Here is a 72089-nt window from a genome sequence, read left to right on the forward strand (position 1 = left end):
TAAATGCAAGATAAATGACATGCTGCAATATCTCCCTCTCTCTAGAGTGTATCATCAGTCTACCATGAAATCATACTTCGTTACAACCCTGCTCAAGCTATTATTCCATCTAATTTTTATCGCACATTAACGGAAATACATGTCAATTTAGAGGCAGATGATCCTCTTTGCCGCATGGTTGTGATCGGTAGAGAGTACAGAGAAGCCCATTGTAAATACTGTTTGTTAGGGTTTGAAACACTTAAAAAATTCTTGCACAGAGTCAAACACGCGATACACACTGTGGTTATGTATTGCAGTCCCCCATCTGGTAATACAACGCTCTTTAGCTAAGGACACTTTATAAAAATCTACAAGGTGGCTGCCGATAACTCTGGGGACACACCTGGGCTTGTGATCCGACATATATAAACTTATTGCTCTACATTTGGTTGTCATCCACATTAAACATTCTAGTCCAGCTGTCTTAACACTGTCAAGGCAAAATGACTATCTGTCTGCTTCCTGGTGCTTCCATGTAAAATTTTTCTCGTATTCCACTGCTGCCACACACTCGTTCCTATGTACAAGAATTATCCTGCACCAACCATATATATAAGTACTCCCTTATTCACTCTCAATTTCCACGCAGTTGTGTGTATTTTCCTCAGTTTATAAGTATTTTCAATCAATTTTCGTAATTTTATCGATTTTGTGTCACTTCTGCTGTTATGACCATGACACCACTTCTCACCACATATTCTAAAATTGCTAGTAAATGTAGTACAGTTATCAACACGTACCGTAAATGCAATATTTTTCTGTATGTGTGGAAATCACGGTAAATTGTTTCTGTTAACGAAACGCTGCCCACCTCCAATCAATTCGTTCATCCACTGCAGAGAATCTTTGTTTTCCCATCTTTGGAGTGGAATTTTGGCCTTCAAAAATATTTCCACAGTCCTTTGCGCCAAATACCCATAGTCTTCTTTTTCGCATCTTCAGAGTTCCCGCTAATTGAAGACTGCCGTTTGGTTGGCAAACAAGACTGCTTTATTTTGCTGACCTTATGCTTTTCACTCAGTACTTGTTTCGCTCCTATGAAATTCTTCTATTGCAGTATTTACAAAACAAAAAGATAAAGAAATCTGCTCATTTATTGGGGGAATAAAAGTCTACAGTTCCTTGCACTGAGAACAAAATAAAAGCAGTGTGGAATGTTATAAAGAGAGAGTGTGGCAAGAGTAACAAGAATGTTAATACCACAGCGATAAGCTATAAGGATGAGGTTATTCATAATCCTGTAACAGTTTCCAACATATTCAACAATCACTTCATAACTGCAGCAGAACAAGTAGGTTGTAACGGTTCCTTAAATGCTGCTACGCATTTATTACACAGAGCTAACCCTAACACGTATGACCCAATTTGTATTGCCCCAGTTACTATTACTGAAGTTAAAAATACCATCAAGGCCTTAAAAAATAAAAATTCCATTGGTATTGACAACATTTCACCAAAAATACTGAAGCATTGTAGTGACCACATATGTCAAGTCCTGTGTCACATTTTTAATGAGTCTATCCAGCAAGGTGTTGTCCCAGAGAGATTAAAGCTTGCCGTTGTGAAACCACTTTTCAAGAAGGGTGACAAAACTAATTTATCTAACTACCGTCCAATATCACTACTAAGTAGTTTCTCAAAAGTATTAGAGAAACTAATGTATACAAGAATTGTAGAACATCTTAACAGCCACAACATACTCAACAGAAACCAGTTTGGTTTCCAAAAAGGTAGATCAACTGAGCAGGCTATTTTTTCTCTCACAAATGAAATTTTAGAGTCAATAAATAATAAAATGTCACCTATTGGAATTTTTTGTGACTTGTCTAAGGCCTTTGACTGTGTGGACCACAACATTCTCTTACATAAGGCTAATTTTTATGGCTTGCGAGGTAGCATTGGTAGATGTATAGAATCATATCTGCAAAACAGAAAACAGAAGGTGATAATTAATGGTGCCAATGATAGTCCCATTTCTTCTGATTGGGGCACATTAAAGTGTGGTGTGCCTCAGGGGTCCATCCTAGGACCTTTGCTTTTCCTTATCTTCATCAATGATCTCCCACTTTGCACAGACACCGAGTGTAAATTTACTCTTTTTGCCGATGACACCACTATTCTGCTTGAAAGTCGAACTAACAGTGACCTAGAAAATAAATGTAATGCTGTACTCGTTGACATCCTACACTGGTTTAAGTGCAACGGACTAACTCTAAACATTCAGAAAACTCGGTATATGCAATTTCACACATCTCAACAAGAAAATGAAGTATGCCACTTAAACTGTGGTAACCAAAATATACTACACTGTGAATCATCTAAGTTCTTGGGCATTCTAATTGATGGCAAGCTGAACTGGTCTGAGCATATCTTAGACCTACATAGAAGGCTCAGTGTGGCAACTTATGCTCTGCGTGTAATCACCCCCATTGGTGATGAGGACGCTACTAAAGCTGCCTACTTTGGTTATTTTCATTCTATCATGTCGTATGGCATAATATTTTGGGGCAACAAGCCTTTAGCCAAAAAAATATCTACTGCACAGAAGAGAGCTGTTAGAATCATGAGTGGTGTTCATCCAAGATATTCTTGCAGAAGTCTGTTTCATAAGTTACAAATATTAACACTTACCTCTCAATTCATATTTTCTTTGATGATTTTTGTTTCTAACAACCTATCTCTTTTTAAAACTAATAGTGAATGTCATGATCATAATACTAGGTCTAAGAGTGATCTACACAGGGATCTGAGACATTTAAGTCTTGTTCAGAAAGGTGTTCATTATTCAGCCACAAAAATTTTCAACTCCCTTCCATCAGGTATTAAAGATCACATTAATGTCTTACCTACTTTTAAATGTAAATTGAGAGAATACCTAATGGTAAATTCCTTCTATTCTCTTGATGAGTATCTACAGATAAAGCAATGATTTTTTATACTGATAAAAATTTGTTTGCTATAGATCACATTAACTGTTTAATTTGGAAAATGTACTATATTTCCTTTTTAGGTATTGTTTTATATTACTTGAGCTATACCTTTGATTTGATTTTAACCTACAAACTTATTCATAATCTTATGGTACATTTTTGTCATTTTATATATGTGTATTATATCTGTTGTATGTAATCATGACTCATTCCACATCCTTGTGATTTATCACAATACGGATTAATGGAATACGAAATAAATAAATAAATAAATAAATAAATAAATAAAAAATAAAATCCAGGCAGTCCTCAGCAACTGCACAGCCATGAATTACTTTCACACACGTGTTCGTCACCTTGTTTAGGATATAACGAAACTTGTGTCTAGCCCCTGATGTGGAACTACGGCTCCAGGTTTATGAAGTTTACCGAGAAAAGGCGAAAAATCGAATTTCGGTGATTCTTGCATGACACACAACAGTAAGTCAGCCCATAATTATACAATATTGCCTTTGAAAACTGATATAAACACACTGAAATTAAATGCATTCGCATAAGGAAGCCATTTTATTATCCACATTTTTACATATCTACTCATTTTCTCCCGGTGACTGGAGCTGGTTCCAAAATTGTACTGCGCAAAGTTGTTTCTTCTCGAATACCGTTGGCTCTCAAGGAACCTGAAGTGATTTTTAACTGACTTAATTTTGTGAGTTGCAGAAAATAAAACTTTCAAAAACAGAAACTACACTGCACTCTGTGTAACCGCTCAATGTCATTCAACACGATCACGACGACACCCCTCGATCGAAGTTAACACTCCTATTGACGACGTAATTGACCAATTAGCCAGGAAGAATAGGCACACAGAATTCATCACTGAAGAAACAGAACCACAACTGTAACTTTTTTATATCATAAGATAGCATTGTCTTGTATATGTGTATAATCAGTTTAAATAAAAGTTTCTTAAGCTTTGCATGTGACTTGATTATTTTTTATTACGGTAAAAGTAAAGGTAGCTTAAGATATCCTTAGCGCCCCCTTCTTCAGGATTTTCTGTATGCATCATTGTACACAAGCAATCATAGATTACTGCTCCACACTGATTAACCTATTCCAACAAGCACACATAATCAAGATTTCTCTGGAGAGTTATTTGCCGATAAAGACGTTGTTTCCTGCCATCAACAACAACACGAGTTTCAGTCATCAATTCAGATGCTGTTAAACTGTGAAGCTTTCACCACTGGAAAAAAGCAAATCAGGTTCACAATAGAAATGTTAATGCCAGCGATGATCTAGGAGAACTTTGGAACACTAGTTGTCACAATCAGGTACAACTCTTCCCTAAAAGTACGTGCGTAGGGGCAGACGAACCACTCCAGGAAGGGCAGCGTAATACCAGCAACGAAGAACTGTTCTCTGCTACCACCACAGACAATGCAGGGAAGGAAGCTATTATCGAATTGTCAATATGATCTGGCCTTATGTATCTGTCGGCCATTCTGTTTCTGTTTTCTGATGCTTTCAACCCTGGTAGTTAGTCAGCACTCATAAAGAATGTTACAGGCTGAACGGCGGATAGTCGGGGGGGGGGGGGGGGGGGAGTGCAGAATGCAGAAGATACTACAAGATGACATCACTCAACCTTCAGGGGGTAGGGGGTGCTGTGGTCCTTGTGAAGAAGAAGGATGGCACAAGTCGTTTTTGAGTCGACTGCCAAAGACAGAACAAACTCATGACGAAATATGTCTTTTCATTGCTACACACTGATGACATGTTTGATTGCTTGAAAGGAGCAAAGTGTCAGTTGTGGACATGCAGAAAGGTTACCAGCAGATTGAAGTTGACACAGCTGACTGGTAAAACCCAGCCTTCATAGCCCTGGACAACATTTACGAGTTAAAAATCATGCCATTTGGAGTGTGTAATTCTCCTACACATCTTCGAAAAAGTGACAGACAACCTGGTTCGAAACCTTAAATGAATAATGTGTCTTTGCTATATGGATGACACTGTCATCTTTTTATGACATTTGAGCAACATCTAAGCCATCTGACTATCATGTTGAAGGGCTTTCACTCCGCAGGTCTCTGGCTGAATCTGATAAAGCGTCTCTTTGCAGCCCAGGAGATAAAAATCTTGGGACATCTAGTGAATACCGATGGAGCCAGTACCAATCCAAAGTAAATAAGAGCAGTAATAGATTTTCCAACTCCTCAGCGCATTTATGACGTGAGAAGTTTTTTGTGTTCATACTACCATCAATTCATGTAGGACTTCTGTACCAAGTCAAAGACTTTGCAAGAGCTACTGCAGAGAGCCGCCAAATTCCCGAACAAGAAGGAAGAAGACGCTTTCCTTGTCCTTCAGAAGGTGCTAACAACTTCTCCAGTCCTAGCATTGTACGATGAAAATGGTGAGACAGATCTTCGCACAGATTCTAGCTGTCATGTGATAGGAGCAACTCTAAGAAAAGTGATAGCTTATGCTTCCAGAATACTCTCCAAGACCGAAATAAACTACTCTACAATTGACAAAGAATACCTTGAAGCTGTTTGAGCCATCAACAAGTTCTGGCCTTATGTATCTGGCAAGCCATTTACTGTTCTGATTAATCACCATACTAGCTGACAAGCCTGAAGCACCTGTCACGTCAGCTGGCCAGATGGGCACTGAGTCTTCAGGAGTAGGATGTCACAGTGGTACACAAAAGTGGATGTAAACACAAATACACTATCTGCCTTATAAGGGATCTTCTGATGAATACAGCAGTGTGGATGAAATCTCATTCATTGCTGCATCAGATGATTTTGCTACTGTACAGGAAGAAGAGGCACCATTGCTGAAAACCACAGAAACCTTGTATAAGGAGGAACTGGCCAAAGAAGATTTCTAATTAATAAACAGGGATTTTATAAGAGGCTCTTCAATGCCCACCTATCCTGAAATATTCCCACGATGCTCGTCACCTGGGAGACAGAATCAGGTACAGGTATCACTGGCCAATCTCCACCAAACCATTAGACACTACATGAGCCACTGTACGGAAATACATGTTGCAATTACCTCTAGGGCACCTGATACCAGTCCCACCTGCTACTTTGGGCCATATAATATCCATTGTGGCATGTCGGACGTCTCACATGAAATTGAGGATTGTACTCTTCCATCAAGAACACAAAAAACACAGAGCTGTCGTCCATGTCCTCCATGTGAAGCCCCACTGTAGTTCACAGGTGCAGGTCAGTTTGGAGGTTCAAGGAAACTGAAGAACCACACATGATGCAAAGCTTTGATGGTAGAGGCTACCTTCTATGCTCGTCACAGGAAGAGTATGTACCAACATGACCAAAGTATGAGGACCCACCACTGTCACTGTACAGAAGGCCATTGACAAGATTAAATCCTGGGTATTATAGTCAGCACCAATGAGAGTTTCTGGAACAGCAGGACGCTATTTCTCCAGAGGAGGAGCAATGCCACAAGCATTGACGCATCAAGCATTGATGCATCTATATAAATGACCTGGGTGACAATCTGAGTAGTTCTCTTAGGTTGTTCGCAGATAATGCTGTAATTTACCGCCTAGTAAGGTCATCCGAAGACCAGTATCAGTTGCAAAGCAATTTAGAAAAGATTGCTGTATGGTGTGGCAGGTGGCAGTTGACGCTAAATAACGAAAAGTGTGAGGTGATCCACATGAGTTACAAAAGAAATCCGTTGGAATTTGATTACTCAATAAATAGTACAATTCTCAAGGCTGTCAATTCAAATAAGTACCTGGATGTTAAAATTACGAACAACTTCAGTTGGAAAGACCACATAGATAATATTGTGGGGAAGGCGAGCCAAAGGTTGCGTTTCATTGGCAGGACACTTAGAAGATGCAACAAGTCCACTACAGAGACAGCTTACACTACACTCGTTCGTCCTCTGTTAGAATATTGCTGCACGGTGTGGGATCCTTACAAGGTGGGATTTACGGAGGACATCGAAAGGGTGAAAAAAAGAGCAGCTCGTTTTGTATTATCACGTAATAGGGGAGAGTGTGTGGCAGATATGATACGCGAGTTGGGATGGAAGTCACTAAAGCAAAGACGTTTTTCGTCGCGGCGAGATCTATTTACGAAATTTCAGTCACCAACTTTCTCTTCCGAATGCGAAAATATTTTGTTGAGCCCAGCCTACATAGGTAGGAATGATCATCAAAATAAAATAAGAGAAATCAGAGCTTGAACAGAAAGGTTTAGGTGTTCGTTTTTCCCGCACGCTGTTCGGGAGTGGAATGGTAGAGATATGGTATGATTGTGGTTCGATGAACCCTCTGCCAAGCACTTAAATGTGAATTGCACAGTAATCATGTAGATGTAGATGTAGAAGTGTGGGGTAGGGATCAGCATCACAGCCTGGCATGCTTTGGGGAGGCAATTCATACCAGACACCATCAGTTAGTTATTTGTTATTTATTATTTAATGTTTCTGGAAAGTTCTTGAAATATGTTACATTCGTAATGTGTGTATATTCTGGAAATCTAATGTCTGTACAAAAACCACCATTATGTAATATTTGATGTTAATGTTCATAATAAACATGCTTTCAGTGATTAGTGTAGTATTTCATTGACAACTCTGCTTTCGGATTTAGACTTCACTGTACCACGACGTGGCAGTATTGAGGCATTCTAACAGCTACTCACAATTGTTGTAAAGTTTCATATTGAAAAGTCTCCTGCAAGATTTCACCTGTTATGATCGACAGTTCAGTTCTAGGTCTAGCTAGTTGTATTACGTTCTTCTCCTCTTGGAAACTACAGGCAACAAAGTTGAGAAGCCCCACAGTCACAGCTCTGCAAGGATGTCCAAGATTTTGCTGCTCAGTGGTATGATACACAATGGGCTGAGTTGTTTACCTTCCTGGCTACAGCAGCACTCCTATACGATGTACATTATAAACTGTTAAGGCCGTATATGACATTACAACATAAGAACATAGAAGAACATAGAAGACTATTATAAAATGTGAATGTTTTCCACAGACCCACATAGAAATTACAACTTTTATTCTTCTAAGCACATACCAAGGCCCACAGTTCCCTCACTGCGAGTCCTGGTGGCTGTGTAGCAAGTAGCCACACTGCCCATAGTTCTAGATGCAATTAGTACAGCCTGTTCAAAGATCATCATTTCTTGCCTGAATATTAATACATAGTGTGTGCAAACTTACAGATTTTCGTTACAGTCCTGAAAAATCGGCAGCACTAATCGAAAATAATTGTGTAATATTGCATTTGTCAACCATTGTTCCCAGTTACATTACATAACTGGTGCTACCTTGCCTCCACTGAATAGAAGCCACTGAGAAAAGACCACATGCAGAGATTAAGCCAATGAAAACTGTGTCTTTTTCAATGAGCAACTAAACTAGAGGTCCTACAATACAGCTGGTATTCAGTTGAAATCGATCAATAAAATATGGCAAAAATGTGAACATTGGGCTACGTTTCTGATCAATCTGTTGCCTCAGCCTTTATTTAACATTCACACAACTTACAATCAAATTAGCACCTTTCAACCTAACTGTCACTACAACCAAATCAACCAATTTTAGCCAACTGCCAGTTATTTGTACCATACTCATTTTAACAAATCAAGTCTATCATCTGCTGTCTCATACAGCTTCTACTCTTCCCATGAGGTATCAGGTCCTTGGAGCTGTTGTTGCAAGTCAGGATGCAGAAACTTTTCCAGCGACTTTTGAAAACAATATTCAAAGAATTAAGGTGATACTAAATATTTTTGTAAATTAATGCACATTTTAAGCAGAGTTTACACTGTGACAAAGGTATCGTTTAACCACAAAGATTGGCATCAAGCAGACATGAAATATGTCTAGTCCTATTTCTTATCACGGGAAATTAACTTATGGAACTATGACTACATACGGCCTCACCATATAAATAACATGTTATTTACTGCAGAACATAAAATGCTATTTCTTCAAACTCTATGATATACACTTGATCAGAGCATAATTAGTTTGCATGCTGTTTATGTGCAGTATGGGGAATGACTTTCTATAGACAGCAATAACCGATAATGCTCACTCCAGGTGACATCATGATACTGTCAATAAGACATTACATCAGCTTCCCCCCTTCCCCTTTTTTGAAGAGATGAAGCACAGAACATGCTAAAGCAATGACTGAAAAAGTCAGATACCTTATAGTTTCACTCCTCCCATAGGAATTTTGGGGATGGCAATTATCTGTGTTGTGGCTAGCCATATAAGCAGAATACAGCTGGGCCCTTTCTCAATGTTTTGTGGTTTACTAACAACAATGCACAGTGAATATGGCGGTGATGGCTGTCAGCTGCTTAGCCACCCACTGTCACTTGCACTTAGATGTTAGCCTGGAGCATGCACGACATCAGCTGTTGGCTGAAAGATGGCAGAGGAATGTTACAGTTAGCTGATTTGCATCAGCTGTTGGTGAATGTACACATCTATTGAACCCAGGAGCCCCTAGCACATGCATAAACTGGCAAAATACTTGCCTAGCAATGTGTGTGGAAATGGCTGTTGGGTCAGATCATAGGTGCTTGCAGTAGCACCTCTGTAGTTGACACCTTGGTGTCTTCTGCCAGTCTGGTATCTGAGCACAGGTGTCTACTATACGGGTTGTGCTCTTGAAGTTCTGATGTGGCATTGTGGAAGACATGAGGAGTAGGTCTTCATCGGTACATAAAGTTTTGTGTTGTTCAGTGTATAAAGTGTCTTGTTTACCATTTCTGTCTATAACAAATGTGTTGCTACCTCTGGCAGTAACTATAAAGAACCCGAAGAAGTGTGGCAAGAGTAGTGACAGAGTCATCTTTGAGCCAAAAGTGTTGAGACTTTTGTAGGTTTGTGTGGGTAAACACTTTTCTCTGTCTGTGTCTCATTGTATTGTATGGTTGGAGATGCTGGCTTTGTCAGCTTAACTATTGCAAAAAAATTATATATACCTCCGAGGACAGTGGTGGCAGTGAATAAGGCATTACGAGTTCACAGGACCATAGCTGCTCTCTGTAAACCAGTTGCCCAGATGAACAGTGGATATCCTCTCTGGCTAACAGCAGAGTGACAAATTGCAATGACGCACGGCACAACATGGCGGTTTTTAGGAAGCAATGCATTCGCTCTACCATTGTGTTACCAACAGCCTGTCATATGAATGTGACTGCAGCTGCAAAGTGGAGTAATTCATTAAATAGCAGCCAACTGAACTGACGTCTTCTGTCAGTGGTTATGGTTTGTGAAATGTATATCACAAAACCGTGGCTGAACTAGTGCTCTGTGACAATTTCAGCAGAGATACCTGGAGTGGGCACGGTTCCTGGTCACTTGGTGAAGTGAGCAACGATCGTGATTATGCCCTAATGAGTAGCCCATGGAAGTGGTTCCATAATGTGTATGGGAAAGAGTGCAAAGCTTGCTGTGAGAGTACAAAAGTTCTCAATTAGTGTAAGAACATGTGGATCTTTTTCTTGTTTGCAGACGACACCAACCAAGTTGGTAGAGCTCAACGTAGCACCATTTTGGGAGAGACAATCTGTAACAATATTATCCTGCACCACACGTCAGTCATGAATTGTGCTATAAATTCCATGTGTCTGCATTTGCGAAATGAGTTGAGGTTGGTTATTCAAAAGCTGGTTGTGAATGGTTCATGATCTGTGAAAATTGATCAACAGAGGAAGTAAAATGTTTGAAGACCATGTAGATTGCAAGCAATTTCCTGTCAATGGGGCTCCACTTCTGTTGTTGAGACAGATTCTTCGAAAAAATTGCAAGTGGTTGCTGTCTTATATCAACTTTATGTTGCACTGCAGTGCTGTCTGTTTGCGACTACCATAAGTGCTGAAGGTACACCTAATTTGGGGTGGGCCAGTAGCACAGCCTGAAACATAACCTGCTTGAGATCTTGAAAAGCAGATTCCATTTCTTATGTCCATGGAAGCTTCTAGTTATCCAATGTGTTTTTCCATGAATTAGCCTATTGAAAGGCTTCTGTCCAGCTGCTAAGTGTGGTAAGGGTTAGCCATAGTGGTTAAGCTTTCTGATGAATTTGCAAAGCCCTTTGTAGGTTGGCAGCAGTGGCACCTGTTATGTAGCTTCTACACACTCTGGAAGAGGAGTCAGGCCTGCATGAGAGAATTGAACTTCTGGTTTGGCAAACACACATTTGGTTGTGTTAATTAAGATACCATATGACAAAACAGTTGTCATGAATGCTGCTCCAGCAATGCCAAGAACACTAAGTTATTTTCTGTGTAGCAAAAAATTAAGGATAGTTCCTTAGCACATCATGCATGAATCGCTGCCTGGTTTGTGCCAGGTTTCGCAGACCATGTCATGAATTTAAACTGAAACAGGCTGAATGCTGTGATGACAGCTATCTTTTGCATTTAGCTAGTGCTATAAGAATCTGTGAAACTGTCGTAGCATAATCATTTAAATTGAACATGTGGACACTTGCAACGTTACTTCTGAAATCTGCTATATTAGGAATCAGGTATCAGTCTGGAATAGTGTGGGTGTTTAAAACCATGTAATCGCCCGACAGTCTCCATGGTTTGTCCCTTTCCGAACCATGTGGAGCAGAGAAGCCCAAGAGCAGTCAGATGCTGTTACAGTACCTTCTTTGATCATCCTTTTGAAATTGGGATAAGATTGACGAGAGGTAATCAGGCAGGATGTACAGTTGTCCAGAGGTTGTGCCAGTGCAAAAGAGTGTTGAACGAAGGTGCTTCTTGCTAGCAGCGACTGGGTCAGTAAGTCCTGAGAGCTTGTGAAGTAGCCTCTGAAAAAGTTTATCATCAGTCATTGACACTGTTTTGCCTATCACTGATATAGTTTCGCAAAAGACGTAGTGATTCTCATGTGACACACACTTGTGCATTCTGAAATGTATCAGACATGACAATGACTACGGCAGAACTGGCACTTGGATGTAATACCACTGGACATCTTCATACGGGCACATACGAGCACATCGCACATCATGCGACTGAGCACGGATGATCCGACAGGCAAATTTGTCTCTAAGTGACGAAGGTTTCTCGGGTCTCCAGCTGGTTGGTAGTACTGATATATCACGACATTTTGGGAAGTGTCATACTACCCTTCTTGTGGCGAAGTGTCAAGATTCGCCGAGAGTGGGGTATTTATATGTGTGGACACCCCCTCCACTAGACCTCAGGAGGCTGCGGTGGACCGGCAGCGTGCGCACGGTGGTGGGGGTAGCGGTAGCCCCCAGCGGCGCCTTCAGTTCTCGGTGTAAGCATTCTGTCTGCATCCGCAGTGGAGGACGTTGACGGGCACGCTCCCGACGGATTGCCGCTATCGCAGGTTTCTATGCTGCATTGAGTTGGTATCCCTCATCCCGGTTGACCAGTTTGTCGTGAATCCTTATTTCTAGGGATAATTTTATAATACTTTCCCAGAAGCCAGATGCTCGGCACAGCACCTCCTGCTACAAGACAAGGCCTACAAGAGGCTGAAGAAGGATCCAACCCTGACGATGAGCAGAAAAATGATAACTCTGCTGAAGAAATCTGACTTACCTGAGCCAATGAAGAAGTGGGTGCACCCCAGAGCGCCAGCGATACCACGCATCTGTGGACTCCCCAAGATCCATAAGGAAGGGGTACCTCTGACACCAACTGTGGACCCCATCAACTCTCACAGTTGTGGACTAGCTAAATACCTAGTGACACTGCTCAAACTCCTTGTGGAACATTGCAGCCACCATGTGAGAAACTAAGACGAATTTGTAAAAATACTCAGGGACATGCGACTACAAAGAGAGGACCTACTTGTGAGCTTCGACATGACGTCGTTTTTCACGAAAGTGCCCCTTCAAGATTCCTTAGCACTTTTGGCTCAGCACTTTGAACCACAAACAGTCAGCCTTTTCAAACACACACTAACAATCACCTACTTTCAGTGCAATGGGGAATTCTTCGAGAAGATCGACAATGTGGTCAGGGGCTCCCCACTGGCTCCTGCGATTGCAAACCTCTACATGGAACATTTCGCAGAGGTGGTCCTTCAAACTGCCAAACCAAAGCACTTCTTCTGCTATGTGGATGACACTTTTGTCATGTGGGGACATGGCAAATAGGTGCTAGATGAGTTTCTGGAGCACCTCAATATCATCTATCTGAATATCAAATTTACGATGGTAATGGAGGAAAATGGATGCCTCCCCTTCCTTGACATACTAATTAAGAGGAAGGCAGATGGTTTACTAGGCCACGCAGTACATAGGAAGAAGACACACACAGACCTATACCTTCATGCAACAACCTGCCACCATCCAGCACAAAGACGAACAGTACTGACCACCCGCGTACATAGGGTGCACCCCATCTGCGACAAAGACAGCCTACCATCCGAGCTGCTACACCTGAGGGAAGTGTTCCACCAAAATGTCTACTGTGAAACGCAGTCAACAGGGCGCTTAAAAGGAAGAAGGAAGCAGTGGCAACCCCAGAAGAAGAAGAAGAAAACGACTCACATTCCTTCCAAATGTGGGTCCACTCTCTGCCAAACTTGCATGACTTCTGGGCAAATACAATATCAAAACCATTCTCCACCCACCACCAAAGACGAGGGAGCTCCTAGGTTCTGCCAAAGATCTACTGAAGCTTAACACACCAGGAATATACAACATACCATACAAATGTGGTAAACAATACATTAGACAAACACAGTGATGTATATCTAAACACTGCAAAGAACATATCAGCCAATAAGCCATAGCAGAATACAGCATAAATGAAGAACACACCTTCAGCTTCAAAAACGCGAAGGTGCTGTCCTGAGCATCTGGCTTCTGGGAAGATGATATCAAAGAATCCCAAGAAATAAGGATTCACAACAACCTGGTCAACAGAGATGAGGGATACCAACTCTGCGCAGCATTGAACCCTGCGATAGCGGCAATCCATTGGGAGCACGCCCGGTAACATCATCCGCCATGGATGCAGACAGAATGCTTACACCAAGAACCAAACACAGTCGCCAGGGGCGACCACTAACCCCACCAACTCGCACATACTGCCGGTCCATCGCAGCCTCCCAAGGTCTAGTGGAAGGGGTGACTGCACATATAAATACCCCACTCTCTGCGAATCGCAACACTTTGCCGGAAGATGGGTATCATGACACTTCCCGAAACGTCGCGATATATCAATGCTACCACCCGGCTGGAGACCTGAGAAACCTTCATCAACAGTTTATGCCGCGAAAGCCTACAGTCAGAAATTTGTCTGTGATAAAACTTGCACTAACTAGTGATTGGGGAGAGGGAGGAGGTGGGAGGGGGAGGGGGACCTATTTCTCTTTGGTGTAGTCACTATGAAGAAATGTTCTCCCACAAACATTCCAATCTGGTAGATCTGTTTTTCTTTCTATGCTTTTAGTTAACATTTTGACTGTCTTTGGAGTGAAACTTACATCAGCCACATCTGCAATTTTCATTGATATACAATGTTCTTTCAGGATGGTCAACTTTACGACGACAAATATTTCAACTTGTAAACAGAAAAGAGACAGCCATTGCTACGGAAGAATGTCTCATGTGATGTATCACTTTATTCCAGTAAAAACTCAACGTTGCCAAAAATGTGATTAAAAAAACTTTCTTTGAGGGAGATCAACTTATTTTGAGGTCATCTAAGTAAGGAAGTAATACATAGCACATTAGGACAGGCTGTGTGGAGGAAAGTGAGCTGTAATTACAAGTCTCAAGAAGCCACCACCCAGCCCAATGCAGCTTTGAAAAACAGGGCTCATACCAGATACATTTCTCAGTGTAACTGGAAAATCTAAGTGGGATTTTCCACTTAATAGCTACAGCAAGAGCTAGATTAGTCATCTAATACAGAACCACATATTGCTAAGCTCGCGACAATTCTGCCCAACCGCAACATTAAAGTCATCAACAAAGCCACCACCGCTAATAATGAACTTGAATGACCTTGTTGTACCAAATGTCTGGTATATTTAGTATCAATCAAGTGACAGCTGGAACTGTGTGTCCTCTAGCATAGCTTGGAACACATTCAGTGAACATTTCTTAATAAGAGGGAAGAAATTTATGTTCACATATTATAGCCTCGATAAGGACATACATCCAATGTAAAATGAATCATGAAGTGAGACAAAGCAAAGTGCTTAGTGAAAGATTCCATGGGAATTGGAAAAAAGGGCTTAATTCACTAAGATGGGAAATATGATGCAAATTTCCATTTGAGACCCCATTCTGGTTGAAGTACAGGATGAATGTGTGATGCTATTTACATACATTCTAGTTTGTGCTTGTAAACTAGAAACAGAGTGATGGTTCAGAGACTCGAGTATGGTGGTAGGAAAGAAATGAGGCCATTATATTGTGGAAAAACACAGGGCTACCAGATATCTCAAAACTTTGAAAGAAGATTGGTGAGAATATCTATGAAATATGTTTTTTCTGCATCCTCACTTGGACTGGGACCCAACAATGATATATATTAGTGCACAAAACTACATTAGCATGGAAAACAAATGTAATGTTTGTGTACAGACACTGGACATTACGGATTTCTACGAGTAAGTAATTAACATTTCCTTTGTAACAGTGGAGGCACTGCCCATATTTACTCAATTATAAGAGGTTTTTGTAGTAACATTGTTCACGTTTACGTAGCACTTCACTTAGCATAGACCGGGACTGTGTCCTAGGCAGGCCCGATGTTAACTGACTGGGCACGGCCCGTGCTGCCTGAGTTGTTGTTGTTGTTACGTCGGCAGAGGTCGCGTCTGAATTCTCGCGTGCCCTCTGGTGGACAGGACTCTACTTGCAGCAACTACCGTCCGTGACGCACCGTGGCGATGTGCGCCTCCCGCGATCTGTCTGATGGCTACTGCAGTTTTGCTCACATTCATCATTCAAAAAATACAGGGTCATATTAACATTTTCAAATTAAACTACAGCTGCTGCCGTTGTAAATGTTTTTACATTGTGTAGTACTTACTTTTACTTTTTCGTGTCCGGAAACTACAATTTGTTTGCCCAATATTGGGCAATGTCCAATGCTTCTTCTTTAACCAGCCATAGAACGTCGAGGGTGCATCTGTGCAGGCAGGCAGGGCATTGTAGGAGATGTTCCATGTCCTGTCGAGTGCCCCAGTCGCATTTGTCGTCATTTTCGTCCAACAAACCCCATTTGATCAGATTATATTTCACAGGAGCCACCCCAGTTCTGATGCAGTTAAGCATTCTCCAGGTTTTCCAATCACCAGAAACGCCACTTGGTGGCTCCTCTCTTAGTGGATAGTAGATGCGGGGCTCATCTAAGGCACAACTTAGGAAACGGCGTCTGGATTTGAGTCTGCTGGGGCCACACTCTAGGCCAAATATTGAGTGACAAGCATCAAAGGTTCGTTTTAGCTTCTCGGTATGTTCGTGGGCTTTCCTACGTAAGTCAGGGTTTGTGAAACCTGCGGCCCTGTAAAGATTTTCGATGGGGGTAGGTTTCATGCAGCTTGTCACTATCCTGCATGTTTCATTCAAGCTAATATCTACCTTTTTTGCGTGGGCGGATCTGCACCATACCGGGCAGGCATATTCGGCAGTTGAGAAGCACAAAGCTTGGGCTGAAGTTCTGATCATGGTAGGTTTGGCACCCCATTTGCTGTTGGACAGCTTTCTTATTAGGGAATTTCGTGCTTCTACTTTTTTGCGTGTTTTTTTGTAATGATATTTGTATGTCAATGTTCTGTCCAGCATGACGCCAAGGTAGGTGGGAGTATGTGTGTGTTCTAGTAATGTCCCATCCCAGGTAACATTGAGCCTTTACTTTGCCTGCCTCGAGTTCGGATGGAATGCACTCACTTGAGTTTTGGAGGGATTGGGTTTTAGAGAATTCTTTTTGTAGTAGGTTGACATTATAGAAAGGGCGGTTTCTAGTTTCTCTTCGACGGCTTCAAACCTGTTGCCTTGAACTGTTATTGCCAGGTCGTCTGCATATAAAAGTTTTGGTTTTGTCTGAAGTTGGTTGGTCATTTGTATATATGTTGAATAGGATTGGCGCCAACACGCTCCCTTGGGCAAGCCCATTTTTCTGATTCCGCCATCGACTCTTCTTCCCCTCAAGCATTACGAAGAATTGTCTATTTTGGAGCAGGGATTCGATTATCTTGACTAGGTGGTAGTCCTTCAGGGTCTCGTAGATTTTATGCAGTAGTGTCCGGTGGCATACTGTATCACAGGTGGAACTTAGGTCGACTAGTGCCAGCCCGGTGATTAGTTTATTCTCAAACCATCCTCGATATGTTCCGTCAATGCTAGAATTTGACTGGTACAGGACTTTCCAGGTCTAAAACCTGCTTGGTGTGGAATTAGCTTTGAGTCAACGATCTTCTCTATTCTGTTGAGGATCAATCTTTCATAGAACTTAAACAGGTGGCTGAGAAGGGTTACGGGTCGATAGCTCTTCGGAGACTCTGGGTCCTTCCTGGGTTTAAGGAGTGCCACCACTTTTGACTTCCTCCACAGTTTCGGGATTTGAAAGGTTTCACGGCACACGTTAAAAAGTCCATGTATCCAGTCCCTGGCGCCAAGGCCGAAGTTTTTAATCTGTTCTACGCAAATATCATCAAACCCAGCGGCTTTCCCATTCTTCATGGTATTTATGCCATTGTTCAACTCTCTCATGCTAAATGGTTTCTGGAAGTTGGTGTTTTCCGTTGGCAGTAGGCGTGAGATTTTAGTTTTCTGACGTTTGGAGTTGAACTTGCCGTTTAGAAGGAGTTGGTTGGCCACCTGGTTTGGAGTTACGTTGGCCGGGGCCTTGCTTAGCCTTGGGTCACCATCCAATTTCTTAATCAGGTTCCAGGCTATTTTGCTACTGTGGGACATATCCATTCTTTCTAGGGTTGCTACCCACTTCTTCTCGTATGCCTCGCTGAGGGCTGACATTAAAGCTGTGCCACAGGTGATGGTTTCGTCGCTGAATGGGTCTTCCGCGAACAATACTTGATACTTCCCCAGGATGTCCTTTGAGGCATTTGAGAGCCCTGGGATATAGTGTTGTCTGCAGCCCCTAGGAATGTAGCGTCTAGATACCTTTAGCAAAGTCTCAACAAAGATAAGATCATTATTTGGTGTTGGGGTCAGACTGGCTAATTCCTCATCCAGCGCTTGGGAATATTCTGACCACCTAGCCTTTTTAAAGTTGAATCTCCTACGGAAAGGTATTTTGGTTGTTTTGATTGTTGAGTAGACTTGGATTCCAATATGTCGCTGTTATGTCTTTGGGATTGCATCATATACTCTTTTGCAGCAGGTATCGTAGATGTTCCGGCTGACGAAGCAAATATCGGGATTGTAACCTTGCTTCCAAATTTTGCTGTTGAAGGAGCAGGGGAGCTTGGGGTCGTGGAGAAGTTAGAGGTTATTTGCCTCAGCCCATTGTTCTAGCAGCTGACCATTGGCGTCCGTCTCGTCGTAGCCCCAGGTGGTGCTGTGGCTGTTAAAGTCGCCCACAACGAAGTGTGTCCTTTGGTTGTTGAAGCTTTCTGGCGTTGAAGTGTGTAAGTTCTGGCCGGGGGGTTTATATACGGAGCATATTGTAAATGATTCACTCTCTATCGCTAACACTTCAATGTTGTTGGCGGTTGTCCTAGTCGTGGAAGAGAGCAGCATCTCGGGTCTGGTAAATATTGTGCTCCCATACCTTCTGTGAGGTGCTTCTACTGCCAAGCGCATTCCTTTGATATTGGGTCTGTTTGCTGTTTCATCTCTATGCGTTTCCTGCAGGCACAGTACGTCCCACTTTTCCGATTGGCATAGTTGCGATATTACATCCTCCTTATTCTTGGTGATTCCCTCGACGTTCAGGCTGACGATCGTCATGGTTGGCCCTGAAGAGGACCTGTTTTCGTGTAGTATTTTAATATAGGGGTAGCCTCACATTTACAGATCAAGCTCTGGCAACAGTAGTCATGTACAGATTTAATCTGAAGAACAAAAAAGAGTTATAGGGAGAACATCAGCTTTGTTGTGCACTAGAATAAATTTTGGGAGGGAACCGGGCAGCAAATTTTCTTCTGCTGCCACCCAAAAGAATGTCTACTATGAACCTTGCAACATTTACCATGTTTAAAAACTGTGGTCTGCCAAAATCCGTTATTAGTCAAAACTGAATTGAGTTCAAAACCAGACAAATTATCACCAGTACACATTTCCACTGGATATGAATGCTAACAAAAATACACTCCTGGAAATTGAAATAAGAACACCGTGAATTCATTGTCCCAGGAAGGGGAAACTTTATTGACACATTCCTGGGGTCAGATACATCACATGATCACACTGACAGAACCACAGGCACATAGACACAGGCAACAGAGCATGCACAATGTCGGCACTAGTACAGTGTATATCCACCTTTCGCAGCAATGCAGGCTGCTATTCTCCCATGGAGACGATCGTAGAGATGCTGGATGTACTCCTGTGGAATGGCTTGCCATGCCATTTCCACCTGGCGCCTCAGTTGGACCAGCGTTCCTGCTGGACGTGCAGACCGCGTGAGACGACGCTTCATCCAGTCCCAAACATGCTCAATGGGGGACAGATCCGGAGATCTTGCTGGCCAGGTAGTTGACTTACACCTTCTAGAGCACGTTGGGTGGCACGGGATACATGCGGACGTACATTGTCCTGTTGGAACAGCAAGTTCCCTTGCCGGTCTAGGAATGGTAGAACGATGGGTTCGATGACGGTTTGGATGTACCGTGCACTATTCAGTGTCCCCTCGACGATCACCAGTGGTGTACGGCCAGTGTAGGAGATCGCTCCCCACACCATGATGCCGGGTGTTGGCCCTGTGTGCCTCGGTCGTATGCAGACCTGATTGTGGCGCTCACCTGCACGGCGCCAAACACGCATACGACCATCATTGGCACCAAGGCAGAAGCGACTCTCATCGCTAAAGACGACATGTCTCCATTCGTCCCTCCATTCACGCCTGTCGCGACACCACGGGAGGCGGGCTGCACGATGTTGGGGCGTGAGCGGAAGACGGCCTAACGGTGTGCGGGACCATAGCCCAGCTTCATGGAGACAGTTGCGAATGGTCCTCGCCGATACCCCAGGAGCAACAGTGTCCCTAATTTGCTGGGAAGTGGCGGTGCGGTCCCCTACGGCACTGCGTAGGATCCTACGGTCTTGGCGTGCATCCGTGCGTCGCTGCGGTCCAGTCCCAGGTCGACGGGCACGTGCACCTTCCGCCGACCACTGGCGGCAACATCGATGTACTGTGGAGACCTCACGCCCCACGTGTTGAGCAATTCGGCGGTACGTCCACCCGGCCTCCCGCATGCCCACTATATGCCCTCGCTCAAATTCCGTCAACTGCACATACGGTTCACGCCCACGCTGTCGCGGCATGCTACCAGTGTTAAAGACTGCGATGGAGCTCCGTATGCCACGGCAAACTGGCTGACACTGACGGCGGCGGTGCACAAATGCTGCGCAGCTAGCGCCCTTCGACGGCCAACACCACGGTTCCTGGTGTGTCCGCTGTGCCGTGCGTGTGATCATTGCTTGTACAGCCCTCTCGCAGTGTCCGGAGCAAGTATGGTGGGTCTGACACACCGGTGTCAATGTGTTCTTTTTTCCATTTCCAGGAGTGTATGTTCTTTCAGAACAAATAAAACATGAGGTCAACAATAAAGCTTGCTATTGTGCTATTGCACTACAGCATTTTCAGCTTTCAAGGTTGGCTACCATATTAATCAAAGTGGAAAAATTTCTGCAGACCCAGCTGTAGGGAGACAAGTCTGCTTATATTGTTACTGCAGTAAGAATTGTAAATAGTAGCAATTGATAACATATGCAAATTACAACCATGACACTACTGAAAAATGTGGATCTATGAGTTTGCAGCTCACAGTTTGTTCACGCAGATAATATTAAGCAAATTTTAAATTATTGGTGATTCAAGAAGCAGAGGTAACAAACAAGATGTACAGCAAGAAGAAAATTTGATGTCACAGAAGCAATGTTTATAGGTGATATCAGAGAAAATAAGAGCAGGATGGTGTTCAGTACACGCAAGAGAAATCACGTGACTACTCAAGACATAATCCGAATTAAGCTGCTGAAGGTAAAGAGGAACTTCTCAACTACAGTTGTTGCAGAATGATTCAAAGCAAGTACTGTAAACTGAAATGAAGTGGGTCAAAATTTGATGTTTTCTTAAGAAATGAGGTTTAAACATTAACAGGAATCTGGAAAAACTGTCTAGTGATTTACATTTTTGGTCTTTCCTGGTGCTACTAACATATTCTTACAGGAAACATTTATCAACATACAAATTTTAAATGTGTGATTCACTTTATTCCACTACTTGGGGTAAAACGGATCACCTATATATTTTCATATTTAAACCACTTGGTCCCATTCAAGATGGAAAGTGGAATACTGTAACACCTTTAAGAAGAAACAATGGTGTACATTTAAATAAAAAATATCTTTGATATTACAATTAAAACTGAAAATGCAGTTAAATGACCAATACTGAAACAAATGTCTTGTGAAGTGGTCCTCTTTTTATCTACCACACACTTTGAACTTTCCACAACTCTCTCTGTAAGAGATGCAAATATACCACACTTAGGGGCTGGCATATGAGTAGATTTTGATGGAAGGCAATACAGATGATGTTTGCTTCACAATCTGGGATAGATGTTAAGTGACTTGAGAGATTTTCACCAATGAGCACTTTTGGATCATCTATTTTTCGGCAATATGGCATAATTATTGTGGACAGCCATTCATGGTAAGAGTCTGTGTCAAACCATACGCCTGAGTTTCAGTTGTAAGCAGAACCACTAATTCTAACTTTAGTCCATCCTCAGTAAAAGTGCTTAGCCTTATACGTTACATAAGGGTGAAGGAGCATTTCCATCTGCAGCTGTAGCAACCGTAACACCAGTGTTAGTTTTGCTCCAGTCCACAATTCTACCATGAGGTTTCACACCCCTCTTCACAACTTGCACAGGTTCTAGATTGTACGTAAAATTTGTCTCCTCATAATTTATAACAAGGGACAATGAAAATCCTATACAGCTCTCCAAGTTTCTCAAATAGGATACAACAGATTACTGTGACATCCCAACACTTAATCTACTAATATTTTCTGAACATTTCATAGTCAGGTTATGACTCCAAAACATAAATGACAAACTAGCATACTGTCTGTAAATCATGGCTAGTCCTGCCTACCCGTACAGGTACTGCTGTATTACAGTTGCAATGTCTGTGCTTCCAACCTCCAGTGTGCACATACAAGAAAGCCTTGAACAAGACACCTCTCCTCCTTTTCACTTAACTCAGTCGGCATTCCATATTTCTTTATCACCTTCTTTAACCCATTTCTGAAGACTAGTAGTAGATATTAAAGTGCATCTCTTCTGAATATGAATGTCCTATCTGTGTTCTGTTTTTTTCTGAACATGAGAGTATATTTCCAGGGCATTGTCTCATGCATTGTGAAGTCCTATACTTCGAATATCATGAGGCGCACTAGTTCAAGTACCATGTATTACTAACATGTAACTAAACATGCTCTGTTGGTCAATTCCATTACAACATGTATGGCCATCAGTCACACGTGGACAAAACATACTCTCATCACTGAGGACGGCACAATGCCATTCCATTCTCCAGTCGACTCTTTCGCAACACCAGGGTAGCCGCACTTGGGGGTTTCATAGCGTAAGTGGCAGCCTGGCCAGAGGCAAGCATTATGTTAGTGATGCTGCAAGCACACAGATCTTTGGTGACACATAGGTGTAACATGGACCCAGATTTGTTCCATGGATAATGCACAGTTGGCCACAACTGTTCACAAGACACATCAATTTTGACGTGCACCTGTACTACATGGACATTCAATATTTGGTCCATGGGAGTGGGAATGTTCCACAGACCACTGCTGAAAGCAGTGACACACCACCGATACATTGTGCACAACATGTGCAGAAGTCTGTCAATACGTCCATCCAGCTTCCTGTAGATCCACGATGTAACCACATGCAAATGCCTGAAGTAACTCAATAGGAGTGTGTACTCATCAGCAGGCAACAGTTGTACTCTAGAATGAATGTTACAAATGCTGTTCACCTTTAAAGGCACCACAGTTACTGTCTGCAGAATCAAAATAGATGGTGTGTAGACAGGCATTCTGAGTACCATCTGATCGCTGGTTAGCATGACAATTAAATCAGTAACACTACAATCCCTCAGTATCTGGCACCACTGAACATGGTCCCTGAGGGTGTTACTTTTTTCTGGCAGTGTATTAATACAACACATTTTATTTTTATTAGTCAGAACACACTGGAGATAAAAATTTCTCCTCGTGCCTCATAAAAAAGGAGGGTTGTATTAAATTCATGGTTAACTTGCAGCCATGTAAATACAGTACATGCATAATCTAATTACACAATATAAACTATTCCTCCCTGATGAGCAACAGAAAGCACAAGGAACACATTACAAAAAGAAAAGTGTGATATACTTCAGTATTTAAGTATTTTTATCATCATCTGTATATGTGCCCTTTCCAATAATTAAATCTACATAGAGTTTCTAAGTGATATTTCTGTTATTGGATTCCAAAGGGCAATAATGGTTATTTCCACTTTTCACCTTTATGATAACTAATTAATCCTCTCGAACCAAATTTATAGGAAATGTTTACATACGAGCAGCACACAGCACTTCCATAATTTTTGTAAAAAGCAGTGCTTGCATTGGCGGTATGTGATTGTTCAATGTATCCTGGTTGTTTGCACATTTATTTTCAATGCACAGCAGCAATATGACTTCACACAGTCGCAGTTGCCACAATACACCTGTTACAAATTAAACGCTCTTAACAAGCCCACTTGCAGATTCAACACTCTAATTCCTGTATCACAAGAGCTACTGTTTCTCAATTTACACCTCAAACTACCCATACTGTTTCCCGATTTCTTGTTACGTCAGTTATAAATTTTCTACTGAAATTTGGTAACAGACTACCCACATTTCATGTATACACAGCTCAGCCACTTGTGTTTTTGCATCATACTGTAAGACACAAACAACGGCACGGCCACAATAATGAAAGTTTATTCTTCTTCCACATAGAAATGAACAACAGTTGAGAACAGACATAAACACAGAAACAATACAGGTACTGCTACAAGCAGTTGCTCATAATAAAGTATTAACACAATAAGAAGGTGAGTGCCTGCCGCACTGTGCTTAAAAAGATGGTGGCTCCAGCAGATAGCACTGCAAATACTGTGCCAGGCACACAAGTCATTTGGCCCACAAAAGGCAGCCTCCGGTGGCTGGCCTGTGCAAATGCCATTGGTGAAATACTCGTAGTGCAGTGTGCTGGCGGCCTAGTGCTCCTGCATGTATCAAAGTATTACACACTGGATTACAGTACTCCCACCCCCTTGGGGAAAGGTTGCTGTGCCAATGCAGGCATCAGAGCAACTGTTGAAACATACATGGCCTATGTGGCAGAAATTGCAGGCAATTACAGCAGCAGCAGAAGGAGATTCCAGCCCAGAACTGGTGAGTAGGGGCAGAAGTGGCACAGGATTCCAGGCCAGAACTGGTGAGTAGGGGCAGAAGTGGCACAGAACTGGACATGCATGGCCCCCACTTCCCCGTTTAGTACCATATTATAAGACTCGTGACAAGGGCATTGGTAGCAACTCAAATTTCTGGTTCCTTGACACGGTGGAGCTGTGCCAATAGCAAAAATGCTAGCTGCTCAGTCAGAGACACTGGTACTGAAGAGCCCTAAAGGCACTGGCTCAGCCTGTGAAGGAATCGCCGATGGCAGTTTAGTATCGCAGGAAGGCCTAGCAGCAGCAGGCACAGGGTGGTTGGACACCAGATGAGAGATAGGAGGTGACAACATTCACAAGGACAACAGGTCCACCCTGCAATGCTATCACAGGCACTGAGGGGAAAAACCAGAGGATCCACAGTCCTCGCCATGGCACAGGGATGCAGCTGAGAGTGTTGGTGCACCACCAGCTCATGACTTTTGTGCATCATACAGAAACTGTGGCCTCAGCAGCTGTGGACCATAGCCGTAACCCACTTTGATCAGCAGCCAAATCACCAAGCCCAGACCGTAGAGCCATTAGTAAACTGCAATGAGGACTGCACCAATGGGTGTTGGTGTGGTGGCATGAGAAAATGCAGGAAGGTGTGTGGCTGGCAACATGAAGCATCTTGGGCGGACTCCAATCCCCCACTGGGGTAAATCTGTAGAACTCAAAAAGGGTGTCAAGGTGTTGTCCACAGTGGAGTCTGCAACATACTTCTTCATTTGTACCTTGAACACACAGACGAGACGTTCCATCTTGCTGTTACACTGGGTGTGAAAAGGAGCAGCAGTCACCTCACAAATGTCTTGATGGGCACAAAAATTGTGGAGAGTTTCAGACAAAAAATGTGGACTGCTATCTGTCACAAGTGTATTAGGCTATCCTTCAATTAGAAAATTTTTGGAGAGGGCCTGAAACCTAGCCAAGGCTGACAAAGGACAGCAGATAATGTACAGAAATTTAGACAACACATTGTCAATCAACAACCAGAAAGAATTTAGGAAGAGTCTCGTGAAATCCACATGGATGTGTTCCCACAGACACCGTGTGGTGCGGGCCACAGAGAGAGTGTCGCCAGCACTGAGAGCAGGCTGCGATAAGATGTAAAATGTCACCATCACCACATCAAAACACATACCGATGGGCCAATAACTTTATACCCGAGATTCAGCAGTGTCCCTGATTTAGGATCTGAACCACATCCTGCCATAGAGCAGCGGGGATCACAACCCTAGGCCACAGCTCATCCATAGCCAAGAGAACACTATCACTAAATACAGCAAGGTGGTGATGGAGAGCAACATAGTTATCCTAAAGATCAGAAGACCCACCCAGAAGCCTGTTCAGCCAACTATGCTGAACAAGATGAACAACTTGGCGCAAAACCAGATCAGGAGTGACAACAGCTGCAACCTAGGAGCCTGTAATAGGAAACCCTTCCACTGTACATTGCACTTCAACATCTAAGTGAAAAAAAAAAGGAGTTCATCCTCTTCAAAAGTAGAATCCATTCCCATTGCAAGTCAGGACAGTGCATCGGCATTGGCATGTTTCGCGACAGGCCCAATATGAATTTCGTAGTTGTAATGAGACATAAACAAAGCCCAATTCCGGAGGCAAAGTGCTGGTTTGTCGGGCAGTGAAGTAGAAGGATTAAACAATGAAACCAAGAACTTGTGGTCAGTAATGAGGAGGAACTTAAACTCACACAAGATCACATGAAACTTTTTGAGACCATAGAAGATAGCAAGCATTTCCTTTTCAACTTGAGAATAGCGCTGCTGAGCAGAGCTGAGTGTTTTTCATGCTTATGCTATCAATATTTGGAACCATCCTCATAACAATGTGTAAGAAAAGCCTCAAGTCCATACTGAGAGATGTCCATAGCCAAAACCAGGTGGTGGCCAGGATGAAAATAACCAAACAAGGAGCAAAATATAATTTCAATTTCAAAAGTGTGAACGCGTGCTTGCAGGCCAGCAGTCACTGAAAAGGAATATTCTTGTGGAGCTGTCCAGTTGGTTTTTAACAATCACAAGTGGGATAGACCACTCACTTGAGGTAATTGTTGGGTGACCAAAAACTGTACAATTCTGATTTCACTTGATCGCGCAAAGCAATTGGAACACGGCACGCATGGAAAAAGCAGGGCCACATCCAGGTTTCTGGCTAATGTGGGTTGCAAAATTAGTGGCATAAATTAGCCCATTCAAGAAAAGAGACAAGAATTCAAACACGAGGTGCACTGTATCCAAAATGGAAAAACTAAAAGCACTGAAAGCATCCAGACCAAAAAATATTATGGTAACAGCATCATCCACTACTAAAAATGTCAAGGAATACATCACAGATTTATACATAATGGGAGCCATAAACTGACCCAAAACTGGAACATGCTGGTGGTTGCAATTCACCAAACATCAAGTAACCAGATGCAACACCAGAGATCCCAGATCAACTTAAGTTTGGAGATCCGTAAAGTCACTTGTTGTCCAAGCATTTGGCCACCACTCACACTTTGACAAACACTTTGTTATGATTTGTAAGTAGTGGGGACACACAATTAACATCCATGTGTATGTCCGCATGAGAGGGGTGGGAATGACACACAGACACTACATGTCCTGTTTCCTACAGTTGTTGCAAATCGCCCAGCACTTAGGGCACACCGCCCTGTCATGTTCCATGGAACAGTATGGACAAGATGCAACCGTGGATTGGAGCAATTTCTGTAGCGGCTGTTAGCCACGTCATTGTCCACTGTCGCACTGACCACTACCATGTCATTGTCGCACTGACCACTACCATGTCATTGTCGCATTTGACCACTACCATGTCATTGTCGTCCTGAGAACTAACCAATACCTAGTGACCAGGAACAGGTCTTGTCTCAATTCGATAGCTACCAGCATGAGATACCTTGAAAGAGTGAGCAATATTTAACACTCCAGCCAAAGATGATTCCTTGCACTGTAGTGCACTTTGGTGCATCAATGTGTCAGGAGCCAACCAAATGATGGTATCATGGACCACAGAATCAGCAAAGGGATTATCATGAGCATTGGCAACAAACTGACATTTGCAACTGAAGTTGTGGAATTCAGCCAACATGCCTGGTAGGTGGGACTCTTAATGACAACGGTAGAACTTTACACATGCAAGAAAGACATGTGCATTTACAGTGATAACTGTACAACAAACATATTTCGTTGAACAAAAGCAGTGCAGGCTAATTGCACAACAACTTGTAGATTTGAGGAGAAATTCAAGAAAGGAACAAACACATGTTTATCAGTGATACCAAAAATGAGGAAGTGTGACCTAAGCTGCTTCTCATAAGCCTCCCTGCCTTCAGTCACATTGCCGTAAGGGGGAGAGAGGGCAGTGGGTACACCAATAGCATGGAAGCCTGCATAGTCAATGTGGCCAACAAGTTTGTGATAGCAATTTTGAAGGCATGCTGCTGCTCAAGGAGTGATTGGAGCAAATCTCCATGGGCATAAGAAGCAAAGGAACAACCAAATAGACTGAACACGCAGAAAACTGCACTTGTCACCAGTTGTACCATACTGTAAGAGACAAACAACAACACAGCCACAATGAACCAAAGTTTATTCTTCTTCCACATGCAAGTGAACAACAATTAACAACACTGAGATAAACACAGAAACTATCCATGTACCGATACAAGCAGTTGCTGACAATAAGTACAAACACAATAGTAGGGTGAGTGCCTGCTGCACTGCGCTTACAAGGCTCCGATAGAAGGCACAGTAGATGCCGTGTTGTGTGCGTAAGTCATGAGATCCATCACAGGCGGCCTTTGGTAGCCAGCCCACGCAAATGCTGTTGCCTGGTGCCATGGCACATGTGCAAGTATTATGTACAGAGTTACAGCAGATTTACTTATAGAACTTAACAGATTTGCTTTTTAAGTGTCTCATCTTCTCTTTTATATGTAAGGTATGATAAATGAAATAAACAAAGCAAAGAAAAATAATTTTTAGTGCCTGCTGGATAACAATTAAATGTTTACCATTGTATGTCCGTCCCATTTATACTCTGGTAGATCAGATTTTATTTTCCAGAAAGGAGGGTTCTCACAACATTTTCAAGACACTGAAAAACAGCAGTAATAACTGTAGAATAACTTACATTCCACATTCTTGCCCTTGTCAGCATCTCAACCGTAATACTCAATGCCATTCACAGAAACTCAAAAATTAACACAGAAACAAAAAGTAAGTAACGTACTAAGATTTGTGTACAATAAGTTATTTATTAAAATACATATTTTACAGTATCTAACACTGTCGCAATTTTGGTAAGAAATTTTACAAATTTAAAGTGACTGCATGAGAATCATTACTTTTTTGGTATTTCATCAGTTGAAGCATATATACAAATGATGATCCTGAAATAGCTCTAAAATTTAATTTTGTAAATGCAGAGGTATAAATTTATGTAAAATATAAAATACCATTTAGCTTTGTCTGGGTTTAATTTTTGGGTGGTGGTGGGGCACGGAATGAGTCAGGTGGCCTAGGTCTCACAGATCCTACGCCTCTTTCAGAGAAATGGCTTAAGGGGGCTGCTTCAATGGACATTAATGAACCGAATAAAACATGTTGTACAACAGGAAACTTCTCCAGCACCTGTCAAAGAAAAAGAGAGCCACATTAGGAATGGTATGTCTACCAGTGTACATTACTTAAGAAATGGTTATGGCCACAAAGGGGTATAACAAATAAAATAATGTAAAATAAAATAAATACATCCAAAACCTGTAATATGCCAACAAGTAGAGAATACTTGAATAATAAGTAAGCAGAAAATATGAAAAATTGATTCTGTATCAACACAATAATTCTTTTTTTCATTACATAAGAGCATTTTATTAGTTATTACACTTACTTCAGCAATGTACATCCTGATCAGACCAGAATTTATTTTGGACCATGAGGGAACATCACTGATATTCCATAACTGGTTTGAATGCTCCGCAAACAACCCAGTTTTTACCTATTTGACAATAATATCTGCATATACAAAACTGGATACACACATACATAAAACTGATATGTCAGAATTTGGTACATTAATTTCCGTTGTTTTTCAAGTAAGAGTTTAAATTTCATATGTAAGTATAATTTCATACAAATCAGCAGAGTATTTATGGTGTAAAATACTCAGCATGTTGTGAGTATACAGTTTCTATCAAAACAATTTTCTCTTGAAAACTTCCACAAAATAAATTATTTATTTCACACAGTATATTATTTACAAACCTGTAAGCAGACTGGTGCAACAAATGATTGAGGCATTAGATTGGTCATACAGCAAAATCATTAGCAACAATATAATGTTCAAGTCATGAGACGGCAAGCACACACGGTAAAAGAAAAGACCACATCACACAGTAAAAGAAAAGACCACACAACACATACATTGACAGGCTCATGGGATACTATTTCGTAAGGGAGTGGGAAGAACTTTGAGAAGTACATTCTGTGGTGTCACCGCCAGACACCACACATTCTGCATTTCAAGATATGATGCATGGTAACTGATGTCCTGGAAAAGAATATCATTTGCATGTTTGAGACTTTCATGGCACTGTATGTTAAGGGGAGCATTTCTTTGTAGCTGGTTAGTGTCTCAGCAAAAAGTGTCAAGGGAATGAGAGGATATATTACTGGATATTTGTTTGTGAATCAGGTAATAAAAAATAAAGCACTTTTGTAAGTTAAGGCCTTGGAAGATTTTCGTATTTCAACTTCCCACTTTTCTTCCTTATTTTGTTCTTGCTATGTGGCTTGGCTGCCCATCACCTTTTCTTCTCCAATCCAAACTTACACCTACTTAGCAATGAGAGAGGCTATGTGCTAGTTAAGGCATTGGACTCTCACTTGGGAGGAATGGAATTCAAAATTTACTTGATCAATTTCATTAACTATTCTTGTTATATCCAACCCTGTACTCAATGATAATCACACTGACAAGAATTAACTATTCTTGTTCTATCCAACCCTGTACTCAATGATAATCACACTGACAAGAATGATTACACCCTAATTTGCCTTCTCAGCACTTTCTTACACCTGCTTAGCACACTGCAATTGATATGTTACAACTACTCTTCCTTATATGATTGACTGCACTTGTAGTTCATAATGTAACTTGTTTTGTGAGAGATGTGCTGGGACCAGAATAGTGACACTGCCACCTCTTCTACAGCTAGTATCTGATACATGAGCAGCAACATATCTGCCAGATAAGATTGCCATTCTTTTCAACTTCTTATAAAAAGAGATTTCTTTTTATACATTAGTATTTTCTTACACTCAGTGGTATATGTGTTTACTCCCAGATATTTTAGTTAGAGTGAAACATTTTCCCATTACAAAACAAATCACAGATTTATCATAATATAAGTCGCCTTTGAAATGTTACTCTATCATCAATCAAATACATACCTGATTAATAAATTTAATACACCCTAAAAATAAGTAATCGTCACAATAGGCCTCAACAACTTCGTTTACTAAGAAAGATTTAGGCTCAATCTGTGGATGATCTGCAAAAAAGTAAAGAACATGAACTTAGATCAGTAAAGGACAAGAACTGCATGTTTACATTTATCAAACTTCACTTATTGCTGTGCTAACACATGCAAGTTTCCTTTTCAAAACTCCTATCATAAAGAATAAACCTGGTAACATGCGCAAAGAAATTTGTAAATTCATTGGGTAATGAAGATCACTTTGAAACAGAAATGTGAAATACATTATCGAAAGTTTATTTTCAAATCTATTGAATAATTAAATTCCTCTTATTGCTCTATGGAAGATAAGTAATATTCAGTAAACAGTCTTGTAAAATGGCTATAAGTTTTCCTTTGAATATTACAGGATTAAAAATCTTTGAAAAGGTTAATTCTTGGCACTTACACAATAACTTGTCTAGATCACACATATTTCTTAATGCTTATCATGACATGTTTCAGTAACAGCAAAAACAATACGTAAATAGCGATCTTGACATCAATCACCTTGAGCCTGACACAGCTTTCTTACAAGGTAACTATCATAAATGAAGAGATGTTGTGAAACTTCTCAAGATATATTAAGCTAAAAAGACAGTTGAATATATTAATACTAAATGACTAAAAACCAAATGAGTATATAGACTGAAGCATGGCACCCAATGCTGGAACTTCAATTTAGACAGCACAATGCTGAATGTAAACTTCAAAAGTACAATAGCTGCTCCATGCATCTACAGCAAATGTCAAGACTCAGGTATTTTAATAACTGTCATTTGTGTGGATGACATGTCAATTTTCAGTAGCTTACTCACACACTAACATGCACACACACACACACACATTATTTGTGACTAGAGCAGACACACTACAAACAGTAAATTCTCAACGTATTCAACATGAAAAACTGTAACCTAAAATTCCTACAATGCTTCCCCCACCCTCTCGAAGCAGTATTCCACTGCCCATCCAATCTACACAATATCCCAGTCCAACCTTACACCATATCCACTCCCTACAATGCTTCCTCCACCTCTCGAAGCAGCATTCCACTGCCCATCCAATCTACACAATATCCCAGTCCAACCTTACACCATATCCACTCCCAACCCCTTGCCCCAAGGGTCATATCTCTCTGGATAACCCAGGTGCAAGAACTGTCCAATACAGCCACCCAGCACATCTTACTCCAGTCACGTCACAGGCTTATCCTACCCAACCAGAGGCAGGGCCATCTGTGAAAGCAGCCATGTCATATACAAGCTCCACTGTAATTTCTGCAAAGCATTTTATATGAACATGATTACCAACCAGCTGTCAATCCAAACGAATGGCCACCAGCAAACTGTGGCCAAGAGCAGAGTTGATCACCCAGTGGTGGAACACATTGCTGAGTGCACATTGCTCTATTTTAATCGTTGCTTCCTCTAATTTCAGCTTCTCTCAGTTATATAGATGGTAATTGTGCTTGCAACACACCCTTTGATTCCATAATACTCTTTGTCCCAACCGACACTAGCCCCTTGTCCCAAAACCCATACCCTTCCCTGGACAGCAACTTCATTCATCCTGCACCAGCACCTACACCTTCCCAGCAGTCCCCTATCCCCAATCCACCTTCCCAGCAGTCAATCACCCTTTCGGAAACCACACTTTCATTCCCAATCTCCTTTCTGTCCTTACCCACTCCTTCTGACACAACCCGTCAAATCCAGACAAACAGCAAGTATGCAGAGGTAGAAAAATGTAGTCAGGTGGCACAATGTAGCTCTAAATGTTTATGTACATGCGTACTCTACAGCTGTTGAAAGGGATTCGTCTGAAGGCTAGCAAAGTTCACAATCTTGTTTATGTCCTGATAAATCAACGACTCAAATATTTTGTTTTATTGTTATTTTATTCCTTAAATTATTTATAAAAATATATATTTCTGGTAGCAATTAGAAAATGCTGTTTCCCTGTGAGGTACAGCATCCAAATATGGCAAAACCTATATCAATTTACATAATTTTGTCTGTTGCAAATAACTAATTTACAGATTCAGAATCAAAATCCAGTATGCAATATATGTTTATCCAAACCCTTAAATATTCAGGGATAGTCACTGACCTCGGCTATATAATGTTCATGTTATTTCTGGTGCCCTTAAAGAGGTTGTGTGAGAATAGGCATGTTGCATCTATGTAGATACAGAATACTACACAAACAAAACTGATGAGATGGTGGCCAATTATTCTTTTGATATTCTCGTCTGGTGAAACATACAACTATCTTGTCACACTAACTAGGAAAATAGACCAGAAAAATCATGCTCTTACCATGTCTGACATCGCAAAAAGGATCATCAGCAGCAAAAAGCCAGTGTAAATAGTGCCACCAAAGCATCTGTTCAGAGAGTGTGGACCTGATGTCAGAGCTGTCCAGATCTACCTGCTGCGCAGACAGTTTACACCAGATACCACAGACATCAGGACACTAACAGAGCATTCACACGACACCACTAACCCTTCTCGCACCTGATAAGTTTTCACAGAGGACACTCATGGGTTACCTCTACCACGCTGCTTTGCTGTCAATGTTTATCCATTACAATTATACAAAGAATTAGGGAGTCCACAGACAACTTGCAAGGTTACTGCCATACAGTCTGCTCAGGGGCTTCAAAATGTTTACAGTTTCACTTAACATCCAGTGCTCTGTCAGATGCATTTTAATAAAGTGGGGGTCTGGCATCTTCTCGCACAGCAACTACACATGACAGATAAACTGGAACATGCATTATACAAACTAGTAAAAGATTGGTAAATCAATAATGTGAGGGATGATTACTCATCTGACAAAAAATTACACTTTTTGCACAGCACCAGAGAGACAACATATTTCATTTCTTAACGATTGTGACACTGCATATAAAATGACTATCATTCCACTTGGGACCTGTGAAAGGTACATCAGCTTATTTATTTTAGTTGTAAATATTTGTCATGTATTATTGTTTTTCTGACATGTTCTACATCCTGGAGGACCTCCCCACTACGGATCAATTGGAATGAAAGTAAATCTAATCTAATCTAATCCAAACATGAAAAACGCAATGAACATTTAATCCTACTTGACGATCCAGTACGATGATGTTTGTTAACTAGAAGAAAAGATATGGCCTGTGTATTAATGAAGAATTGTATTCTTCACGTTGTAACAAAACACTCAGCAGACAGCTCTGATAACTGATTAAATACTCAAGCATAAATTTTCTATCATAAACTAGAAATTTATTTAAAGTGTTGCACAACAATTTAAACTTCAAAATGCCTGTTATTCATTCTGTAAGTTTCTACAAGAGGACATCACAGCATAAAGAAACTGGAGGTGGATTGGGAGCTGTGGCCAAAAGCACAATCTAAAAGATAGAAAAATCAAGTAATACACTGCAATTCTCTTCAGATGCTTACCTATAAGCTGAGAACTTCCCCAAATAAAAGGGACAAACTGATAATCATCTAAACTCCATACACCATGGCTTCCTGCAGGTTCCATTCTGTACGTCAGCTGAAGTTTGCGGACCAAATTTAAGTACCTGCAAGTCATTAATTTTTATAATATATAGTCATAAAGAGGGATGTGGAAACTGAAAGAAACAGATCATTGGTAAAAAATCTACCTATTAAAAACACAAGTAACAACTGCCACAGTGTCAGTTTCAACAAAGGCTCCAATCTTGAACAAGCAACATAGCAACATAAGAAATGCCATTTCATGACCTGTACCGTAATCAATTCGAGTTGAATTTCCAAAGCCTTCAACTAAATACACCACAATTTCAGGAATAGCCCGGTGGAACTTGGGTTGTAAGGCTGCCTGCAGCAGGTGTTCTGCTTTCTAAAAGCAACAGAAAAGTAATTCACTTATTATTCACTAAAATCTTAAAAGAGTATATATCGTCACACACACACACACACACACTTAAATTATAAAGGGCAAAATCACAGAAAAATGTCAAATTTTAACATCTGTTCATTAGAAGCTTTAAGTGAAGCATAATCAAGAAATGGGAGCATATTTCTTCAAAAAGCTTTATGGGTTTATGGACTGAGGTAAATCATAAGGTATTTTGCATAAAAGACTCCAAAATAATTACAAAAATTTTTGAAATCAAGGGCACACTTATCTTTAAAAATGCTGGTGGCAGGGAAGAAAATCAGAAAATAAGCGTTCGACTGTATTCTGAGCAGAAAACGTACACCACATTATTATAAATGAAATTAAATGAAATGTCGTGTGGCGAGAGCCTCACGGTGGGTAGACCGGCCTTTTTAGTTGACGCCACTTTGGCGACGATGGGGATGATATGATGATAAAGACAACACAACACCAAATCCTGAGCAGAGAAAATATCAGACCCAGCTAGGAATCGAACCCGGGCGCCTTTGCACAGCATTCCACTGTGTTGGTCACTGAGCTATTGAGGTGGACACCATGTTATTATGAGGTGGTTGGTGAAACTATTCATGAAACTGTTTCATTTGTTGTAATTAATCATGCCTTCTGTGCCATAAACAAATGAAACAAATTATTAACAGACTACAGGTTTTTTCCAGAGTGAAGAAGAAAACCGTGATCTGACAATAGATGTTGCCAGGTCTCTAGAATGTACTCCAGTGGCTCTACAGGCATGTCAAAGCTGTTGTAAGGAAGCAGCACCACTGTATTATTCTTGTCTCACTGTAAGTGCACCACCTTCATTCACGACTGACTGTTACACTGCCATTGTAATTGTTAGTAGCATCTCATGCTCTTTACGAGGTAGTTCAAGAACTTCACTAGCAACAAATCCTAATACTGAGAAAGCCTGTACAGAAGTCTCTATAAGTCCTTGGTGGTAGTTGATGTCTATGCAACATATCACAGATATACATTATGTGATAAAAAGTATGCGGACACCTGACTGAAAAATGACTTACAAATTCATGGCACCCTCCAATGGTAATGCTGGAATTCAATATGGTGCTGGCCAACCCTTAGCCTTGATGACAGCTTCCACTCTGACAGGCATATGTTCAATCAGATGCTGGAAAGTTTTTTGAGGAATGGTAGTCCATTCTTCGTGGAGTGCTGCACTAAGGAGCGATACTGATGTCGGTCGGTGAGGCCTGGCATGAAGTCCATTACAGGGATGTTATTGTAGTGTAACCACTCTACGCACACCGTGCTTTATGAACAGGTCCTCGATCCTGTTGAAATATGCAATCGCCACCCCAAATTGCTCTTCAACAGTGGGAAGCAAGAACGTGTTTAAAACATCAATGTTGGCCTGTGCTGTGATAGTGCCACGCAAATCAACAAGGGCTGCAAGTTCCCTCCATGAAGAACACGACCACACCATAACACCACCGCCTCCGAATTTTACTGTTGGCGCTACACATGCAGATGACATTCACCGTGAATTTGCCACACCCATACCCTCTATCGGATCGCATCTTGGCCTGTATCGCCTTTATTATTAACTTTAGCCAAAATGGAGTTCTAAAAAACAAACGAATTGATATTGTCCTTTGCTATACAAGCACCAATTAGGAACTAGTGCCTGGTGGATACATAGACAGCAAAAATTGCACAAATAAATTACTGACAGACATCCAAAAACACCATTAGACCATACGTATTCAAAAGCAGTTAGCCATTCCTTCTCAGTAAAAACAATCCTTCACATACATGGAACAGGAATTACTGCCCCAGTTCCAAGATCCTGGTGAAACACTGAACAACACTGTCCTGTCTGCAAGCATTACTGTCAGCGAGTTTCCTTCATTTCTTTAAACTCAATTTCTTTGTAAGAAGTATTGTGTGGCACAACTGTACAGTAATGAAAACAAGTATCAACAAAACCAAGATATGCATAAAGGAAATATTTTCATGCTAAAGCAGGGATTCTGACAAAGACTCAAACCCTGCCAAAAAAGGTCACTTGCTTTATATAAAAAAAAATTAACCATTGTGCTGAAATTGTTTAATGCCTTAAAACTCTTTGAATATCCTGCAAACCTTATGATAAGCTAAGAAAACAACCAAATAAATATTTGAAAAAGAAATAGATGTGATGCAGTCGAGGGTTTATAAAAATAAATATAGATAGGAACCTGCAATTTCTCCTAGTGATGGGAGGAAAGAAAAAGACTAGAAGAAATCTAACATTATAGCAATTCTGCGTATGAAAGAATTTCACATGTGAAATTATATTAGCCAGACCGATTGTAACAAAATCACTCATTTATTAGCTATGACTTTTAAAGTTAGACAGTAGCCTTTGTACATGTAACAGTTTCAACTGATTTCTTTCTCCATTCTGATTAGCAGTTTTCTATTTTAAGTGAGAAGCAATAGATCCTTACTTCTTGAAGTCTTGCAAACCAAGTTCTGAATGCTTTGTTGCCAAATCTCTGAGCTTGCACCTGTGGTGGAATTTCATCTATCCATTTATCCAACGTATCCAGTAAATCTAATATACCACATATTGTATCAGACTTTGAACTCTCACAGGAGAGAGCTTTACCCCTGGCAGCATCATTTAGTGTTTTTATAAAGCCAAGGTACTCCTGAAACAAAAAAGAAAGAAAAGAACACGATCAGAACACTGTGATTAGATATACTGCGTAATTTTTATTTCAAGAATGTGAAACTAACATACAAGGAGAATTGAACAATTGTGGGTTTTGGATTTTGATGAAATTTTGCATTGAGGCTCTTCATTGAGGGAAGTGCTATTTTGGCTTTTAGCTCACCACCTCATAGTTTTTATGAAAACTTCTACAGAAGTTTTCTATGCCAGTGAAGCATTAATGACTATACTCAGTAGGTAATGTGGTACAATGGGTGATTGGTAACTCCACCATACTCCAGATATACAGGGTTATTATAAATGATTTAAGTTATTTCACAGATTTACTGTAGTTATATTATTTGACATATTGCCAAAGTGCTTTGCCCACACATAGAAAAACTGAAAAATATTTTGATGTATTACAAGTGTTCTATATGTTGCCCCCCACCAATCCAGCTAATGTGAAGTCGATATGAAGTTCTTTCCACTTTCAGTGCAGCATGTCCTTATCAATACTTTAAAAAGCACTGCTGACATTACCTCATAGTTTGTTAAGTTTATTAGTAAAGGAGGCATGAACAATGAATCTTTCTCATAACCCCACAGAACACAATCACATGCAGTTAGATTGGGGGAGTGGAGACCATTACATGAATTGCTGACCATCAACCTGACTGTTCTATAGGTTTCTCAATTTCCTGTTTAAGAATTCGTAAACATTATGATGAAAGAGGGATGAAGCGCCATCCGGGTGGCATGAGCTGATTTTCCAGCATGGCCAAATACAGATGTCCTGTAATAGTCTTTTTGCTGAAGAAAAAGGGACGATAAACTTTAAACCACAAGGCTGCACAGAAGACATTAACTTTTGGTGAATATCAAATGTGCTGCATGATAGCAAGGAGAGTCTATGTCCAGCAAATTTCCTCTTAGTGCCTGTTCATTGTAGCACTCAAAAAAAAAGCGTTGTTCCATCACTGAAGTTGAGTTTCCCACATGAACAATCCTCTTACATAAGCTGTTCCAACTGTGCTGAAAATTCAAAGGATCTTATTTTGTCGTTGGGAGTCAGGGCTTGTAGCAATTGCAAATGGTAGGGCTTCAGCTAATGTCATTTCCTTAAAATCTTCTGAACGATCTGTTGTGGTATGTTCAGCTCTCTACTTGCTCTGTTCATTGATTTCTGTGGGCTTCGTGCAAAACTGTCCCATGTGCAGTCAACGGTTTCTTCATTCACTGCCAGCCAACCTGTTGATTTCCCCTTGTGGAGGCATCATGAAGCTTTAAACTGTTCATACCATTGCCAATCTGAGTTGGCAGTTGGTGGATCTTGGTGAACTTTGTTCGGAAATGTCACTGCACTGTTAGGGCAGACTGGCATTTAAAGCACAACATATGCTTTCTCGCCATCTGTCACCATTTTGCCTAACTGCTCACTGCTGCACTCTCATGGCAGAAATCAGAAGTGTGGCAGCAACAATACAAAAATTTTTGAGTTGTCCCATATGAGCGATGAGTTTTGTGACAATATGTTAATTAATGTACCTACAGTGAATTTATGAAATTGCTTCAAACATTTATAACAACAGTGTACAGTTACAAATTACAGTCCCCATCCTAATTTTGATGACACTTATTTCCTAATTAAAAATATATCTGATCATATATAAGGAAAAAGAAAAACAAGTACAAATCTGGTGTATGTAATCTTCAACAGTGACCAGTCAAGCCAGATTGAGAATTGCTAATAGTCATTAAGACATGAACAAACAAATAAAACTTTTATGTTGGTTACCTAAAACACTATGAAGTGTCTAGCTAAAAGCCACAATACAAGGCATCTTTCTAGTCCTCTACGAACTCTTGTATAAAATTTGTGTAAAATTTAATATTAACAGAGATTTTAGTTTGATAAATCCTCATATTATCAGTCATTCATGTAAGCCACTCATTGAATTGCAAAAGGTGTTCTCGGCTGGAAAAAAAAAAAAAAAAAGAAACCAATGTACAAAATATTTATACAACTTCTTCTTACAGTTTTCACACTGGATATAGACCAATCATGGAAGTCAGCAGAGAACTGCTGACCCTTTCAATTCTGAGACCTTCTGATGTTTTTACTGCAGACCAAACATTCCAATATACAGGGTGATTCAAAAGTCATATCCCATAACGACAAAGTCTGCATTGGTGATTCAATAATCTTGGCCCATAGGACAAAGTCACAATTAGTGGAGATAGCAAAAATACAAAGAAATGAATTCATGCTACAGATGTGCATTAATCATACAAACAAAATGTTACAGCATCAGTTCACTGACGAACTGAAACTTGACAGCACAATACATCCACCTTCCCCGGACACTTGTTCACACATACCTCTAATGCAGAAGGTGACTGCATCATGCAGACAACACATCCAAACACTGGTGATTTAATCATTCTGTGAATAGCCTTATACTGATTTGGATGTCAACTGTGGTATTCTGCTGCTGCTTCCCACTGACTCACGCATAACACATAGATGAGAATCATTTCCACTTTCTTCCGAGGTGTGTACATTGCTGTACAAGCGAGTATGTGACTACACTGCAGAACAGCAGCATGTTATACAACTTCTTCCAAATGCAAATTCACTTATGTGTTTACTGTTATTGCACTTTTTGTGTGTACAAATGGTGTATACATGTACATTTTCTCTCTTGCACCACTTGTTACAATGGTAGCCTCGACAATTGCAAAGGCGGATATGATATTCTGCTATGATTTACGAAATGGACATTAGCCTGCAAGCCCGTTTCCTCTACCCTGAAAAATATCCACAGCACAGAGTGCCCTCTGAAAAGCTGTTTGGCAGACTTTTCCAGCATCTGACAGCCACAAGTACTCTCGCACCCCAAAAGACTGACAGTAGAAGTCCCCCGCCCCAGTATGCTCGCCTGACATAGAGGAGTAAGTGCTGCGTTCAGTGGAAGAAACCCCTGGGACCAGTGTGCGACAATCAGCAGAAGCCATGTCTCGCTTTCTTAACGGGGGGGGAGGAGGGGTACCTAATGAACAACTGCTGTACACATACCACCTATTGCGCATTTAGGCCCTAAGGATGCAAGATCATCATGGTGGATGGCGAGTCTGTCAATGGCTATTGCAGAAACGTGCCGCAGATCCACTACTATTCACACCCAAGTTTTATTTACGGTGAGGCAGGGTTCACAAGAGATGTGAATTTCCATAACCAGCATGTATCAGCAGATGTAAATCCCCAAGCAATTCACGAAAGAGTGCATCAACACAGATTCTCAATTAACGTATGGACAGGTGTACTTGGCAGTATATTAATAGGGCCATATGTGCTACCATGAAGGTCAACTGGGGTGCATTATCTGGAGTTTCTCATTAACGTATTGCCGACCTTGCAGGAGGCTGTGCCATGGCAGCAATGAATACAAATGTGGTTCATGCATGACGGTTCATCAACACACTTTCGTCACAATGTGTGTTAACACCTAATGCAGATATTTCAGGACACCGGATTGGTCGTGAGAGAGAGGGGGGGAGGGGGGGGGCATGCACACCTCTACCTGCTCATTTGTCAGACCTTACTCCCCTAGACTTCTGGTTATGGGTACACTTGAAGGAATCGGTCTACACCACAACAATCAAAAATGTGTGGACACTGCAGGATCAACCCGGTGAACTTCAAAGGCTGTATCACTCCTTGCACCAGATGGCAGAGGGACCCATGTTTATTGGACATGAGTAATAAAAGCTCCCTAGGTATTCAACACTTTCTTTTTAACACCCTGTATACGCTTCCACAAAAGCCGTTATTTCTCTTATCTTGTCTTCACTGTCTTTACACTATAACTGTGTTGTTGTCAGTAGGACTGTTATGCTGTCTGTCATAAATGCCAGTTCTCCAAGCTCTCTCAATAATGTCTTGTGAACAGAATATCTTCTTTCCTCCATGGCTGCCCATCTGAGTTCACAGAGCAGTTCCATACCAGACCTACTCACATGCTCACCAAACCTAATGGTAAATAATCTGGCAGCACCCTTCTGAATTGCACCAATATCTTCTTTTAATCCAACCAACTGGGGAGCAAAAACACACTAACAGTATTCGAGAATAGGTCAGATAAGCATTTTGTATGTGTTTACTTTATCGATGAGCTGTGTATTTCCTACAGTTCTCCCAACAAGCTTGTGTCAACCATTTACCTTACCTAGAACTGAGCTTACATGCTCATTCCATTTCATGTCATTTTGCAACATTATGCCTAGATTTCCTGGAATGAGTTACTAGAAAATTATCAACAGGCCAGTGGCAGCCCACTGTCCAATGAGGTATTTGTTTCACTGGCAAACAAAATGATTAAACTCCTTTAGAAGCTTCCAACCTGCTGACAGAATCACTATTGCAATGTTGGCCTGTGTTAAATAATGTGTATAAATAAGTTCAAAGGAAAAGAAGCAAGGAAGAGAGATTACGAATTTACGTCCCTTAAATGCGTTCACTAGAGACTGAGCACAAACTCTGCGGAAAGAAACTGAGTTTGTTCTTTTTCAAAAGGGCATTACAGAAGTGTCGGATCCCACTCATCTGCTTTGACCTATTAATTCGTCAATATGGTGGAAATGCTTACTTCTAGCATACACAAATTGGTGACGGTGACATCACTACATACACATGCCAACAAATGCAAACAAAAATAAAAATGATGCAAGAGTGTCTGACCCCAAAATAAAATTAAACTAACAGGACAACTATGGGAAATAGAGAGTTTTGGTGGGGACAAGCTAACCATAAACCATACAGCTAACAATAAAAAGACACTGCATCATCCAAAAACAAATACGATAAAAATTTCAACTTACGACATACCACTACAGCCACAAACCCACAGGAATCTTACACTTCACTCGACCTATACAGCAAAATGAAGCCCACAATACCAAAAAACTAACACCTAGAACCCCAAAAAGTGGAAATGGATACTTCCCTTGACATATATATAGCTCAACCGCAGCTACCAATACCAAAAACCCAATGCCTAGAACTCCAAAAACATGGAATCTGACATTTACCTCAACCTACATAGCTCAAACGCAGCTCTCAATACCAAAAATAACAACATCTACAATTCTGAAAAGTGGAATTGGACATTTCTCATTATGTATATATCTCAAATGCAGCTGTTGATACCCACTAGCGAACCACAAACCAAAGAACCAAAAACTTCAAACACCCATCTAACTCACAAAACAGCACAAATCCAAAACCCCAACAATTCAAAAACCCAAATACCCTCACATTCAATAGATCATTTAAAACACAACCGAAATACTGTAAATATACAACAGACAAACATTACAATTACTACAGAATAAAACCAAAACAAAAATTACTTATCAACAACGGCCTCCAACATTACCACCTATGCTGGCCACCTCACGCATGCCCGTGCCCATAAGGAAGGTAAGCAAACTGGTCTTCTCCAATATAATCTCTAAATACCCCCCCCCCCCCCAAACCATAACATGCCCCATTAACACCACAAACAGCACTCACAAGCTTACCCCCCAACAAACAAACAAAATCGCAGACGCACGTGTGCAACACCCCCCCCCCCCCATCCCCCACACACACACACACACACACACACACACACACACCTTCCCCATGGCCCTCAAAAAAAGTATGAAAAATGCAAAAATTCTCAGGGATGCTCTTCCACCAGTGACACTTACCTAAATGAGATAGCAGGTTACCCCTCCCTACAACTGATTTAATTGCCCCCCAAAACCACTCTATGGTATTAGTACAAGCCCCAGCACTATAATCCTTAAACTGAATACTATGGTTAACTACTAAATGTCAATAACCCATACGTCGAAAATGCATCAGACATTACAGTACAACCCTCCTTTATACATTTCCCAATCAATCCCACTAGTTTCCTCTTACTACGACCCTGCAGAACCCTACAAACACAATCAGCACACTATCCCCCAAAATAACAGCCCCCTCCCCATACCCACAAACTAAACTAAGGACTGCCCCCTCCTCACACCAAACTGTGACCCATCAATTTCAACAACAATCCCTGGCCCACCTAACTTCCCCTTGCACTTCACATACTCCAAATACACTTCATAACAAAAAGAAAACCAATCTAAAACAGTTCTCACACTCACATCAGTCTCACACACACAAAAACTTATACATAAGCAAGACAATCTCCATTATGGCCAACCTAGATTTCTCGAAACAGGTACCATGCCTTATCGAATGCCAGATACTTTTGCGCCCACAATGCCACACATACAGATCCCTGGTCCAAGACGCCAGAACTCTTGTCAGCCTCATGTTGGGCCCAAAAGTGTGACACCTAATGTATTTTGCTATTAGCCTGAAAACCTGCAGATACATTATTACAGACAACATATTGTCACTCATAGCAGCAGTAACAAATCACTCTGTCATATCCACATCTAACACAAAAAACGTATTAGATATCATTCCATAAAACAAACACCAAACTAATCAGACGTAACAAAAACACCAAACACACACACACACACACACACACACACACACACACACACGAAAACAAGAAAAATCAAAACACACACTTCCACAACCAATGCTACCACACTGACTATCCAGATTCAAAACCATGTTCCCACAGTAATAACCAAGACTCAAATCAACAAAGTACTGTGTGTTAAACTCACATGTCAACATTCACTACCAGACGACACCGTCAAATACAACAGCACAACATCTACAAATACAACCAACTCAAAAACATCACGCCATAGTGACATCACACACCACAACACCATTATGTCACGGGTCCAAGCAGAAAGGTGGAACTGGAGTTTACATTGACCCCAACATTAATTGGCTAAGGAAAACAAGAGAAAATTGGACCAGAATTGGAAGCACTCCGCCTAAATTTGAGAAACCTATCAGTGTGTCGTCTTATTTGGCAAATAAAATTGAGAAAACAATGAAAATTTACAATGTCAACGCTGAAGTGAGATCGTCATGAAATTATGTTAAGCAGTAGTAATGTCATTTTTAAATGTTGCTCAACAATTCCAGTAACAGACATTTTGGTGTACAATTTTCGGACAGCTGCTGAATTTTCTATTCATCTACAAAAATTTTTGACAATAATGCTATCAACCCACTGAGGTAGCTATTTGGGTAGTGGAAGCATACCAAAAAATAATTTTAGCAAGTTCTTAAAGAATTAACAATATACATCAACAGATCAAAAATAAAAACAAATTTGTAGGCTATACAATAATTTTTTATCAATTCCATTTCAACCACACCAACGTAGGTCTCATAAATCCAAAGCACCCACAGCCTCATTGAAAACTACAAAATTAGATAATCACCTTGCCACACACACACACACACACACACACACACACACACACACAGACTAAATGATATTACTAACAAAACATCTGAACATCATCATCATAGTTGTAACACTGAACAAAAATACTGCAGAGTGCCATTTACATAATGTATAATGTCACACTCATACTGAATTGATCACATTATTTACATCAAACATTCTACATCCAATTTACTCGTAATTTGCATCTCATCACCAAAATTTTCCTAGAAATTGTGCAGTTCAGCAATCCATCCATTTTGTTAAAATGAATGGTACAAAATACGCCATAATACACCAAGTATTCCAATTATGTTCATTGGCGCGGAGTGGAAAGTCACAATGTAATGAAACCATTCATTTTTGTAACGTCTTTCCTGTGAGCATGTAGCAAATACTTGGCTGCTTCTGAAAAATATGGGAAAAGTACCACAAATCTTGAACAATCCACTCGACAGAATTAGCATTCACACTTCAAAAGAACTGATAATGAAATTATGAATGATGACAAGGATTACATAACTCTCTCAAACTCGTTTCGTACGTTGCATTTAAAACAACACTCCTGTATTTTAAAGCTTTCCGACATTGTCACCACTTGCTTCTGTGTAGTAGTTTCAATTAAAATCATAACAATGAACAACTGTTCTGGTCTGTCAAACATGTGCATAATTGACGAAACCCACTCCATTAGAAAATAATCATGGTAGAAGCCTAAGTTTTCCTACACTTCTGTAAGTAAAACTGATAACAACACGGATCGTTCGAAATCATGTGCTTAACGGGACATAGTTCCCTAGCTTACCCTCGAATACACTGACGTCCTACAGGTTAATGTGGGATCCGAAAATATAAAGGTTGATGTGGAATCCGAAAATGTACACAGTATCCCTTAATGTGGGAAATAACAGAAGGATCCCTGGACAGTTATCCAGGCAGCTACCAATGGATAAAAGTAAACTGGTATTTCAATACATATATGATTTCTTAAAATAGTTCTTACATGGTATGCTTTTGATTTTTTCCATTTTTCCATGTCGGCCATGGAAGTGACAGCTCTTGTTGGCGTAACGTAAACATGGTCTTCTGGCACTAAAAAATATAAACCAAATTATCAGAGAAGAAAACATGTTGATTAAGAAATACATCAAATTAATAGCGTCAATTGTAAAGTTACCGATTGAGCCCATCTTGGATTTGGGAAGTACCGAATTACTCTTTTTACGACAATCGTTCTTTGTTACATTTCAATTTACGGCCGGAAAAAATAACAACAACCTACAGCGGCATCTGTCAAAACAACACACTCTCTTTTTTCTCAGTTTCTCTTTCGGTCTGAGCAGTTAGAAAGATATTCTCCTATGCCCACAACTATCAGCGTTCTTATCATTCTATGGTCGGCAAGGACACTACCACAACTTCTACAACTACAAAAACAGCAACCTATGTTTGATTTTCTGCAGCAGTTTGCGTGTGTGTGTGTGTACCAGTGACGTACCTTACAGTCGTAAAAGATTTTTGAGCGAATAAAGAAACTTAATACATTTAACCATACATGCAAATTGTACACATTTCGTAATTTGTAAGATCAAGCATCGTATAAATTGTGGGTTATATGCAGGAAACAGTTTCAGAGTGTGATGTGCCAGCTGTTAAACTAAAAATCAGTTATTCTAAATACTTGTATTAACAAATATAATAAGATTCTAAAATCTTGGAAGAATGGCGTGACTCCCGATGTTATTTACATGCTAGCTGTTGGTTGGCTGCTTTAGGGGAAGGGACCAAACAGTGAGGCCATTGGTCCGTCAGCTGTTGGTTAGTTTGCCTTAGCAGACAGCATTTTCGTCTCTTTGTGTTATTTCTTTTATAGATGTGTTTGTTTCCCTTGATTTATCCTGGTGGAAAATCTATTGTTGGATCCAACATACGGGTTTCGTCTTTCTTGATTAACTCTTGTCACAGCTCTGCACTATAACATTCATACACGTCCATATGATTTCACAGGCGTCTAAAGCTAGCAAAATGAGGGATGCTCAACTACCGGACCTACCGATAGATGGCTCTACCAGCTGGTTACAGTCGTCTGTATTGCCCGCCATATTCGAATTTGGCAAGAAGTTACTCTCGGTCTGTACGGTGTATAAGGAATTACGGACTATCGAAATGGTGATTTCTTGTTCCGATTTCAATTGTACGAAGCGATGGAGTAAGGAGAGTGACTTACCATTTCACAGGTAATACGACTACCGATACAATACGATAAAAATACAGACTTAGTGCGTTTGCTAATTCGATGTTTTTGAACAGGTTTCCTCTAAAGCACCCAGAGCTACTAAAGACATGGATTACTTCAGTGAAGCGGAAAGATTTTAATCCTACGTCTTGCAGTTTTCTTTGCGGAAACCGTTTCCGACAAGATGATTACGTAGTGAGCCCTGGAACGTGGGAGAAACGTTTCAAACCAGAAGCAGTGCCATAGTTTTTGACTTTCCGACACATTTGATGCACCAAATAAACAGTCACGACGACATGTTGTTAGGATTTTGAGTGAAAACGATTATTCTCCATTTGAGGTAGCTAATTACTTTCCTTGCTGTGTGTGCGCTTTTTACTTTTGTAAATTTATTTCGTACGCTACATAGGTCTAAGCAATGTTGTAATACAGGTCCATATTTTTGTTTTTAGCGTTCTGTCATGGAATCCGTGCTCGATTTGCCCATTGCAGACGCTGCTGATTGCGTGGAGAATGTTGTCAATGAGAATTCTTCCGTGGAAAGCATGTCCCACTTATCCAATGCAGAAGCTGCGAATTGTGTCGAAAACGTTAGTATAAGGATGTTTTCACACCCCCAACGTTTTCTTATAATATTTTTTCATCAAACCTTGAGTTATTTCAATCGTATATAACGAAATTATTTCCTTATTTAGAGTGCAGTTGGTTCTTCAGTAATTGATTGTGGTATACAGTCGAAAGTATAAATGGAAGACAAGGCGACCGAAACCTGCATTTCTTTTCCTCAGACATTGTGCACGAATTAAAACGTAAACTGAAGTGTGTTCGTGAAAAAATTCGAAGAAAAAAGTGTTTTCCGTGGATGACATGATAAGTTCATTGAAGGAGAAGGGGCATCTTCCTGAGAAGTTACATAACTTCCTCAATCATCAGAAAGGAACACAAGTGGAATTAGTGTGCAATTTAGTGAACAACTCTCTCTCATCAAAGGGTAATAGATACACAACAAATGTGAAAATGTTTGCGATGACTGTGTACTTTTATTCACCAGCAGCATATGAATACCTGAAAAAATTAATGCCTCTGCCCCATTGATTTCAAAATGGGTGGCAAGTGTAGACTGTGAACCTGGCGTCTTAAAAGATGTTTTCAAGTACATTGTAAGGGACCAGTTCAGCGATTCATGTCTAATTGTAGACAGTGTGGCAATTAGGAAGCAAGTAGTTTGGGACCAAGGAACTAAGCACAGGTTTTTTAGACTTTGATGGGGAAGTGCCTCAGTAAAAGAAGTAGTAGAGCCATCTGAGGCTCTGGTTTTCATGCTTGTCTCTATTAAAGGCAAATTTAAATGCCTGATTGCATATTTCTTTATCAACGGTGTACAGGCAAATAATCAGGCCACACTGATAAAATCTGCTTTAGAGAGGCTGCATAGTTCTAGCATTAGGGTTTGGTGTGTTACATGTGATGGCTGTAAGGTAAATATAAGCACTTTACGTTCACTTGGCTGTACTTTAAATTTTTACAAGGGTGATTTTAAAAGCTACTTTCCTCATCCTGTGGAAAAATACAATGTTTAATGTATCTTGGACATGTGCCATATGATTAAGTTTGCCAGAAATGCTCTAGCAGAAGTATCTGCTATTGAGTCACCAACTGGCATTATTAGATGGCATTTCATTGAGCAATTGAACAAGGTACAACAAGAAGAAGGTATGACATTCGCCAACAAACTATCAGGACAACATATAAGTAGTGTAAATAGAAAAATGAATGTTTCATTAGCTGCACAGACTTTGAGTTCTAGCGTGGCAGATAGTATAGAGTTTTTGAGGAGGGTTTGTGATCCAAATTTTAAAGGAAGTGAAGCAACAGTAGAATTTTTGTATTTTATTGATAGGATTTTTGATATTCTGAACTCTAGAAATCCATTAGGTAAAGGGTATAAGAGCCCCCTGAGACTTGACAACAAATCTTATTGGCTTGGTATTTGGGTCTAGTGTAGCAGGGGATACAACCCGTCGGCTTTGGACAATGACGTCACAAGTCGCCAGATAGCAGTTTACCATTTTCGCTTTTGCTGTTATGTTTCAGTTTCATTTTTTTACTGATTGCTTAATAAAGCGGATCTGTTTATTCTATCTCGTGAGATTTTTTTAAAAAAAAGCCAAAAAACACTTATCAGTCACTGAAGGGAGCTACAACACTAAGAAGAATCGCTTCTCGATTGGCGACTTGTGACGTCAATGTCCAAAGCCGACGGGTTGTATCCCCTGCTACACTAGTCCTTGGTATTTTCAGACACTGAAAATTATATCAAAAGCTTAAAAATCATTGGTGTTCCATTGCTGTTCCATGCAAGAAATGTTAAATCTGCATTAGAATGTATTTATCTCTATGCCAATAAAAATGCATTTGTAAATTTTGTTAACTGGGGAAAACTGTTTAAAACAAGTGACTGCGTGTACTCTGTTGTAGAATACTCAGAAACTGTTTCAGATCTTTGTGATTGCTGGGGATATGCGACAGAAATATATACAGGCCAAGATTTTGCATTGTGTTAAAATTAAATTCGTAGATTACCCATTTCCTGCTCCTGCTCTTGGTCATGATTACCATTATGAAATTGGGATTGAGGATTTACATCAGACTCAACTTGTTTGTAAGATTGCATCCCTGTACTCCTGCACATGCTTAAAAACATATGGAAAAAAAAGCCCGCTGAGAAAATTTTAAACAACAAATCACGTATAAGGCAGAAGTTAAATAAACTCATATTGTTTAATCATGTATAGTGCTCAAATTGGAAAAGATTATGTATTGGGACATTTCATGCAGATGGGTGTGACATTTTGACAGATTTTTTAAAACTATTTTGTCCATAGATTTGTTGTTGTATAATGATGAACTTCAAACGATGAATCACATTGAAGTAAAATTAACTCTTTACATCCTGTGTAGATATTGTAACAAAATTATAATTGTTGTGTCTAGACAAGACAGCCTAGACACAATGAGAGGAAGCCGAAAGGCACGTGCTAAGCTAAAGCAGGATGGCGTGAGGTCTGAAACAGGATACGTAATGAATGCTATAAAGAAAAGTACGTAGCTTCTGGAATACTTAACTTTAATCCATCCTTGGTACATCGCTATTGACGATATAAGTGAGACTCCATAGATACGTGCAATGTTACTAATGGCGCCTTGCTAGGTCGTAGCCATTGACTTAGCTGAAGGCTATTCTAACTATCTGCTCTGCAAATGAGCGAGGCTTCGTCAGTGTGCGTCGCTAACTACGTCGTCCGTAGAACTGGGGCGAGTGCTAGCCCGTATCTCGAGACCTGCCTTGTGGTGGCGCTCGGTCTGCGATCCCTGACAGTGGCGACATGCGGGTCCGACATGTACTAGTGGACCGCGGCCGATTTAAAGCTACCACCTAGCAATTGTGGTGTCTGGCGGTGACACCACAATAATTATTTATTATATAAGCTTATTTTAAGATGTTAGGTGTTACAAAATATGCACTTGCATTAAAAACAGGTGATTTGTGTGAAATTAATGAAAAAAAAGTTCTGAGACTTATTTGAGAGATAGCTTTCAGTGTGAGAAAATATTTCCCTCAATAACTATGTTAACTTGAATTTTTCACTTTAAGAAAGCAGTTTAATCACAGAATGGGTGTGATCTAATGGAGTATGCAGTGGCCCTATGTTTCAAACAGTAATGTTTGTGGATACTCTGCAACATAAGAGCAATAAAATTGTTACTCTCTTAATTCTTGTTTTAATACTTCTTAGAATGAACACAATGTTCCAATTGATCGTAAGCATTCTTATTACTTTAGAACCATTCTAGAATAAGGGGGCCTGATTCAGGCAAAACCCAATTTTCTTATATATTTTCCTGTGTTGGGGGGGGAGAGAATGCAAATAATCAACATTTACCTTCATTATACGGTTACACTTTTTGCTGATTGGTAATAAAAGCATTTCATTTTTTTAGTTCATATGTCCCATATGGAACTGAAATTATCAAGTTATGATGACAAAGGAAGGAATAAGGAATCTTACTTCACAGAAATTATGTAACAATGGTTACACTTTTTGCTAGTTAGCTTTAACATAAACCGTTTAGTTTTCCATTAAGAGTGAAAGCAGTTGCACGAGTCACGTGAAGAACAAAGTTTCCCATAGGGAACAAAAGTATTTTACGTTTGAGTTATTGCTGACCCAAAGTATTGTGATCTTCATATTTCAATTTAAAAAAGTTCGTAACTCAAATTCACAGACATTTTGGAATCTGTACATACATGTGTGAAGCAAGGTACTTTTCATGTGCCATGTGGAACCTTTAATTTTCTGGTTTAAATATAATTTATTTCATGAATTATCTTTAATACCAACAATGTTGAATGCAATATTTACAATTTAGAAGAGGAAATCTTAGTGTACAGAATAACAAACCTCATGAAAAATGTGAGAGATTGTTCTGTACAGAACTTGGAATGGCTGTCTATCAATAGCAGGTAAAAAGAAGGCTTCTATTAAATGTTCAAAGAAACCAGTCAGTACCTCTTAATTCACCATAGAGGTGATACAGTAATAAAAGAATTTCTGCTAAGTATTAAATGTGTAAGACCTATTCAATAAGTATTTGCTTTACCAATAACCTGTAGTACAAGCACATGTATAAGCAGGTAATTATGGGAGTCAAGAGTTATGTTAAAATTAAAGATACTGACTGGTTTTACTTGCTCACAAAACATTGTAGTTGCTGTACAGTTTATGCTGTAAGTGGTGTACCCAATGTGATTCCTGGAGGACATAATATTCTGTTATCCTATGGGAGTGCACTGCTACCACACCTATTGAAAGTAAGTTTTGCTGTGGAATAGTTGTATCAGACGTCTGTACCAGAAAACAAATCTCCACTGTGACACCCTCGTGTTCTTGGTATGCTATTAGCTGTTATTACAGGAATACTCTTCACATGGAGGAGAGAGAGAGAGAGAGAGAGAGAGAGAGAGAGAGAGAGAGAGAGAGAGAGAGAGAGATTGGAGAACATCATGTTCTTAGGAGGAGCAACCTTTACAGCAGCATATGCTGTTAAAAGCATGGTGCGATTTTCTTTTTTGTCATTTCCAACATTGTACACAACTTTCTTGCACTTTTATGTTATCACATTTTTCCCTTGAGAATGGAGAAGAGAGAGGAAAAAAAATAATTAAGCAAGCTCTCATAATAACTGAAAACTCTACTTGCGTCATTTGTTATATTCAAAATGTTACTCTCTTTCCAAATACTGTTCTATTTCTTCAAACCAATTCTGAATTTCTCAGGTTATTACATATTATTTACTGTACATTGTCCAGCAATACTTCTGTTGTTACTGGATAGTTTGTAATTTGGCACTGCCTTTGTGCCACTGGTATTGGCTAGTGTACTTTTGCAGGTAAGAAAATCGACTGGACTAGAATGTCCTGTCATTAAAGGACAAATTCAGACAATATGGAACTTTTTACACTAAATTTGAAATATAATGTCACCCTTGTCTCTCACAGATTGTAGCAGCCATTGGGGTGCCAACTTCTGCAGCTTTTGCTTTCAGGTTTGTTTTTTGCTTGGGCCCTATACTGACAACCAGTCATTTCAGTGATTGACACCATGTCAAAGACTGGAACCAAGATTCACAGAAATAAGATTCCATGGTTGTAATTCATAGTGTAATAATTTTTTCTCACTGACATGTTTTTAACTCAATTTTAAAATAAAACCATGGTACCAGTCATTGTTTGGGTGTCAGACTGGAAAATTACAGTTTTAAGACACCCCAACCTTAAAATTAACAGCTGTGAACGATGTTATTTTCAACAAGTTCCTTCACTTCCTACATCATCATGGATCAGTTCAATATAATATTATTAATAGACTTAACTTCCAAATGATACAATTAATGCATTTAAGAGGAGCCTTAACGTTGGTTTTTGTGTTTCTCTCATTTAAATGTATTTCTTGTCTCGTATCAAAGACTGAAGCACTTTCAAAAACTAGTACTTCTACCTTATCACTCAGTTAAAATACACCGTGTCATGTACAGGCGTTAATAATATAATGGTATTTAAATTTCTGATCAAAGAGTGAGCCAAATTCGTAAGTGCATGTTGCAATTACAGTGTCAGCATATAAGCAGATCGGTAATGCATCACTACAGATAAAGAAAAATTTTTTCCGTTTATACGGAAGTAATACTTTAATAGTTCAGTTGTAATTTCTGTTGTCAGTAAAGATACCCCTAAGCAAACGATGTCAACTTCTCTTTAAGGGACGTCTTCACTCTTTTCCACACTTGATTTTCCGAATTATACCTGTAGTTAAAAGCTTTGGCAAGCAAGGTAATTTGTTGACCTCCATTGAATCTTAAATAGTGATTTAAAACGGGCAAATAAGTAAAGCACTCATAAAATTAATAGTAAACAATTTATAGGTCAGCTTGCCAAACTTCCAAAACACACTCGAATTTAGGAATTTCATAGCAGAACAGTCACTGTTTTTTCTCGCTAGATTAGAAACACTTCATTATGTTGATGTGTAGATATCTAGAACATAGAATATAAAAGACTTATGAGGGCGCAGAACGAAAAACATTTTCATCCGTGTTTTGACACTTCGCTTTTTGCCAAATTCAGATATGGCGGACACCAGTGATCTCTGGCGGACACTCAATGATATGATGTTTGGCCGGCACGCGCTAGGGCCATCTATCGGTAGGTCCAGTAGTTGAGCATCCCTCATTTCGCTAGCTTTAGACGCCTGTTATGATTTCAATTGACGCCATATTGAAAGTTTCTACGAAAATTTGTGACGTCCTGTGTGAACGGTAGTTCACGATGCCACTACAGCAAGCCATAAGCTTTGGTGTCAACATTAAATGCGTGTGTGAATCCGGCTTAAGTGCTAGGAAAACTGCATCTAGGCATAGAGCAGAAATATTTTCTACACTATGATCCAGCCATAGAGTATAAACATAGGGCATAACACTATACATGGATCGAGGAGAAGATTAATATTCTGCTTGCTATTAGTCAGGCCACGTGCAACGATGTATCTGTGCGTTGTCTGTGTAATAAATACAAAGAGGTTAGAATACCCCCTGGACTAAATCACCGCAAATCAAATGCGTCCACACAACACAGTTTCAAAATACTGCTGCCGCGCCATCCATCGGTGTAGGAATGAATTTTCAGCAGCAAGCGGCTACTCTCTCGCAAAGAACATTACAGTTCAGGACATTAATAATGCAGGAGATGCTGCTGTGGCCTGCGTTCGCAAAGATTCAGAGGATCCATAAAGATTTAAATGGTGAAAACAATCGCTGCTTAAGCGACGCCATTTTTCACGTATTGACGTGTTTTGCGAATTACGCTGTGAAACCGACACGGCAAAAACTTGTACACGAAGAGTAATTTAACACTCCGATTCCAGGCACACAGGAAGAAGTTACGTGTGTTTAGAATTTTCGACAACAGCCTCCAACAGTCTCGAAATAATATCTGACACATACAAATCTACGAGGGGTATCCAGAAAGTAACAGACGTATTGGTCTGTCGCAGCGATTGGCGGTGCTACAAGCTGTCACATTGTTACCATAAAGTTCCTACACTCAGTACGCATTCATCAGTGGTAGTGTATGGTTTGTGTCTCTGCTAATTGGCTTTCTGCGACGTGTTAAAATTTATGCTCAATAGAAAATCCCGCCACTTGTGGGGTGCATTCTGTGATTAGTTTTTATTTATTTATTTATTTATTTTTGCAAAAACACTGCAAACCAATTGAAATTTATCACGTCCTTTGTTATGTGTACGGAAAAGGAATAATGAGTAAAGGCTGAGTAAGACAATGGTGCACTGATTTTAAAATGATTTTGCCAACATTCTCAATGAGGACCGCAGTGATAGGCCAATCGTTCTAAATGACGAATTAGTCATGAAAATCATCGAAAAAATTCGCGAAAATCGACATTAACGACTTCGGAACTGTCACAACACTTTACCCAAATTTCACGGAATTTGGTGCATGAAATAGTGGAAGAGAAGCTTAGTCACATTAATTTTGTGTTAGGTGGGTTCTCAAAATCCTAACGGAATGCCCAAAAATCAGAGACTGGCTGCAGCACTGACGTTCCCTGAAGATGGCGAGAAAAATGGTAACAAAGTTGCAGACCGTATCGTAAGTGGAGACGAGACTTAGATGATCCATGTTAATTGTGAGGCAAAAAGGCTGTCTATGTAACAGAGACATACATATTCTCCCACGAAACCAAGGAAGATTTTGCAAGTGCTGTCAGCAAGAAAGCTCATGGCTACTGTATTTGGGACCCTAACAGAGTGATTATCGCTGATTTCCTTGAATGTGGCACAACAATTAATTCAGAAATTATGTAACTATGTACATCATAAGCTAAAAACTGACATGTCTCCTGTACAGTACGATCAAATGATCGTTGACGAATACAAATACAATACCGTACGAAACAGAAAAGTAATGTCAAACACTAACAAAGTTAAGATGGGCAATACAAAACAAGAGTTGGGAAAAACTTAGTGCAAACGTTTTGTTTTTTCACAAAGCGTGTCCACTCTCACTCAGTTGTATCCAAGAGCTCCTACAGGGTTTTGGATGGGAGGTGTTTGATAATCCACCATACCCAGATTTGGTGCTGAGCGACTACCACTTCTTCCCAGCAGTGGAGACATGGCTACAAAAAGTTTTGATACTGACGCCGAACTGAACGCCGGTATAAACCAGTGGTTGCAATCACAGGCAGCAGATTTCTACAGACAGTGATGAAAAATTTGTGCCATACTGTGATAAATGTCACACTTTGAATGGCGATTATGTAGATAAATAGCTTAACTGTACTGGTGGGATCGGTAAAGCCACAAGACACTTTCGTTTCGTAATATTTTTCGAGTTAAACGTCATATATCGTTGAGGTTTTTCGTAATCTTGGATATATATTCTCGTCAACCATTGCAGGAAGTGGTGTGCATTGTTGACACTCAAAGGTGAAATACAGCAAGTTTTAATCGTTCGAGCCTCACCACCACATATGTGTAAAATCTTTTTTTCTGTTGTTAGGTAAGATAACTTTTCAAAAAGTTAACTTAGTTTGATAATTGGCTTATATAAATGTACTGATTCGTTATTAATCATGCTGCATAGTTTACTTTTTCAGCACAGTGACTTTGCAGAAAACAGCTAACAGGCTCCCATAGAAGCCGAAATAGAGATAATTGTCAGTGATTCACACCTATTCGATTCAGACGCTGAAAGTGATACTGGAGAAAATCAATTTATCACCAGTGAGCATGATCCACAGTCTGAGGCACGTTCAGATGGATTTATTGAAGACAATGAAGATGAAAAGTACAATGCAACTAGCTATTACCATGGTAAAAATCCTAGTTGGAGATGGTCTGAAACGTGTAAACGACATACATAAATTCTAGCTAAGAATATAATTCTCTAGAATCGTGCCCATCAAAAGAGTTAGATTTAATTGAGTTAAAAGCTTTTGTTGGGTTGTTATACTTATCAGGACATATGAAGTCATGAAATGAAGTTGTTGTTGCATTATTTGCATCGGATGGTACTGGTGGGGACATGTTCCACACAACCATGAGTGTGACACATTTTTTGTTTGTTCTATCTTCTCACTGATTTGATGATTACTCCGCCAGAGCAGAAAGAAAATTTTACGATAAACTATAAGGCATGAGTGAAATATGGAATCTGTCTGTTTCTAACTGCAAGTCTTACTGTTCACCAGGTGAAAACGTCACTACTGACGAAATGTTGTTTCCATTTCTTGGACAATGCAGTTTCAAAAGGTACATGCCTAAAAAACCTGGAAAATGTGACAAAAAATACTGTGAATTTGTGGCTCTTGTACTCATTTTTTGTGTGATGCTTTTGTGTACATAAGTAAGGAGCAACGACGCGATATATAGTCTGTTAATAATTGGTTTATGTTTTTGTAATTATAAGAAAATCCCCCGAATGAACCATAGATCTTGCCACGTGTGGGGAGGCTTGCTTGCCTCAGCGATACAGATGGCCATACCATATGTGCAACCACAACGGAGGGGTATCTGTTGAGAGGCCCAGACAAACGTGTGGTTCCTGAAGAAGGGCACCAGCCTTTTCAGTAGTTGCAGCGGCAACAGTCTGGATGATTGACTGATCTGGCCTTGTAACACTAACCAAAACGGCCTTGCTGTGCTGGTACTGCGAACAGCTGAATGCAAGGGGAAATTACACCCGTAATTTTTCCCGAGGGCATGCAGCTTTACTGTATGGTTAAATGATGATGACGTCTTCTTGGGTAAAATATTCCGGAGGTAAAATAGTCCCCCATTCCGATCTCCGGGCGGGGACTACTCAAGAGGCCGTCGTTATCGGGAGAAAGAAAACTGGCATTCTACAGATCGGAGTGTGGAGTGTCAAATCCCTTAATCAGGCAGGTAGGTTAGAAAATTTAAAAAGGGAAATGGATAGGTTAAATTTAGATATAGTGGGAATTAGCGAAGTTTGGTGGCAGGAGGAACAAGACTTTTGGTCAGGTGAATACAGAGTTATAAATACAAAATCAAATAGGGGTAATTCAGGAGTAGGTTTAATAATGAATAGAAAATAGGAGTGTGGGTAAGCTACTACAAACAGCGTAGTGAACGCATTATTGCGGCCAAGGTAGACACGAAACCCATGCCTACTACAGTAGTACAAGTTTATAGGCCAACTAGCTCTGCAGATGACGAAGAAATTGAAGAAATGTATGATGAGATAAAAGAAATTTTTCACGTAGTGAAGGGAGACGAAAATTTAATAGTCATGGGTGACTGGAATTCGATAGTAGGAAAAGGAAGAGAAGGAAACATAGCAGGTGAATATGGATTAGGGCTAAGAAATGAAAGAGGAAGCCGCCTGGTAGAATTTTGCACACAGCATAACTTAATCATAGCTAACAGTTGGTTCAAGAATCATAAAAGAAGGTTGTATACATGGAAGAAGCCCGGAGATACTGACAGGTTTCAGAGATTGTACCGGGTGTCCAAAAAGACTTTCTCTGATAACATAAATTGATAACTCAGGCTAGAAGTAAGATACAAATATGAAACTTGTGTCGAATTGTTTACAACTACCAAAGTTTTTTTTTTGTTTTGGGTTCGCAGTACGTAAGTAGTGGATGAGGTGCAGTGCCCAAGAAGCCATGTTAACCAATCAGGAGAAGGCACAGTGTGTCCTGTGGTACCATGAGACACGCTCACCAACCACAGTGAAGAGACACTTCCAGACAACATTTGGAAGGAATCCATCTGACGTCAAGAGCATTAAAGCCTGGCATGAGAAGTTCAAGAACACAGGATCGTTTGCTAACCTTCCGAGGTATGGTCGACCAAGAACCTCAGCAGACAGGGTGGAAGCTGTAAGGCAGTCTTTTCTGCGAAGTCCGAAGAAATCGGTGCGCAGGGCCTCACGTGAATTACAGATGCCAAAAAGCTCTCTCCATGACATTTTACACAAGCGTTTATTGTTTTGTGCATACAAAGTTCAAATCGTTCAGGCCTTGTTGCCCAATGACAGTACACGTCGATATGATTTTGTGGTCTAAATGCTATCACGTATTGTGGACGATGATGGTTATCTCAGACTAATTGCCTTTTCCAACGAAGCGAACTTTTTTGTCAGTGGAGTAGTGAATCGCCATAATGTGCGCATTTGGGGTTCACAACCGTCTGGCGAGGTCATGGAGTGCACCAGAGGCAGCCCAAAGGTGAATGTTTGGTGCACGCTATTGCACGATCGAATTATCGGGCCATTATTCTTCGCTGAGGCTACCATCACATCTGTAGTGTATCTGGACATGTTGCAACTGTATGCTGTTCCTCAGCTGCTTCAGTATCACCCCGATGTCTTGTTTCAGCAAGACAGTGCACCGCCTCATTCGGGTTTGGACATCCATGCCTATCCCGATATGACCTTTCCTGGGCGATGGATTGGTCGTGATGGGCCAATGGTTTGGCCTCCATGCTCTCCTGACATAACCCCATTAGACTTGTTTTATAGGGTTATGTCAAGGACGAGATCTACCGAACACATGTACCAGATCTTGAAACCCTGCGACAACTGATAACCACAGTCATTAAATCGATTCCTCCAGTGATGTTGGCTAATGTGTGGGCAGAAATTGAATATCGCCTAGATGTGCTACGTGCTACCAAGGCTGCTCATGTGGAAGTTTACTGGCGTGTGGAAAAAACTTTGATAGTTTATAAACAATTAGACACCAGTTTCATATTGTGTAATATTGTGTAATCAGGGAAAGACTTTTCGGACACCCTGTATAATGGTAAGACAGAGATTTAGGAACCAGGTTTTAAATTGTAAGACATTTCCAGGGGTAGATGTGGACTTTGACCACAATCTATTGGTTATGAACTGTAGATTAAAACTGCAGAAGAAGAATGGGTAGCTTTGAGGGATGAAGTGGTGAAGGCAGAAAAGGATCAAGTAGGTAAAAAGACGAGGGCTAGTAGAAATCCTTGAGTGACAGAAGAAATACTGAATGTAATTGGTGAAAGGAGAAAATTTGAAAATGCAGTAAATGAAGCAGGCAAAAAGGAATACAAACGTCTAAAAAATGAGATTGACAGGAAGTGCAAAATGGGTAAGCAGGCATGGCTAGAGGATAAATGTAAGGATGAAGAGGCTTATCTCATTAGGGGTAAGATAGATACTGCCTACAGGAACATTAAAGAGACCTTTGGGGGAAAGAGAACCACTTGTATGAATATCAAGAGCTCAGATGGAAACCCAGTTGTAAGCAAAGAAGGGAAGGCAGAAAGGTGGAAGGAGTATATAGAGGGTTTATACAAGGGTGATGTACTTGAGGACAATATTATGGAAATGGAAGAGGATGTAGATGAAGAAGAAATGGGAGATAAGATACTGCGTGAAGAGTTTGACAGAGCACTGAAAGACCTGAGTCGAAACAAGGCCCCGGGAGTAGACAACATTCCATTAGAACTACTGATGGCCTTGTGAGAGCCAGTCATGACAAAACTCTACCATCTGGTGAGCAAGATGTATGAGACAGGCGAAATACCCACAGACTTCAAGAAGAATATAATTATTCCAATCCCAAAGAAAGCAGGTGTTGACAGATCTGAAAATTACCGAACTATCAGTTTATAAAGTCACAGCTGCGAAATACTAACGCGAATTCTTTACAGACGAATGGAAAAACTGGTAGAAGCGGACCTCGGGGAAGATCAGTTTGGATTCCGTAGAAATGTTGGAACACGTGAGGCAATACTAACCTTACGACTTATCTTAGAAGAAAGATTAAGAAAAGGCAAACCTACGTTTCTAGCATTTGTAGACTTAGAGAAAGCTTTTGACAACGTTAACTGGAATACTCTCTTTCAAATTCTGAAGGTGGCAGGGGTAAAATACAGGGAGCGAAAGGCTATTTACAACTTGTACAGAAACCAGATGGCAGTTGTAAGAGTCGAGGGGCACAATAGGGAAGCAGTGGTTGGGAAAGGAGTGAGACAGGGTTGTAGCCTCTCCCCGATGTTATTCAATCTGTATATTGAGCAAGCAGTAAAGGAAACAAAAGAAAAATTCGGAGTAGGTATTAAAATCCATGGAGAAGAAATAAAAACTGTAGGGTTCGCCGATGACACTTAAAGTAGTAAAGGAGTTTTGCTATTTGGGAAGCAAAATAACTGATGATGGTCGAAGTAGAGAGGATATAAAATGTAGACTGGCAAGGGCAAGGAAAGCGTTTCCGAAGAAGAGAAATTTGTTAACATCGAGCGTAGATTTAAGTGTCAGGAAGTCGTTTCTGAGAGTATTTGTATGGAGTATAGCCATGTGTGGAAGTGAAACATGGATGATAAATAGTTCGGACAATAGAAGCTTTCGAAATGTGGTGCTACAGAAGTATGCTGAAGATTAGATGGGTAGATCACATAACTAATGAGGAGGTATTGAATAGAATTGGGGAGAAGAGGAGTTTATGGCACAACTTGACTAGAAGAAGGGATCGGTTGGTAGGACATGTTCTGAGGTATCAAGGGATCACCAATTTAGTATTGGAGGGCAACATGGAGGGTAAAAATCGTAGAGGCAGACCAAGAGATGAATACACTAAGCATATTCAGAACGATGTAGGCTGCAGTACATACTGGAAGATGAAGCATCTTGCACAGGATAGAGTAGCATGGAGAGCTGCATCAAACCAGTCTCAGGACTGAAGACCACAACAACAACAACAACATGAAAATCCGACAGAAAATGGTCTGACTCTGTTAGGTTCTCTAAAATGAATAAGCCACACCTGCTCCCTGAATATAAGTCTAATCAGAAGCTTCAAGTTGGTACAGTACCTTATGATCATAAATATAATATGACAGGTTGTTCATATGTTCCTAAACAGAACCAGGCAGTTGTCTTAGTATTACACTGTACCACGTTCAAGAAGTAAGCAAAGAAAATGGAAAGCCAGACATGATAAATGACTAAAACAATGGCAAAGAGGAGTTGAAACTCTGGGTCAACCTTGCAGTCACTACTCAGTTTCTAGACGAACTAGGAGATGGCCAATGATCATATTTTTGCCATATGAAACATTGCTGGTGTAAATAGTGCGAATGTTTTAAAGTCTCTTGACAATTACAAGGAAACGAACTGTGGAGAAACACTAATGCAGGTTGGTATCTCTAATTTGCCTGTATACAATACATAGGGATTTGACAGATGTTCCTCAAGATCTACTGGCCATCATACGCAAGCGCTTAGGGGTACAAATCCTTCAACATGACATCAGTGAAGAAACACCAAGAAAATGCAAATGTGAAGTATGTCCAACGCAGGCAAACTGAAAAATTACAAATCGGTGTGAAAGTTGTGGGATGTTCATACCCATTTTTATGTGAAAATTGTTAATAACTTTCTCTCATTTGATACAATATTGTATTTTTTTCATAATATTAAGGTTTACAAAGAATGCTTGTTGTATTTGTCCACAGTCATAGCAAAAACATGGAAAAGGGCGCTATTTTTATTTGTAGTTTGTTTACTCGGTTAGAATGTGAAAACTGTTAATATCCTTTTCTCTCCAGGAATTTAATCTATTTGTCCATATTAAACAACATTTATTGTACTTTATAATTTTTATATATTTTTTATTTTTGGAGTATAAGATCCCCGCAGCATATTAGCACAAACTGAATACACCAGCACAGTTAAGAGTTGAGATGCACCTTTAAATGGCGTATAATAAAATTTGGTTTTCCATGGTGTTAATTTTTTATTTCAAAACGTCTGTTACTTTTTGGATAGCCCTCGTATAAAGAATGTCCTGAAGAAGGATTTCACGAAAATAATTATCTCAGTTATGTAATATATCAATAATGTGACAAGTTATAGATATTTTTAGATGTGTTATGAAACTCATATATGAGACAGCCTAATTATGGATTTTAGTTACAAAGAAATTAAATCAACTAGTCACCAAAAGCACACCTAATAACTGGGTCAGATCATATATTTGTGAGCATAAACAAAAAGTGGACGTAAAACACTTTGGCTGCAACAGAATTACAAACCATGACTCAGAATACCAAGAGATGAAATATGGAGTACTGGGACCAGTGCTGTTCCTCTTACTCATAAATAATCTACAAACAAACATAAATGGTCAAAATGCTTATCAGTTGGCTGATGACACAAGTTTTCTCATCAGGGCAAAATCAGAAAACTTCCTAAAAGAAAACATAACAAAGACAATGGATAGCAAAGCAGAATGGTCTACAACATAAGCTGATCATAAATGAAGGGAAAACTGTAGCACTCAGCTTCCATAACGTCAATGATAAGATCATCCAAACTATTAATATCCAGTTATCAAACAAAACTGCGAATAGATTGCTACTTACCCTAAAGAAGACGCATTTTGTTGCAGAAAGGCTTGTGTCTTTTAGCTGTGTCAGTCTGCAACTTAAAGTGTCTTCCTTATGATAGGTAGCAATCTTTCTTTTTCTATATTGTTGATACTCCTACCTGGAGTATCCATTGTTTAAAATTGTAAATATACTTAGGTTGGAACTTGAATAGTGGCAACACTGCTGTGGAGGCACTATGCAATGTAATCTACTATTGTTGCTGATAGCACACGTTGATGACATACCTGCCTTTCCTCCGGGCAAATGGAATCGCCCGTTCCATGTCACCGACGTGCGCACAATCGAGGGAAACACAGTCACTTGTGAGCGAGTGGTCTAACGTAACGGTGTCACTACGTTTTCGAAACAAGAACAACGCAGTTGGATCAAGATTGAATGTGCCAGAGGTTGTACAGCACGACAATGTCATCAAGGTCTTCAAGAGGCGTGTGGGGAATTGGCATTGCTGTACAGAACAGTGACATGTTGGGTAAAAGCCTTCAATGAAGGTCGGCAAACTGTGGCAGACATGCATTGGGCAGGTCGCCCTAGCGTCTCTGAAGAAGAAGTGCATGCTGTTGTCGCGTTAGTGGACAGTGATCGACGCCATACGATTCGTGAGCTCGCCCTCGAATCCGGATTGGCGCATATGACTGTGCTTCGCATCCTGAAGGAACCCCTGGCTATGCGAAAAATTGCATCACGCTGGGATCCGCATGACTCGATGGACATGCAGAAATTTATGCGGTATGACGCTGCTCAGACGCACTCGGAGCGCTATGAGCGCAAAGGAGAGACTTTCTTACGCCATATCGTAACACTGGATGAGACATGGGCCACATCATACAAGCCAAAACTGAAACGCCAATCCAACGAATGGCGTCATTATGGGTCACCGCGAAAGTCGAAAGTGCGTCAGAGCCCCGTATGGTGAAAGTGATGGTGATTCTCATGTACGACAGTGACGGTGTTATCCTAATGCGTTATGTTCCTCCACGGTAGACCCTTCAATGCACAGTATTACTGTTCGTTTTTGGAGCATCATCTGCGACCCGAAAGAAGCGGCGCCACTTTCTGTGCAACACACCCATCATTTTGCACAACAATGTGCAGGCGCATACAGCACAAGGTGTGGCTGCTCTGTTCAGTCGATGGGACTGGGAAGTACTGTACCATCTACCATGGTCCCTGGACTTAAGTCCTTGTGACTTTGATTTGATTCTGAAGACGGAGGAACCAAATCATGGCATTTGCTTCAGAACTGTTGCAGAGATTCGACAGGCACTAGGCCGCTCCATTCGCACCAACAAAAGAACAAGCTCTGCTAACGGTATATTAAGACTTCCACATCGCTGGCAACGAGTTCTACACAACGCTAGTGACTACTTTGAAGGACAGTAACAGGTCCAAACATGTAACTCTTCTGTATCGGTTGTGAATAAATAGTTGCCACTATTTAAATTCCAATCCTCATAGCTGACATGACAAAGTCGCTCGTGCTTTGTGTAACATCCACGTGATAAATTTTTGCATATAGATTGTCTGTTAAGTACTGTTGAAAACTACTGACAGCAATCAGAACAGTGAAACGTGTTTCGCAGGAACTAGTGGATGCGTGAAGAACTGTGATTTACATTGTGAATAATGATGAACAGTGATAAAAACTGTGATCACGTTACCTTATGAACGCTCTTGGAGTGTCAAAGTTAGCAGCAACGCTATGAACGTTGAGTACTGTTGACTGTATTAATAATTAACTTGAACTGATGACCTTTAGTAGTTTGATATGAGGCGTCTCCGTGTGCCAAATTTAATGTGACAGACTGTACAGCCAGCCGCGCGGCAAAACAATAATGCAACGTTGGCTACACAGGCGTCGCGAAAGTATTTACATTCCGCTTAAGTGAACGAAGCACACTACAGACACTTGTATGATTAACGGTGCAGTGTTCAAAATGTGCGTATTGTGATAAACTTACATGTGAATCACTACATTGTGTCGAACAGTGTCTAAATACAGAACATACTCCAAAAACAGTCTAATTCCATCCGTGTGAAAGCAAGTGAAATGGACACTAATAAACTTTTCCACAGGATGAGAATAGTAATTATCTTATCACTGATGCTTATATTTTAACATTTCATGTACCTGTCTTAAACTGAGGGACGTGGGAAAGGAGAAGCAAGACCTGCTGCAGCCCGACTTCTAGCCAGCAGCAGGTCCAAACCACGATACCGATGCAGCCGACGGCAGCCGACGCCCCACCGACTCGCTGGGGGCGGTCCAGCAGCAGCCACTACCTGTCTGCGGTCCAACGGCTCGACACGAGGGCGGTCTTACGACGTCAGCAGCAAATTGTTATGACATTCGATAAATGAGTAACTTTGGGAATTTTGTGATATACCACCATGAGAAAACATTCATTATCTCACATGCTTACAACAGTCATGAATTTGCATTTTCCAGCTTATTTTATTACAATCATGTCAAGCCTGACTGTTAAAAGTAGGTGTCTATATTTTCTTGAAGCCCCTTGGACAGTTTTATTCCCGGTTTTCCGTGTCCAGTGAACCCAAATGGGGGGGAGGGGGATAAGTTAATCCGGGAAGTATCCGCAGCAATATCCGAGATAATACAGTCACTGAAGTCTTTTAAAGTACTCGATTCAACTATAATTTTGTCATATCTAAAACAACATTGAAACTAAACATATGCATCTTGAGAGTAGCAAATCTACGTGGGTTACGTGGCCTGATAAAAAAAATACACAATAGATAAACTAATTTTTTTTCTCAGCCCAAGGGGCATTGTAACATCCACGTGATAAATTTTTGGCTACAGTGCGACGAGAGGAAATTATGCCTCTAGCAGTTATAAACATTATCTATTCAACATATGAAAAAAGATGATAAACATTAATTATTTATATAATATTCTATGATATAGCTGGACATATCGACGTGTATCATGCAAAGACAATGATAAGTGTGAAGTGCTTTTATGATCTGCGTTTTGTCTTCCTTTGTTCTTACCTTTTGTTGGTTGGCTTTTGTAGGTTCAGCACGCAAGACGCATATCAAACTGAGGTCTGTTAATAAATTGTAATTATTTGTCAATTATTACTTGAAAATAGAGTTCATTAGTATTATAAACATGAGTGAATGATTATTTGTAACTATAATTCCTCTCTCAGTAAGCATTATCTGTGTTAATTGTTTCTTTCCGCTGCAAGGAGCGCAGACATTAATGATAGCGATTTGTATCGCGTTTTTGTCTGTGTTTTCCTTATTAACAAATCAAATGTTTGCTTTATGAAGTCTAAATAGTGCACAATACGAAAGTAGAGTTCCTGTAAAGTTTAATAAGCATTTAAAATACTTATTTGCTCTAACAATAGGAAGTTTCTATAAATTGTCTGCAGCTATCTTAACAATTGTCTCAGCGGCAAATTCAAATAACGCAGCTCTGCAGACATAAATGCCGAACGTAATGCAAATGTGTAAAAATAAATGTGCACCGGTGGTCCCAAACTCATTTTAATGAAAATAATTCGAATCAGATTGGTTCTTTAAAAACAGTGCTCATAGCACGATCGTTATAACAAACTTTTCTAGCTGATGTATGGAGCCGAAATTAATTACGCACGAGTTGCGAAGAATATTGTTTCAGGTAACATACGTCAGTGTTGTGTGCGGCTGATATTCGGTGGTTTTAATTATCATTTTGATGAAGATAACTGCTTCCATCTTAATCAATAGTTGTATAGGATCTGTTGTGTGAACTGTGATTTAGTGACACTTACACAACTTACAGACAACACTTTAACATGACGTTAACTTGGAGTTCTTTAGCAACTTGACGAAATATTTAGCCGGGAGAAAAATTATGTAGTAATTACTCAGTGTAATAAAATAAGATTCTCATTTTCATTTACAAATTAGTTAAATACCAGACCACTGAATAACACAACGAACGCCACATTTGGATCCAGGATGAAGTCAGCTGAGGGAGCTCATATTGACAATGTCATCAAAAAATTGAACAGTCCTGCTATGTGATAGGGATTCTTGAAGTATGTACTACGCGAATGTTCACTCACATCTGAAGTACAGAATCGTTTTTTGGGGAGCTGTCCACAACAACATTATCTGTTCAGAGTCCAAAAAAGAATCGTAGGAGATACCACACACAGAAAATCTTACAAACCACTCTTCAAAAAATGCAAATCCTCCCGCTTCCATGCTTGCGTGTATATGAAGCTGTACTATTCATAAAGCAGTACGCAACTGAAAATTACACAATCTTCTTCAAAAATGAAGATCTAGACTCCCACAATACAGGGCAAAAAAATTGAAATTTATAAGCCATACAAAAACTAAGCAATGGAAAAATGGCGTTCTGCACCTTGGGAAGAAGTTAACCAAGTAACATGCAGTTAGTAAACAGAGGATTCAAAGGTGCAGTGAATGCGTAGGTCACTGGTCATTCCTTCTACGGCCTGAAAGAGTTCTTTGATCAGTCTGGGTTCAGGAGAAACTAGATTATCTTTCAAAATAAAGGTCAAAAAACGGAAAATATTTATTTACAGATTTTGACAATGTTGAGAGGAATACTCTCTTTGAAATTCTGAAGGTTGCATCGGTAAAATACAGGGAGAAAAAATTATTTACAGTTGTACAGAAACCAAATGACAGTTTGAGTCAAGGGGTACAAAAGGGGAAATGAGATTGAGAAGGGAATGAGGCAGAGACTACACCCAGTTGTTACAGTAAAACAATAGATTAATCGAATTTAAAAGTTAAGTACCTTTTTGTATGTACTGATTACCTTTGTTTTGTTTGATTTGTGGAGTTTTTGCATCTTGCATTTTGTTAGTGATAATTAAAAGTGTTTTTCAGTACATCTGAATCTAGTGTATGGTTGGTGACAGAATTCAGGAGAGCCCTTGCGTCTTTGCAGCACAGCTTTACTGTCTGTTAAGCCAGCATAACATCCAAGCAAACCAAGTGCTACCAAGACTGTAGGCGTGAAGTCGAAAAACTACCCAAACATTGTGAGACTGTTTTAGATAATGTGGGAGACTATATTGCATCCGATTTATTTATATAATATATTTACTTGCTGTGTTCAATAAACTAACGAAAAGACGCTATTTAGTATGTACTGTACTAATAATTTAGTGAATTAGAATTTATCATGATAAAGACACAAAAAGAAAGTCTTTTTTAATACAGCAAAAGTCTCAAATTGTAACGAATTATCAGGATAATATGCACTTTCGGCTTCTAAATGGTCTGTGTCTACATTCATACTAAATTAGTGTTACAGGATTAGTGTACTATGACAGTATGCAATTAATGTAGCAGTAGAGGTAGATACATAACGAAATCCTCTTAAATCATTCAGTGGCACAATCAAGTCAATACAATTTACAAAAGCGGAAGAAGGAGGTGCTAACAAGTGTGCAATTCAGCAAGTTTTTCATCTTATATCTACAGAGTACATAATCAAGGCAGCGATGAAACTTATGGAAGAGAAATTGCCTTAGAACTTTTTACTAATTTTAGATCTACCTGTTAGTGGCTGTTTTACAGAAGAGGTACACAACATATCTCCAGCAAGGTTAGAACACTAAACTAACACATTCCTCTATTTGAAAAGCAATCACTTTACCACTAAGCTACCACACAACAACATCAGTCAGCACTCCGTTGTTGCCCAAGTGATGGCTAAAGGCCAGTTCACACTGGCCACCCTATCATGTCAGGTACCATCCCATCAAAACATTCTGCAATGCATTTCAAATGGCGGAATCCACACTTGTCATCCCATCCCATCATGTCATGTCACAGCATTGTCAAAGTCTCTGGCAAGAAAGTTTTGGTGGTTGCCATCATCTGTCAGTTGTTAATCATGTGAACACTTTGCTCATTTCCTTGTGGGATCTCCATATTTCATGTAGTCATTGTTTTAGTGGTTAACATCAGTTTTTTTGTACATTATTTGTTATAAAATTGTTTCGTTTAGTTTTTTCTTGTGCTAAAATTTATAATAAATAACAAAAGAATAATTGAAGCAATGAGGCAACAGTCTGAATTGCATGGCATCATTGTACTACATTATTTGCCCTCTACTACATTTATAAAGTGGCCTTTCATACTGGTATGGTATTTAACATTTTAAAATGAAATGAATGCAATATGGCTGCAATTTAATATTTAAAAAGGGCTGTGAACTGAATCAGATTGATTAGTTGGTGGAATTTATTCGTATACTGCAGGCATTTATAGCTTTTTATAAAGAAATGGCCTGAAACCTTCAGACACTGAAAGTTGTTTGTCTAAATGTGTTTGTGGCAGACATATTTATTGTTAAGTAGGTCTCTGGGTTGTATGTGACACTGTTCTGCAGGCATCAGTGGTTAATATTTATGTGGTTTCACTAGCTAACCCCAGTACAAATAAGAACTATTAAAAGCCAAATATAAGACCTGTAGAAAACCTATTAATCTTGAAGGGTAAGGTATTGCGGGAGATATAACTATTGGAGAAAAATTTGCAAAGGGACAAACAACGAAACTTAACCTTACAAAAACCAGTTTTTCATCGAATGTTATGGCAACACATAACACTGTTTTTCTTTTAGTAATTCTGGAGACAATTTGATGTAACAAATAAAATAACTGATGCTTCAACTTTAAAATACATGAAATGAAGATACCTCTTTCTCGACCTCCTTATTTTCTCTTTCTGCACCATATAACGACATTTTTTGGACCCACACTCTTTTTTTGTGTTGTTTTGCACTCTATCTTGTTTCTTTAACATACAAGCCATCCCTGCAAACTGCAAACTATTTCAGCCCAATAAACATTATTTTCGTATAAATGTGGACTCACGTATAATAGTTACCACGCTGTATATGTGCACTTTGTGCGTAAAAACAGTTGATAATCGGCTTGGGATGATCGCATTTCCCCCGAAAAAAAATAGGTTGTGGACAGGCATGCAATTTGAGATCACGTGACGTGAATTGACTTGATGCACCGTGAAGTGATCGACAGAGTGAATACACCTTGACATGACGGTGTCGTGATGTAATGGTGGCTCAATGGACAGTGTGGATTGGCCATAATACAGAGAATTTACACCACAAATAGTTTGGTGGTTCTCCTCTTCTGTAGCTGCAGTAGGTATTTTTGTTTTTCTGCCTTAAGGAAACTGTAAAAAAGCTCATTCACTAGAAGTGATTTGCTTTTTTAGCATCACGAGATGCTATTAACATACATACATACATTAATACTAGTTCCACAGATCATGAATATGTCATTTCGTAATGATGTGGAAGATGTCACTTTAACATAAGTTTTTTTTACAGTTAGTACTTCATATCTAAAAATTCATCTATTGAGTAGAAGGAGTTCTCATTCAGAAACTCTTTTAATTTGCTTTCAAATGTTGGTTGGCTATATGTCAGACTTTTAAAGCTATTTGACAAATGACCAAAGGTTTTTGTGGCAGCATAATTTACCCCTTTCTGTACCAAGGTGAGATTTAATCCAAAATAGTGAAGATCTTGCTTTCTTCTAATGTTGTAGTTATGCATTTCGCTGTTATTTTTGAATTGGGATGGGTTATTATTGACATATTTCATAAGTGAATATATGTATTGCTCAGGTACTGTGAATATCCCGGGTTCCTTAAATAAATGTCTGCAAGGTGATCTTGGGTGGGCTCCAGCTATTATTCTGATTACGAGCTTTTGTGCAATGAATACTTTCCCTCTTAATGACGAATTGCCCCAAAATATGATGCTATATGAAAGCAGTGAATGAAGAAAGACATAGTAGGCTAATTTACTGATATGGTTATCACCAAAATTTACAATAACCCTAATAGCATAAGTAGCTGAACCTAACTGTTTCAGCAGATCATCTATATGTCTCTTCCAATCGATTTCTCATCAATCCACATACCCAGAAATTTTGAATAATCTGCTTTAGCAACAGACTTCTGTTCATAGTCTATATTTATCAATGGTGTTATTCCATTTACTGTACAGAATTGTGTAAACTGTGTTTTTTCAAAATTTAGTGTGAGTCCATTAGCAGAGAACCACTTAATAATTTTCTGAAGACATTATTTACATTTTTCTAGCTGATTCTTGCTTGTTGGATCTGATTACTGTACTTGTATCATCATAAAAAAGAACTAGCTTTGCATCTTCATGAATATATAGTGGCAAGTCATTAATATATATTAAGAACAATAATGGTTCCAAGGCTGAACCCTGTGAGACACCATTCTTAATACCTTCCCAGTTAGAGGACTCTGCTGATTCTTTCAGACTATCTGTACTGTTAATTTCAACCTTCTGCATTCTTCCAGTTAAATATGAATTAAACCATTTGTGTACTGTCACACCTATTCCACAATAATTAAGCTTATGTACAAGAATTTCGTGAGTCCCACAATCAAAAGCCTTTGAGAGATCACAAAATCCTCAATGAGGGATGTTTGGTTATTCAGTGCATTTAATATTTGATCAGAGAAAGCGTATTTTCTATTGAAAAGCCTTTCTGATAACCAA

At 40.0% G+C, this 72089-nt stretch overlaps 1 protein-coding gene across 1 annotated transcript; it reads right to left on the reverse strand.

Moving 5' to 3' along the window:
• Positions 1 to 28952: 28952 nt before the first annotated feature.
• Positions 28953 to 46581, reverse strand: LOC124615890 (serine/threonine-protein phosphatase 2A activator). The gene is made up of 8 exons (XM_047144063.1): positions 46431 to 46581; positions 46257 to 46345; positions 37627 to 37830; positions 34899 to 35116; positions 34690 to 34814; positions 31170 to 31270; positions 29608 to 29715; positions 28953 to 29348 (listed from the first exon to the last, which is right to left on the reverse strand). The coding sequence occupies exons 1-8, from the start codon at positions 46441 to 46443 to the stop codon at positions 29193 to 29195; spliced, it is 1014 nt and encodes a 337-aa protein (XP_047000019.1). The 5' UTR covers positions 46444 to 46581; the 3' UTR covers positions 28953 to 29192.
• Positions 46582 to 72089: the final 25508 nt, after the last annotated feature.

Source organism: Schistocerca americana, chromosome 5 (genome assembly GCF_021461395.2).
Source record: "Schistocerca americana isolate TAMUIC-IGC-003095 chromosome 5, iqSchAmer2.1, whole genome shotgun sequence".
Classification (NCBI taxonomy): Eukaryota; Metazoa; Arthropoda; class Insecta; order Orthoptera; family Acrididae; genus Schistocerca; species Schistocerca americana.

Bases quoted from the DNA above. Each gene is read 5' to 3' on its own strand.
- LOC124615890 (XM_047144063.1), bottom strand. The intron at 31,271-34,689 runs GTAAGCATCTGA...ACTTTTTTGCAG, and splicing joins GGGAAGTTCTCAGCTTATAG to ATCATCCACAGATTGAGCCT. The intron at 29,716-31,169 runs GTATGTATTTGA...ATTGTCAAATAG, and splicing joins GTATTAAATTTATTAATCAG to GTAAAAACTGGGTTGTTTGC.